At 42.4% G+C, this 72,089-nt stretch overlaps 1 protein-coding gene across 1 annotated transcript; it reads right to left on the reverse strand.

Moving 5' to 3' along the window:
- Positions 1-2,668: 2,668 nt before the first annotated feature.
- LOC148134750 (putative G protein-coupled receptor 139) lies at positions 2,669-37,678 on the reverse strand. Its single transcript, XM_087985353.1, has 2 exons — positions 37,459-37,678; positions 2,669-3,576 (listed from the first exon to the last, which is right to left on the reverse strand). Exons 1-2 carry the CDS (start codon positions 37,676-37,678, stop codon positions 2,669-2,671), a joined length of 1,128 nt encoding a protein of 375 aa, XP_087841479.1.
- Positions 37,679-72,089: the final 34,411 nt, after the last annotated feature.

Raw genomic sequence — 72,089 nt, forward strand, 5'->3', positions numbered from 1 at the left:
CTCAGCACCGCGTTCGTGACCTGAAATCTTCTTCCCGACCTCTCCGCCCCCACCCCTCCTCTGGCCTATCACCCTCACCTTAGCCTCCTTCCACCTATCGCATTCCCAACGCCCCTCCCCCAAGTCCCTCCTCCCTACTTTTTATCTTAGCCTGCTTGGCACACCCTCCTCATTCCTGAAGAAGGGCTTATGCCCGAAACGTCGATTCTCCTGCTCCATTTTTCTGCCTGACCTGCTGCGCTTTTCCAGCAACACATTTTTCATCTCTGATCTCCAGCATCTGCAGTCCTCACTTTCTCCTACTTTCTTTGACCATTCTCTTATTCCTCACATAAGTGTAAAATGCCTTTGTGTTCTCCCTAATCCGTTCTGGCAAGCCTTTCTCGTGCCCCCTGCTGGCTCTCCTCAGACCATTTTTGAGCTCCTTCCTCACCTGTCTGTATTCCTCTCGAGCTGAGCTTGACCCTGGCTTCCTACACATTATGTAAGCTACCTTCTTCCTGTTAACAGGAAGCTCCACCGCTCTCGTCATCCAAGGTTCTTTTATCTTACCCCTTCTTGCCTGTCTCAAAGAGACATATTTATTCATCACTCGTAACAACTGATCCTTAAACAGTCTCCACATGTCTCTAGTGCCTTTACGTAGGAACAATTGCTCCCAGTCCATGCTTCCTAACTCATGTCTAATCGCTACATAGTTTCCTCTTCTCCAATTAAATATCCTCCCATGTTGCCTAATCGTTTCCTTCTCCATATCTATGTAGAATGTGAGGCAGTTGTGGTCACTATCACCAAAATGCTCTCCCACCATAAGATCTGATACCTGCCCCGGCTCGTTTCCGAGCACCAAGTCTAGAATGACCTCTCCCCCTCGTCGGCCTGTCAGCGTACTGAGTTAGGAAACCCTCCTGAACTCACCTTTCAAGAGCAGCTCCATTCAAATCTTCTGCTTGAAGGAGGTTCCTATCAATGTTGGGAAAGTTAAAGTCACCCATTACAACAACCCTACTACGTCCACACTTTTCCAAAATCTGCCGAACTATGCTTTCTTCATTCTCCCTGCTGCTGTTGGGGGGATTGTAGTCAACCCCTAATGAGGTGACTGCTCTCTTGCTGTTCCTAATTTTCACCCATACTGACCAAGTGGACAGATCTTCCTCGACAATGGAAGCTTCTGTAGCTGTGATACCCTCTCTGATTAATCGTTCTACACCCCCTCCTCTTTTTCCCCCTCCCTATTCTTTTTAAATGCTCTAAACCCTGGAACTTCCAGCAATCATTCCTGCCCCTGAGAAACCGCTGTCTCTGTTATGGCTACAACATCATAGCACCACGTACTGATCCATGCTCTAAGTTCATCACATTTATTCCTGATACTCCTTGCGTTAAAGCAAACACACTGTAACTGATCTCTTGGTTCCTTCCGAGGAAAATCCTTCGCACTAGCTGGTCTATCTCTTGCTATTGCCTCATCTGCATCAACTCTCACGTCCGGTATACAGCTCAGGTTCTCACCCCCCTTCCATATTAGTTTAAACCCTCTCGAGCAAACCTTCCACTCAGGATATTGGTCCCCTTCCAGTTCAGATGCAACCCGTCCTTCTTTTACAGGTCCCACCTTCCGCAGAAGGCAACCAAATTATCTATGTATCTGAAGCCCTCTCTCCTTCACGAGCTGCACAGCCACGTGTTAACCTGCGCCCACTCTCTGTTCATTGCTTCGCTATCTCATGGCACCGGTCGTAAACTCGAGAACACGACTCTGTTCGTCCTGCTTTGTAGCTTCCATCCTAACTCCCTGAAATCACTTTTAATATCTTCAATCATTTTTCTGGGTATATCATTAGTGCCAATGTGTAAGACGATTTTTGGCTGTTCGCCCTCCTTTTTTAGAACCTTATACACCATCGGGGATATCCTGGACCTGGCACCAGGGAGGCAACATACCTTCCAGGAATCCTAATCCTGACCACAAAATCTCCTGTCGATTCCCCTAACAATCGAGTCCCCGACCACGAATACTTTTCTATTCTGCCCCCTTCCCTTCTTTGCCACAGTGTCAGGCTCAGTGCCAGAGAACTGGCAAATATTGCTTTCCTCTGGTAGGTTATCCCCCGCAGCAGTATCCAAAACGGTATACTTATTGCTGAGGGGGTTGTCCACAGGGAATCTCTGCACTGTCTCTCTGTCCCGTTTCCTCCCCATAACTGTAACCCAGATGTGGGTACTCTGTAGAGAGAGGAATTCTGTGAAACCAAGGTCGGAGTGGGTTTCCCAGAGGTGAAAGTAAGGATAGAGCGACTGAAATCCAACCCGTGAGGTCAGGCCCGGTCCCCTCCCCTTCCCTGTGGGCGAGTACTTGTGGGTGATTCTGTTTGTGTCCAGCTCAGCTTATTCAACAGAAAGATAAAAAAAAGTTCATTCTGCTGCTTGGCACTTTTTAATGAATATTTTTTATTGTTTTCAGATTGAAGTGATACATACATTGAGTGGGGTGGTGCTTTTTCTCACTGGTCCCTTAATTTGAAGAATCATTGAAATGTGTCCCTGTAAAATCCTATGGGATAAGGTTGGATAAACCAGCACTACTTTCTGTCTCGTACCACAGCAACAGGTTGCTTCATAGTTGAAATATTGAAATAAAATGAGAACATTGCGGAAAGATTGATTACTGAGTGAATTTCATTGATTGATAAATTTGGATAAAGGGATATTTCCGCACAATTTTCAGCTGTTGTCTGAACTTAGTCTGGGTCACGGCATAAATCGCGGTGTTTGTGCAGCAACTGAGGAGCTGCAGCATGAAGCCCAATTCCCTCACAAAGTGATGGAGAGTCACAGACTGATACCCGATCCAATACATCCGGTACCATATAGAATAAAGCATTAAGGTTGACCATAAAAGTATGAAATTGGCCGAGATCACAAACAGTAAAATGATGGATTTTTTTCGATTTCTCAATTCTGTGTCAGACTGACCATCCCCATTGGTGTGAGCGCGGAGTCTCCTGCGGGCTCTACTGGTCACTAAAATGTGCCTGACCGTGAAAACATTGAGCAGCAGAATCAGGAGAAATGGGAGAGCCGGGGTTAGAATGTTGTGGAGGAACTCGATTGTGACCCAGGTAGGGGAGGATCGAACAGTGTGTGTTACATCACAAAACCAAGGGCTGTTATCCAGCCAATACCAACCTGTGAGCATAAAATACCAGAAAGTGTTCTTTAAAAAACTCAGCACACTCACTGTTGCCAGAACCACAGCCGCTGTTTTCTCACTGCAATATTTACTTTTCAGCTTCTGGCAACAAATGGCCATGAAACGATCAAAAGTGAAAGTGACGGTGAACCAGACAGAACAGTCAGTGGCTGCATAAAGCAGGACGGCGTGGATATTACACACGGGGATGTACCACAGGAAATAAAACTGTTCCCGATAAACAATGGGAATGTGTCTCAATATCAGGTCGAGAATAATGACCAGTAGATCCGCCACAGTCATGGCCCCCAGGTAACGTCTGACACATGGAGACAATCCACAATCTTTATAAAGCAGGATGCAGATCGTCGCTACGTTAACTGTGAGGAAGGAAGACAAACACATTATACATCAGCCTGGAACAAAGTGACCAGTTTGATTTAGGAGTCAGTGAGATTTCAAATGCGTCACTGTATTCTGAGTTTTATTAAAATAATTGGAGCTTCAATAACAAATGAGAACGTCTGATTAACTGAGAAAAAGCTACCACAAAGCACAGAAACACTTCCCTCCACAAACACACAGAGACCCATCCATAAGATCAGATGATTTCTACAACATTCCAGCACACTCGATCAATCGAGAGCAGACATAGGTCACTTATTTCCACTTTCGAATATGGATGGACACGATATTGCTGTCTAGAAGGATTCTCTCCCAGTTCTTTAAAGAGAAATGGAGGTTTGAGATTTTTGTCTTTTAGTCTGACTTATGGTCGATCCTCTGTCGTGAAGGAATGCAAACGCAGTTCAAACTTATTCACTCTTTAAACTACCTGAGGTGACTTCAGAATAGTGTCTCCTTCTCTCTGGAATGGGTTCTCTTCCCTCGGGATATTATCTTTCGTTCCAATCACTGACATCCGGGCATTCGCCAAAAATGTCAGATGCAGAATGTTCCAGGCAAATTCAGTTATGCAATGTTGGGCACAGAATGTTCTGTGGAATGTCACTTGTATAATCTATGGAGGAATGTCAATTACAAACAGTTCTGGAGAATATCAGTTATGGAATGTTGTGGATAGAATGTTCTGGGGAAGGAAGGATATGGAATGTTCCAGGGAATATCGGTTGTAGAATGGTGGATATAGAATGTTCGATAGAATTTTAAGGGAAATGCCGGGTATAGATTGTTATACGGAATGTCGCGTAATTTTCCCCCACCTCCTTTTCAGTTCTGTCTGACACTCCCTAACGTTAAATGCTCCGGATATTCAGTTCCCTATATTGATCACCTTGTAGCCGTGTCTCTCCAATGTCATTTAATCATATCCATTTCCTTCAAAGGTTGTATTGAATTCCCCAGTCTGTTTTGAGCGTACAACACACATTCAGATATAGTGGCTTTCATTCAGCTTTTAAATTCACTATTCCATTCTCTATTGTCATGGTCATTCCAAATATTGAACCGGTTATGAAACAGTCTGACAACGTCATACTCACAGTATCAGGACTGATGGGTAATATTGCCTGAAGACCCATCACCATCCTGTGTACAACCCTGTCCCATCGACAGGACAGATCCGCACACACCCCCCCCACCCCGCCCCAGAGGCGAGGTTACTGTGGGATACAGTCCCGAAAGGACATACCCTGGAATTCCCCAATATTGATTCCAGAACCCGGGAATCTCATGGTAGCAGGTCAAAGGTGGTCAAGGAAATCTGATCGAATACATTTACAGCCCTTCACACCGTCCCTCTGTGACAACCCCGTTCCCCTCGTTGTTGACAAAGAATCTGAGGTAGCACTGAGTGTGACAACGACACAAACGTATTCTGTGTGGCACTTCAATATCCATTACCAAGAGTGTCTTCACAGGTCCACCATTTTCTGAGCAGTGCAAAAGTTCAAATACACAGCAGCCAGACAGTGGGCAGTGATGGGGGAAACCAAGAAGAGGGGAACATTTTCACCAAACTACTTGTCACAGATGGATCTCTTCCGAACAGTGTCTGTCAGTATACCCAGCATGCAGTCCTGGTGGAGGGAATGTCTCATATTGGAGAGACAGCCCACTGTGTTATGTGGCACTATCTCCTGCGAAGTAGGACATAATTTTAAAGGACTGAGCAAATGCAAACTGGTCATCCACGAGGCACTGTATGTTATCAGCAGCTGTAGTATCAATGGCCTTCCCTCCATCATAAGATCGTAAGTGGCACTGATGCTTCCAAAATATTCAGCACCGTTCACAACGACACTGATACAGATAAATGCCATTCAGCCTATCAAAAGTTTTAGGCAGGGTCAGAATGAGGCCATTTAGTATTTTGAGACTAATATTCAGAATTGGGCAATTTTTTTCGGTCTTATGTCTGCTACACATGAATTGGAAGGAACTATTCAGCCTTTCGAACCTCCTGCATAGGAATATCGGGAGGACTGCTTGTTGAGCCGGAAGCAGGGACACATTACAGATGAATCATTCTTTATGAATTCAATGCAATTAACAACCGCATTAATGCAGTAATCAGTTTTGCTGCCTCAACTATTTGTAACTAGTATAAACGTTTTCGAAAAATGGAAGAAAGGTGTTCCAACTAAAATTGACAGGGATATAAGTCGTCAAAAGGAAGTAGTGAATCTCTAATTAGATAAAAAGTTGAAAACAGTTTGGCAGCTTGAATATAACGTGGGTATCCGTGAACCTGTTAATTTTTCAGGAAGAATAAAATGCTGTATATTCCATAAAAGGAAATAGATTACAGGCTTACTGGTGGGTTCTGTCTGACCCGTTCAGACATGAGAAGTGTTTCTCTCGCTGTCTGATTGTCTGCTCCCACATGTTCCAATGGCCCCATTGTTCTCAGTACACACGGGGCATTTTTATGTGGCTGGTTGATGGTGCAACGTGGTGAGAGAAGAGGGTGTTCTGAGCGAGGTACAAAGGGGACGGCCTTTATCCAAGAGACCATCCTTTCTTTATACATGAAGTCCTGAAGACGATGGGAATTGTTGACTTGTTCTGAATGAAAAGGCTGTGGATGCTGCCAGGACAGTGGGAATTCTTTAACATGATGTACTGTGCATAGGCACCATGCAACATTAATGGAGTGAGAGATGGTATGGAAAATGATAAGAAAAAGGATATAAAATAAAGGCATGGTCAGATCAGCTGAAGGGTTTCCTTATATCACATTCCTAATTCACCACAGAGAACTGTTAGCCAAGAGGAGATACATGTTCAGCACAAAACACTGTGCAGATAAAGCTTTGCTCTGTCCAACCCAGCGTTTTCTCAGTGCTGAATACAGTGCAGACCACAGCAGTGCATTGATCTATAAACTCTGACTAGCTGTCTGTCTAGCACTGGGAGCTATGCAGAACACGTCAGTGAATTGATCTATAAACACGGACTAAATGTCTCTCCAGCACGGGGAGCTATGCAGACTGTGAAAGTGCATTTTTCTAGAAAACTGGACGAGATATATTTCTAGCAACGGGAGCTATGCAGTCCACAGCAGTGCATTGATTTATTATCCCAGACGAGATATCTGTAAAGCAGGGGGAGCTATGCAGACTGCATCAGTGTATTGATCTACAAACCCTTACTCGATATCTGTCCAGCACAGGGAGTGATGCAAATCACAGCAGTCAATGGATCTATAAACCCATACTCCGTATCTTCCAGCCCTGGGAGCTATGCAGACCTTAGCAGTGCAAGGAAATATAAAATCGGCCAAGATATTTGTTCAGCCCAAAGAACTGCGCAGACCTCAGCAGTAGAATTCTATTCAGGCCACTGTGAGTGAATCTCTCAAGAAAATGTGGAGGTGAATTTCTAGCACTTTATCTAAATTTCAATGTTTTTTGCTCTTCCAAATTACAGTGAGAATGGGTTGTAAAGTCATATACCACCTCAATGGCAACGTATATGCCAGCAATGCTCATGTTCATCTCCTTCTGTTAACATCTCAGGGACATCATTGCAAGAAATCGGACAAAACTGCTCTGAGTCTCTAAAGTCGTTCTTTAAACAAAGAAACAACCAGGAAATGATCTGAAGATGGCTGCAGAGTCAGAATATTCCAGACGGAGCCGCTCTGCTCCGCCCGTAATTTCTGTTGCTATTTTTCCCGTTTTCTGAAACTTATTTTCCCAAAAAAAGAAAAAGCATTTTAATGTGACTGACGGGAATCAGGAAGATGAGTTACAGACAGGACGCTGGCGTGGTGAGGCGAGGCATCGAGATATAAGGCACAGCTTGGACTGGATATTGAGCCCAGTGCTTTCAGGAGGATGGGCCTGGTGCAGCCTGTATAATATCCTCGGTGAATTCTGAAGACTGGGCCTGGTGTGGTCTGGAGACTGGGGCCAGCGTGGTCATAAAAATGGCCTGCAGCGGCCAGGAAACCTTGTGGTTTGGATATTGCAGTGTAGTTTGGATATTTAGTTTGGTCACTGGTCCCCGTGCGGTCTGGTGACTGGGTCCAGCAAGATTTGAAGACTGGATATAAGGATTCTAAATCGGCTCTTTTTTTTCTCTATTCATTTTTGCTCTGGACTTTCATTTAGTATTCTTTTACATTCGTACTAAGTATCTGTACATAGGTATAGAATCGCTACAATGTGACAACAGGCCATGCGGCACAACAAGTCGAATGTGTAACGGACAGAGACCCACTTCCCTATCCCATTATCCAACATTTGCCACGAAAGTATGCACATTACTTGCACATCCGTGTGAACATTATCGGCAATTTAGCATGACCAATTCATCTAACCCGCACATCTTTGGATTCTGGGAGGAAACCAGACCATCCAAACAAAACCCTTGCATACATGGGGAGAATGTGAAAACTCCACTTCGAACCCGGGTTCCTGGCGCTGTGAGGCAGCAGTGCTAATCACTGAGCCTCCATGCTGCCTGAATCTTGTACTTGATACGGCACAACAAGGCAGAACATTGCAACATTTTCACTGCACACATTACAGTGCTCACAAAAATAAAACCAATTGAAGACAGCGAGTGGTAGTAGAAGGAAAATATTCTGCCTGGAAGTCTGTGGTGAGTGGTGCTCCACAGGGCTCTGTCCTTGGGCCTCTATTGTTTGTAATTTTTATTAATGACTTGGATGAGGGGATTGAAGGATGGGTCAGCAAGTTTGCAGATGACACAAAGGTTGGAGGTGTCGTTGACAGTATAGTGGGCTGTTGTAGGCTGCAGCGGGACATTGACAGGATGCAGGGCTGAGAGGTGGCAGATGGAATTCAACGTGTATAAATGCGAGGTGATGTATTTTGGAAGGTTGAATTTGAAAGCTGAGTACAGGATTAAGGATAGAATGCTTGACAGTGTGGAGGAACAGAGGGATCTTGGGGTGCAGGTACATAGATCCCTTAAAATGGCCACCCAAGTGGACAGGGTTGTTAAGAAAGCATATGGTGTTTTGGCTTTCATTAACAGGGGTACTGAGTTTAAGAGTCGTGAGATCGTGTTGCAGCTCTATAAAACTTTGGTTAGACCGCACTTGGAATACTGTGTCCAGTTCTGGTCGCCCTATTATAAGAAAGATGTCGATGCTTTGGAGAGGATTCAGAGGAGATATACCAGGATGCTGCCTGGCTGGAGGCCTTATCTTAGGAGGAGAGTTTGACTGAGCTCGGACATTTTTCATTGCAGAAAAGGAGGAGAAGAGGGGACCTAATTGAGGTATACAAGATAATGAGAGGCATAGAGGCGATAGCCAGAGACTATTTCCCAGGGCAGAAATGGCTAACACGAGGGGTCATAGTTTTAAGATGTTTGGAGGTAAGTATCGAGGGGATATCAGAGGCGGATTCTTTACACAGAGATTTGTGAGAGCATGGAATGCGTTGCCAGAAGCAGTTGTGGAAGCAAGGTCATTGGGGACATTTAAGATACTCCTGGACATGAATATGGTCACAGAAATCTGAGGGTGCATACATGAGGATCAATGGTCGGCACAATATCGCGGGCTGAAGGCCCTGTTCTGTGCTGTACTGCTCTATGTTCTATGTTCTAATTCAAAAGTGAGGAGTCACTTTCATTGCTACATTATTTACACAATGCTGAAGCTTGTGCAGGGGCGTAGGTACGCCAGAGACATTGTTCTTATCTCACTTTAAAAACAAGAGAGAGTGAGACACAAATTTTGAGAATGTGGAGGGACATTTGTACCACATTTTAATGGATTCACTCCGGAAACAACATAACCCCTAATTCTCAGAGACGCAGATGCATGGCTACATATATTAATACTCTAAAACACACACACGCACAAAGACACATGCAAATGCAGATACACAGAAACGCGCACAGGCACACACACACAAAATCATAAACAGGCAAATTCATGCAGACATTCGACCCCTCATTCCTGCATTTCCATTCAGTGAGACCATGGCTGATGTGGTCCTGACCTCACTTTTATTTCCTCTTGGGAAATATGACAGGGCACGTGACTGAGCCGTCAGAGTGAGAGCAAATCTGGACCAGTGATACCCTTTATATTAGTTTGAAAATTTTTCTAAAAATAAAGTCATAGAGTCATAGAGATGTACAGAATGGAAACAGACCCTTCGGTCCAACCTGTCCAAGCCGACGAGATATCCCAACACAATCTAGTCCCACCTGCCAGCATCCGGCCCATATCGCTTCAAACCCTTCTTATTCATGTTCCCATCGAAATGCCTCTTAAATTTTGCTATTGTACCAGCCTCTACCACGCCCCATATGTCTCTTTTATATCTTTCCTCTCTCACCCTATAACTATGCCCTCTATTTCTGGATTCCCCGACCCCGGGGAAAAGCCTTTGCGTATTTACCCTATCCATGGCCCTCATAATTTTGTAAACCTCTATAAGGTTACCCCTCAGTCTCCGACGCTCCAAGGAAAACAGCCCCAGCCTGTTTAGCCTCTCCCTATGGCGCAAATCCTCCAATTCTGGCAACATCCTTGTCAATCTTTTCTGAACCCCTTCAAGTTTCATAACTTCTTTCCGATCGGAAACAGATCAGAATTGCACGCAATATTCCAACAGTGGCCTAACCAATGACCTGTACAGCCGCAACATGACCTCTCAACTCCTGTACTAAATACTCTGACCAATAAAATAAAGCATACCAAACGCTTTCTTCACTAACCTATCGACCTGCGACTCCAATTTCAAGGAGCTATGAACCTGCACTCCAAGGTTTCTTTGTTCAGCAACACTCCCTAGGACGTTAATATCATGTGTATAAGTCCTGCAAAGGTTTCCTTTCCCAAAATGCAGCACCTCGCATTTATTTGAATTAAACTCCATCTACCACTTTTCAGCCAATTGGCCCATCTGGTCAAGATCCTGTTGCAATCTGAGGTAAACCTCTTCGCTGCCCACTACACCTCCAATTTTGGTGTCCCCTGCAAACTTACTAACTGTACCTCTTACGTTCGCATTCGAATTATTTATGTAAATGACAAAAGTTGAGGACTCAGCACTGATCCTTGCGGCACTCCACTGATCACAGGCCTCAAATCTGAAAAACAACCCTCCACCACCATCCTCTGTTGTCTACCTTTGTGCCAGTTCTGTATTCAAATGGCTAGTTCGCCCTGTATTCCATGAGATCTAATATTGCTAACCAGTCTCTTACGGGAAATCTTGTCCAACGACTTACTGGATTCTGGGTAATGCCTGATGAAGGACTGAAAAAATTTCTGGCTGTAACAGCTGCTCCTTTTTTGACGTGTTTTTGGTGGTGGTGATTTCCTCGAATTCCAGAAGCAGCAATTGCTGTTTCATATGCTGTTGCATTGTTTTGTAACTTTGGAAATAAAAAGTCAAAACAGCAGCAGTTTTAAAAGGGAGAAGAAGAGAAGAAGGAAGCACATGGTGAGGAAAGTGCAGGAGAGAAAGACAGAATCTGCAGTTACTGCCTTTGCTGTTTGAATTCATGTATCGCTGTGCATCGGAGTGCATCTGGGAAAATTGGCAAAGAGTGAAATTCACAACTGATCTTGGAGGAGCATGTTTGGAAGAAGATCACAGCATAAAATCAGATAAGTTAAGAAAATGTATAGGCATGTTTCAAAACTTAACATTATAAATGAGGGCAAGACCATTTTAGTGGTATTAGGCAAAAACTTTCAAAACTTGATTGGTGAAAGCTGTTCTCATGTAGAGAGACGTCAGGCAAGTGGGAGTCTTTCAAATGCAAAATAATGAGTGTTCAGGGAGAATATGTTCTTGTTAGTGTGAAGGGCCATGCGAGCTGGAGTAGGGAACAGGACATGACGGAGATTTTGAGGCTTTGGTCAACTAAAAAAAATGGTTTATGTCAGGCGTAGGCAGCTGAGATTAAGTGAATCCCTTGAGCGTTCGGGTTGTAGGAGTATACTTATCAGGGAAATGAGGAGGGCAAAAAGAGGAGAAGAGATTACTCTGGCTGATAAGGTTAAGGAGAACCGAAGAGAAACTAGGGAGAGAATAGGACACTTTAACCATCAAACAGCGATCGATCTGTGGAACCACAGGAGATGAATGTCATTTATTTGATTTATTTCCGCATGTACTCACATGAGGAAGGTGAAATGCTTACACGTTTCTATATGTGACACAATCTTACGTACAAAGGTAACCCCTAACACCCCCCCACCCCCCACCACCAAGGTACAGTGTGTTGGTGCAATATGGAAAAATATATAAAAGAAACATAAAATTTAAAATATTACAACTCTTCCTACAAAAGTGTAAAAACAATGTTAGCAGTTAAACAGCACAGTCCGTAATTGCCTGGCCAGGCTGCGTTCATACTCTTCACAACGACACGATCTCCCCACGCCACTGCCTTCTAGCCTGTTATCGCTCGATGGATGAGACCTCACAGAAATATTCCCCTTCTCTACTTACTGTGGAGAAAGACATGTTAACGAAGGAACTCGGGGAAACAAAAAAAGGTTATGTTTTGAAATGAGGCCACATTACAGAAGATGAAGTGCTGGAGGTATTAAAATGCATAACCGTTGGTAAATGAGAAGTATCTGTTGAATTGCATCCCACATCTTTCCAGGAAGTTGGGGAAGCTGGCCCCGAGCTGAGATATTTATATCACTTCTGAGAGTTCTGAGGAAGTGTCACTGTACCCGAAGTGTTAACTCTGATTTCTATTCCCAGATTCTGTCAGACCTGCTGAGTTTTTCCAGCATCTTCTATCAATGTTTCTGATTTACAGAACCTGGAGTTCTTTCAATTTTGTTTTGCATCATTGCGAACCACGGGTGAGGTGCTGGAGGAGTGGAAGAGAGCTAATGTTGTAACATTCTTTTTAGAAAGGCGACAACAAAAATCCAGGGATCTACATAAAGGTGACTCTGATGTCAGGGGTAGGTAGTGTTGAAGGAGATTCTGAAAGACAGGATTTGCATGCATTTGGAAAGGCAGGACAGATTACGGATTGTCAGCACGCATTCGTCTCTCGGGACAACCTTGAGTGAAAGTTTTCAAGACGTCACCAAGACGATAGATAAAGGTAAAGCAGCATGAGTTGTCTACATACACCTTAGTGAAGCCGAAAAAGATTCATGGTAGTATGGTCAGTAAGGCTAGATCGTACAGGGATCACGGAGAGAGACCCAATTAGACACAAAATTGGCTTGACGACAAGATACATAGTGTGCTGAGAGGTATTTGTTGTTCTAACTGGTGGCCTGTGACCAGTGGCTTGTCACAAGGGCCACTCTGCTGCTGCTTGTTATTCTTTAGAAATGGTTTGGATGACAATATACGGAGCATGGATAGTCTGTGTGTGGTCGACACCGAAAATGCTTTTATAGTGGACAATAAAGAAAGTCATTTGGAAGGACAATATGATCTTGATCAACTGGGCCAGTCGATGAGGAATGGCAGATGGAGCTTCATGCAGATAAATACGAGGTGTTACATTTTGTTAAAGAAACCAGGGCAGAATTTACACAGTTAACGGAAGAGGAGAGGGAGTGTTGTTGAATAGATAGACCCAGGGGTGCAGGTAGTTAGTTCCTCGAATTGGTGATGGACGGTTAAACAGTTCATTTGAGGAGACTGCTCCGCAAATATCCCCATCCTAAATCCTGGAACATCCCTGCACATCAGTGGAAAAGACCGGGATGTAGTATCTGCAGCACCCTCAGCCAGGTGTTTTGAGTCAGTGATCCACCTCATCATCGTCATAATGCCCACGGAATCACGGATAACAGTCTTTAAACATTTCTATTCGCTGCACGTGACATCACAGCTCAGAAATAATCTGCTCCGTGTAGTTTCTGACAGGTCCCGATATGAAGATGGTGCTTTTGTCAAAATGTCACTGGATTACTGATCCAGAACAGGCTATGCTCTGGCAGCTGGTGGAAGTTAAAAATAATTAAATCAAAAATAAATTAGAAATAAAATATCGAGATTTAAAATCTGGTGGCAGTAACAGTGACCGTGAAACCAATTTCGATTGTAAACACCAATTTCCTTCACTAATGTACTTTCAGAAAGCAGATCTCCAGACACACAAACATATGATACGCTCTTCAATGGTCTCTAAAACGACCAAGCAAGACACTCAAATGTAACAAACTACTCCGTGATCTTAAGGGATAAAACCAGACAGAACACCTGGCACCAGTCTCCGCATCAGAAAAGGGAACAGGAAGCACCATCCTGTCGACTCTGCATAAACTTCCTTCCTATATCTGAGGGCTTGTGACAACAGTTACAGAGCTTTTGAACAGACTGATATATAAGAGTGAGACAACTTTGAGACCAGTGATTGTAATTCTCTTAGTTTGAAAATAGTCCCGTGGAAGGATTGGCCTGGTCCATAAGTTAACGTTATAAAATAGGATAAAAATGACACAACACCAGGTTATAGTCCAACAGGTTTAATTGGAAGCACACTAGCTTTCTGAGCGACGCTCCTTTATCAGGTGATTTCGGAGCGACGCTCCTTCATCACAATCACCTGATGAAGGAGCGTCGCTCCGAAAGCTGGTGTGCTTTCAATTGAACCTGTTGGACTATAACCTGGTGTTTTGTCATTTTTAACTTTGTACACCCCAGTCCAACACCGGCATCTCCGAATCATTAAAAAATGGGCAATTTTAATGGCTTTGGGCAGGACCTTTCAAAAGATGGTTTGGGAGAAATAGTTGGCAGATAGAGGGACGCCTTGCAAGTGGGTGCCTTTCAGAAGCGTAATAATGAGCGTTCAGGCGCAGCATGTTCCTGTTCGTGTAAAGGAGAATGCGTGGACGAGTCGGGAACAGTACATGAGAGGAGCTACTGAGCCTCTGGTCAAGAAGAAAGAAGAAAGCATATCTCAGATATGGACAGCTGCGATCAAGTGTATTCCTTGAGCATACGGCGTGTAGGTGTAAACTTACCAGGGTAATCAGGATGGGAAAAGGGGGCAGGAGATAATTTTGTTTGATAAGGTAATGGAGAATAACAAGCGATTCTCCAAGTATATTAAGTGTAAGAGAGAAACTAGGGGAAAAATAGAGCCCCTTAAAAATCAATCAGCAATCTAAGGTCTGTGGAATCACCAGAGATAAATTAGGTTGATCGCGTTTCTCGTCACATGTACTCACAGGAGTGCGGTGAAAAGTTTACAGATCACCAAAGGTAGATTATCTCACAGGGGCAGATATTTGATACGAAACAGAAAAATAAAGAAAAATGTTAAAATGTAAAACATTATAGACCTTCCTTTAAAATTGGAAAAAATCACAGGAACACAGTTAACAGTTCAACAACACAGTGCGTAAGTGTTTGGTCATTCTGGGTTCACACTCTTCACAAAGACTTGACCTCACTCTCTCCGTCACCTTGCAGCCTGCTCGATTTGTGAGATCTTACACAAGTACATCGCGTCAGTATTTACTATGGCGAAACACATGGAAGCGAGGGAATTCAGAGAAATAAATGCATGGAGTAATGTCTTGAAATGTGGCTATATTAGAGAAGATGAATTGCTGGAGGTCTGAAAATGCATAACTGTATATGAATACCCAGGGCCTGTTCAAGTGCATCCAAGTTTTTTGTCGGGCGCTGGTGAAGAAAATGCGAGTCACCTAGCTGAGATATTTGTTTCATCCCACAGTGTTCTGAGAAATCGTCACTGAATCTGAAACAATAAATCTGATTTCTCTGCACAGGTACTCTCAGAGCTGCCATACGTTCGGACAAAACTTCTGTTTTTATTTCTGATTTACGACATTTGCGGTTCTTCGAGCTTTTATTCGTGCCATTGGCAGCCACGAGTTGCTGGAGGCCTGGAAGTCAGGTAAACTAATGGTATTATTTTTAAAAAGGCTGCAAGGAAAAGGCAAGAAACGACAGAGCGGTGATTCAGATGTCAGGAGTGGCTAACTCTGTTGAGGAGATTCTGAGATACAGGATTTATTTGCATTCGGAAAGGCAAGGTCTAATTTTGGACAGTCAAAATGACTTTGTGTATGGAGAAAACGTGTCGCACAAGCTTATTTGAAACTTTCCAAAAGATAACCAAGAGCATAAGTGAAGGTGAAGTAGTATACGTTATGATAAGATTCCCTACAGTGTGGAAACAGGCCCTTCGGCCCAACAAGTCCAAACTGACTCTCCGAGGAATAAACCTCCCAGACCTATTCCCCTACCCTGTATTTACATGGACCTTACTGAGGCACAACAAAATTCTGCATGGTAGACTGGTAACTAAGTTATAATACAGAGAAGGAGGGACAGCTAGCTATTTGATAGAAAAATTGCTCGACAGTAGAACACAGAGGCTAGATTTACTGTTCTAATTCGTGGAGAGATTTACTGTTCTAATTAGTGGCCTGTGCCCAAAGGTGTGACACAGGGAGCAGTCTGCTGCTGTTCGTTAATTTTGTAAATGATTTGGATGAGAATATGGAACCATATTTTTCTGTACTTTTACAGACAAAAATAAAAAATGGTGGTATTGAGGATGGTGAGAGGGTCATTTAATAGAACAATGAGACTTTGATCAACTGGGTCAGTGGGCCGAGGAATGACAGATGAAGTTTTGTGTGTAGTGTTGCATATTGTTCGTCAAACCAGGGCAAAACTTACACAGTTAATGGTAAGGGCCTGGGGATTGTTTTCTTACCGAGACTCACAAGGGTATAGGGAGATAGTTCCTTGAAAATGGAGAGGTAGGAGAACATGGGAAGTGAAGAAAGTATGACGAATGCTTACCTTCATCGGGCAGAACATTGAGTATCAGAGTTGGTGCATTATGTTGTGGCTGTGCAATAGAATGCTAAGGCCACTTTTGGATAATGGATCACAATTCCAGTCGCCCTGCTACATGGCTGATATTGTGAAGTGTAAAGGGTACAAAAATATTTAAAATGATGTACGAAATCTTGACGTTTTGAATTATAATGATCGGCTGGGACTTTGTTCACTTTGCGTCGGAGTCTGAGGTCTATAAAATCATTAGGGGCTTGGAGAGGATGAATTGACAAAGATGTTTCGTTAGGGTGGAGGAGTCCAAAAACAGAGGGAAGAGGTTCAAGCTGTCAGAGCAGTTGGGAGAGGCGAGTACAATCCCAAAATTTATACGACACCTGGATTCGGACAAGAAAAGAAAGGGATTGGAGGAATATGCGCAAAAGCAAAACACTGGGACAAATTCAGTTCAGGAAACATGGTGAGCATGGAATATGTGGGCCGAAGGATCTGCTTGTATGTTTGCTTGTATATTGATCTGCATGACTCCAGGAAACGATGACTCCATAATTTTTCTTACATCACTAATTATTCACTGCCCTCAATTCATTTCCAGATCGAAAATTATTTTAAATATTTCAATGATCTAGCTCTCCGAACTTTCGTAAATACAGTATTCCTGATATTGATGTGGTCCTGGAGGCAACAGCAGGGCAGAAGCAGAATTATGTTCAACTACAATCTGTACCTTTTTGCACGGGATAATCCCCTCAGTCTGCCATTACCATCCAGCGGATCTATCGTTCAGTGACGAGTATGGGTGAAAATGCCAGGAACAGAATCACGTGTGCATAAAACTGATGACAACCCGTTATAACTATTGCACTTAACTGGTTACCTCTAAACCGCAGGACGAACACCTGATGGAGAGCAAATGATTGATACCAAATCAAATGCATCAGATCTAAGCTCTGCAGTCCTGCCACATCCAGTAATAAGTGTCAGAGAACTATGAAAAAAATTATTGAAGGAGATGGCTCCACAATTAGCCCTATCCAAAATAAAAGAGCAGCCCTGCCTAACAGTGCAAAATACGAGAATGTAGTATCTGCACCATCCATAGTTGGAAGTGTTGAGTTGATGATACAATTCACCCTCACCATGATGCCCACATAACCACAGATAACAAATTTCAACCATTTCGACTCGCTGCACGTGGCATGAAGAAACAGCTGAACACAGTAGATATAATAAAAGTAATGGGCCCTGACACCATGCCGGCAATAGGACTGAAGAACTGTGCTGCACAACAAGCCGTGTCCCTGGGAAAATGATTCATTCCAGTTCCAGCTCTGACATCTCCATATCAATGTGGAAAATTATTCTACTCCGTTCCGTTCACTCACAGGAGAATAATTGTATTCTGACCATTTACCACACACTCAGTCTCATCATGATAGTCAAACTGGTGGGAGGTCTTTTTGACAGAGCATCAAGTAGCACGAAAATAATCGGCTCACTATGGTTTCTGATAGGTCCCCATGTGGATATGGCACTGTACTGGTAATGTCACTGGATTACTAATCCTGTGGAAATGTTACCGAATACTAATCCAGGCGAAAGTAATGTTCTGTTAATTTGTAGAAGTGCAAAATAATTAATGTAATATCGAGATTTCCAGCAACACATTTTTCAAATCTAAAATCTAACGTCACTAACAGTGATCCTGAGCTCAATATCGATTAAACACTAATTTGCTTCACCAAAGTACTTTGAGGAAGCATATTCCCCGTGCTTTCCTGCTCTGGCCTAAAAGTGAATTCAGACACACTGAATTCAGACACACATGACGCAGACATGTGATGAAATCTTGAATGTTCTTGGAAACATTAGGTCCCCATCCCCCACCAACCCAACCTCCACTCCCGGCACCTTCCCCTACAACCGCAAGAAATGCAAAACGTGCGCCCACACCTCCCCCCTAACTTCCCTCCAAGGCCCCAAGGGATACTTCCATATCCGCCACAATTCACCTGCAACTCCACACACATCATCTATTGCATCCGATGCACCCGATGTGGGCTCCTCTATATTGGTGAGACAGGCCGCCTACTTGCGGAACGTTTCAGAGAACACTTCAACTCCCCCTCCCACTCCACCAAGGACATGCAGGTCCTTGGACTCCTCCATCGCCAGACAATAGCAACACGATGGTTGGAGGAAGAGCGCCTCATCTTCCGCCTACGAACCCTCCAACCACAAGGGATGAACTCAGATTTCTCCAGTTTCCTCATTTCCCCTCCCCCCACCTTGTCTCAGTCAAATCCCTCGAACTCAGCACCGCCTTCCTAACCTGTAATCTTCTTCCTGACCTCTCTGCCCCACGCCACTCAGGCCTATGCCCCTCACCTTGACCTCCTTCCACCTATTGCATTTCCAACGCCCCTACCCCAAGTCCCTCCTCCTTACCTTTTATCTTAGCCTGCTGGACACACTTTCCTCATTCCTGAAGAAGGGCTTATGCACGAAACGTCAATCCTCCTGTCCTTGGGTGCTGCCTGACCTGCTGCGCTTTTCCAGCAACACATTTTCAGCTCTGTTCGTGGAAACAGCCAAGCAAGACACTAGATTGTATCAAACTGTCCGAGGTCTTAAAGGATAATACTGGACAGGACCCCCAGCACCATTCTGTGTATCGTAAAAGGGACCGGGAAAACAGACCTGTGAACCCTGCAAAAGCCACCTTCCTAACATCTGAGAGCTTGTGACATAATTTATAAAGCTTTTCCACAGACTGGACAGAAACATCGGGAAAGGAGTGGGTCATACAGCGCACTGAGCCGCCCACATTCTAGTTCATATCTGAACATCTCAGTGCACTTTTCCAATAAAATGTATATATACCCGTTAATGCGATTTAGCTTGGGAAAACACAAAATAGCAACTGCAGTAGGCCCTCTGGTCAATCGACTTTTCGACCAAACCCAATATAATGACCGCTGATCCTCTATCTCCACAGTGTATTCCTGCTCTCCCCCACACCTATCGTGTCCAGAAATCCTTATTTTAATTTATTCGCTAACACTGCAGACATTTTCGCAGGTGCACCAGTCTCTGAGTGCAGACATTCACTCTCATTTCAATGCAGTTTGTTCTGCCTGCACCTAATACTGTGGCCCTTTGTTTCAGACGTCACAGCCAACGGGATTATCATCCCTGCTTCCAATCTGTCTCACCCTGTCAGAGTTTGTCTTTATATTTCACTGAGATCTCCACTCATTTTCCTATACCCCATGGAATACTGGCCAAACCTCTGTTCCCACAACAAGCCTGTCTGCCAGAGGTCAGTCGGTCATCCTTTGCTGCACTCCCTTAATGTCAAGTTCGTTCTTTATTCGGGAAGGAGACCAAGACTTCACACAACACTGCACAATGTTCCAGATGAGGTCTCAACAAGACCATGTACAGCTGCAATAAGAAACCCTTCTTCCTGTCCTCAAAACCTCTTAATATGAAGCTTATCACACTATTTATCTTCCTAACTGATTTGTGTTCCTGCAATAATGTTTTCAGTAACTAGTATACAAGAACGTCCAGATCCTTTTCAATGTTATAGCTACCCACTCAGTGGGTCGATGTAGTTTGGTTAGCGTGTCAATGTTATTCCCAGTATTGACTCATGGCTTCAGAACCCACTGCCCTGCACGGACCTCGGAGGTCTGCACAGAGAGAAACAAAAAGAAGGAGCATCAGTCACTTTATAGATCAACATTTGACAAACAATCTCTTTTCAATTGATAAGCTGTAGTCCTCTATTCCTCGCCCCCCAAGAGTTCACAACATCACATGTACCCACATTGATCTTCATCAGCTATGTATGTACCCATTGTCCCCACTTGTCTCCATCATCTTGGACCTTTTTTACATTTCCCTCACCCAGTCATAATCCATACCTTTTTCGTGCCATCAGCAGACTTGGAGATATTTCATTTGATTTCTTTCAACCAAATGATTGACATGTATTAAGAATACCTGGTCGAAACAATGTCCTGTACAGCTCTTAAAATCTATAACCCGATAAATAATGGCTGTGCCTACAGTCGCGTGTAACTTCTTCACTTACCTATTACCCTAGGCAGAAGTTAGGACTGATGATGCTGGGAACCAGAGTTTAGTTTAGAGTGGTGCTGCAATAGCACAGCAGGTCAGGCAGCATCCGAGGAGCAGGAAAATCGACATTTCGGGCAAATGAACTTCATTCAGGGATCTGTGGGAAAGCATTCTCCGAGCTTCCTCGTGGGTTGGTATTCATCAAGTACTCCCCTGTCTCGTGCTTTCTTCCGAAGAAAATCACCTCATATTTATCAGTGTTACATTCCACCTGCTATTGACCTGCCTATCTGACCATTACCTCTATATCTTCCTGTAACGTAAGACCTTCCTCCTCACGACAAATTAACAGGCAAATACAAGCGAATACAAGGGCCTAGGTAAGACCGACTGGCTCTGATATCAAGGCCGTATTTAACTGACGATGACACCAAGGAATCTGTGCAAAATTGCACTTGAAGCGAATCGGTTGTGAAGTCTCCACTGTCTGGATTCATTCATAGCACAAGAGAAGATGTCTATCAATCATCTCAGCCGTGGGACATCACTGCAGGTGATCATCTGGATTGCTACCTCGGCCCCAAGCATCTCCAGTGTGTCATCGGGGAATTCCTGCAGTGTGGAAGCACGCCATTCTCACCAGTGGGTTCACACTGATCAGAAATGGGTGGTCGGTCACTGAAGATTACACAATATTTGAAACAACTTGTCACACCGCAGCTCCTGATGCAGTCTATGTCCATGTGCAACATGACCTTGACATCATTCAGGCTTGTGCTGTTAAAATGTCGGTAACAATCATGTTACCGTTGCACATTTTCACAGTAAATGTAGGAGATCATTCAGTACCTCAATCTGGGTTCACAATAACACGGGAAAGTCATCCAGTCCATCAAAACTATTGGACAAGAGGAGGGACAGCCAATTAAGTCCCACTAGCCTGTTACATAGGAAAACAAAAAGTCTGCTGCCCCTCACGTCACTTACACGGAATCAGAAAGAGACCATTTCACACCTGGAATTAGTTATAAAGGAACAGGGAGAGGTCATTCAGCGTCTCATGTCAGTAAAACAGGAACGCAAAGGTGTCAGAGATGCACCAACATCACAACCAAATGGAGCAGGAACTCCCTAGATAGCCTGCTTCATGTTTTTCCACGGATCTTCATTAGCAATAGTATGTACACATTATTTTCGCATGGTTTTCTGGCAGTGGGAATGAAGCCAATTTGTTTTAGTAAGTCTTAAAGGAATCTTACATCTCCGAGAGTGCACACCTATGTTCTCTCTGGAAGTTAGAAGCTTGTGGGGAGTGTCTAACTGTTTCAGAATGAAGGTATTATGGCTGCTGACCACATAAAAATTACTTTTACACTTTGCGAACAGGTATTGCACAGGCATTGATCCTTCTGATTACTCTGCATGCCTTCAGTCCAGAGGAGAGCACTACTCGATTATCCAGTTTTCATTTCATGTGGTAAAAATCCTATGTGGAGCTACCCATGGACTCGAAAATTCTCCACTCACCTGCATACAACCATGTGTAACTTCTTCTGAAAATTCAAATACTTCGCTCTCACTGGTTCACAATTGTTCAGGTCACAACGCACAACCTGCCAAATCAGGTTCCGTTAAGATCACTTCCATTTGCTGAATCTAGACCAACTGATCCAAATCATATCATTATTCTCCAAGTGTTTAGTCGTCACATCCCTTATGAAATGTTCGAATATTTTTGTCACATCGAAGCTATTTAGTTTTCTGTTTTCCCAAGATGTTCTGTTTTAATTACTTAGGTTCACAATAGCTGCTTTCCAGTCTGCCGGACCCTTTCCAGAATCTAAATGAGTTGAAGATTAATCACTAATTATTCACAAGCTTTATTGCAACCTTTTCAATACCCTGGGGTATAGATTATCAGATGCAACAACATGCCAAGCTTCAATTCAATTAGATTCTTAAAAGCGTACTCTTCATTAATTCTGCTTCCCTGCAGTTCCTCATTTTCACCAGTCCTCATGTTCCCTCGTATTTCTGGAAGTTAGTTTCTGTACCTTCCTTCATGGAAATAGAACCAAATTATCACCCTAAAAGGGCAGATGGCTTCTGTCAGCTAGTGAATACGTCGAATGACTGCCCTCGGGAGATGACTGGTTTGTCACCCCACTTTCCTGGGAAGTATCAGAATCAATTCAATTCACTTCACGGTGGGTGCCGCACATTCCTGTCCCTGATGTGTGACCACAGGTTCTCCTGAAGGAGGGGACACAGTTCAATGATCATCTCGTTTTCGAAAAAATGTTCTTTCACACTTTACACCAGAAATGGGTCCAGCTTCGAAAATTGTTACTGGAAATGTCAGCGAGGAAAGAACTGTGAACTTCCCCACCTTGTGCGCAGAGTTTTCACTCTGTGTTCTCCCAGCTCTATTTGTTTCCCATGGACCCAGACACTCTGTCAATGCAGTGTCCAGATTGGGGTCATCAGACCCTCGGGTCTCCTTCAATGGTCGCAACAGCTGACAATACAAACCCGAGGAAAGCGTCTAAAGAGTCTCTATCCACTTTTCAAAGATGGGAGAAGCTCAAATCCCCACACACGTTGCATCCAGTCAGTGTTTAAAATGCCACCCTCTCCTCAGCTTTCCTTGGTTGCATAAGCGATTGTGTCACTGCACTGTCCAACAGTGAGAAATCAGCTCTCCAAAGAAGCAATTAAAATTGTAATATTACATTTCTCTGCATCTGGGCAATTATAATGGCAGCACCAGTATTGCCGATGTATTTAGTTACTGCACTGAAGAAGACAGAAAGAGGAAACATAACTCACATTAAACAAGGTCATACTTAAATGGACGTGAAATTCAGGAATATGTACAACGGGAAATGTGAGCATAACTTTTCATTTCTTTTCCTTTCACTTCATCATCCGCAATCCCCTTGCTTGCTTTTCCTTTCTCTCTCTCTCTCTTTTGCTGGCCATTCCTCCATCCATTCAATTCAAAGCTTCCATCCCCAACCCAGCCTCCAACTCAACCATCCCTGATACCAGCATAAACAATAATATTTCCAAATTCCTTGCAGTTATGATGTGGGGTCACTGAACTTGAAACGTAATCTGTTTTAGCCTGACAGAGGCTGCCATACCTGCTGAGATCCTCCAAAACTTCCAAATACTGAAGAACTTTATTTCAGATCTCCAGCATCCGCAGTTCCTTGGATTATTTCGCCTTTGATGTTGTTGTTTCATGGGTTGTCAGCATCACTGGCAAGGGGAGCATTTGTCACCCATCCTAATTGCTCTGACTGTGAAGCCATACTTCAAGACAATATGGAGCGAAACATATTGTTGTGTGCCTGAAGTCAGACTTAGTCCAGACTGGGCAATAATGTTCAGTTTCTTTGCCAAAGGCTATCAGTGAAATAATAATAGATATCCTGATGATTTATTTTATGATTAGTAAAATTAGGTTTCAATCCTATTTTTGTCATTCAAATTGATGTTATATCATCGTCTGTGGGAGAATTTGAAGCAATGCCTTCAGAGTCTTAACTTGTGCATCTGAAGTACATGCCTAGTGACATGATTACTCTGATTCCGAGTCCATATTGCGAAATAACTGTGAAGGCAAGAGCAACCTTGTTGTCAATAAATTTGTAGCCAGAAGAATGATCAGAAGATAACTGGAGCTCTAAAATCTGAAGTTAGCGAGGTGTTATATGATGGTCAATTCAGCAACTGCACTGAAACAGATTGGGGATATTATTGATGTGGGTATCAGCAGGTTTTATGGCAGTGAAAATACCGAGACACAAAGTGGTTCAGTCTAAAAGGGAGACTCAAGGGTCTGAACAGTCTTGCTCCTTCTGAGATGTTTATGTTTGAGGAGTCTGTAAATCATGGAAATGAACTGGAGTCTGTGACTGAAACTGAAAATAACAGTTCATGTATTTGATAAAGTCAAATAACCGAAATAGCAATAACCTTAACCATCGTTTATAGAATTGAGAGCGATAGGCTTACCAGGAACCCAACCATTAGCGAGGACGGGATAACCATCCCGCCTGAATAGTAGTTAGTACAGCTTCGATCTGCAATTCTAAAAACTTCCAAACCAGAGAAAAACATTAAATACCCAATGATATACTCCTGTCCATTGTTGGAACATTCCAGCCTAATGGTCTCAAATTCTGATCCATTGTTAGACTAGTCTAGTCGACTGTTCTCAGTTTCTGATCTATTTCTGGACAACTCAAATCAAATGTTCTCAGAATCTGCTCGATTGTTGTATCTCTCCAGTCGAATATTTTCAGAACTGTTGGAACATTTCAGTTTAAAGTTCTCAGATTCTAAACAATTGTTGGAACAGTCCAGTCTAACGTTCTCTGATTCTGATCCACTGCTTAATCATTCCAATCTGTTGTCCAATGAATATCTTCCTCTCCGTCTCCCTGTGGCTACTGAGACCAATCGTGTTGAGGATGACGCTGCCGCTGAGAGTATGGGATAACTGCTTGAAGGAAACCCCTTACAAATAGAAAGGGAAACCCTCCACTGGCACAGTTAACCTCCACGGAGACTGACATCAATCACAGTTAATGTGAACAACTCAATTTAAACCCTTTCACGATAGCCATTATGTCTCTCAATGCTACTTGGTCCAGTTGTAATATTGACATCGTTGACATTTAGGATAATGGCACATCTCCAATCGTAAAGTTAAAGGTGAGGGATGAGTATTTATGCTTGCTCTTCATGTCCTGGATGATTTGACTGTGTTTTGGTAGAGCAGGAACTGCTGGGCTCCCGAGGCTATCTGCCTCTGATTACCAGGCCAGTTGCATCCTTTTATTTTTTTGATGTTTTAGTTCAAATTTTATTCGACCATCATTTAACGGCTTGAGTGGGCGTAGGTAATTTTGAAAGCCTTCTGGAGGGCGTAAGCGGTGTGGGTATCGTCCGTTACTTGTGGGTATTGTGGTCCCGTCTTGTGCAATGGTGATCTGCTTCAGTGGATCGTCAAACTCTCAGAACCAGGATTGTTATTTTTAACTTTTGCCAGTTATTGCTGGGGTCTCATCAGGTTTGCAAGGCAATACATCTCTGCGACCAGCCGCACTGCCTCTGTGAGATTTCTCTCAGAATTGTCTTTTGATTTTCTTTCCTCCTGGATTGGAGAAATGTATGTGAGGCAATCTGTTTTCTTAATTTGTTTTTTGACAAGTGTATGCTTATTTCATGTGACCATAATAGACCAGTTGCTGTTCAGTACTTTAGTAACCTATTAACGTAAGTTTATTCCGAAAACTGTAAAGTTTTCCAATAGAATTACGTTATTCCACGTTCCTCTAATGTTTGCTGAATTTATCTACAGTATTTAGATAAATTATATTTTGCTGAAAGTCGAATAGTTTGACCAAGCGAATTCTATCTGAAACACAGCATCTCACATTTACCTTCAAAAGAAGAGAACGTTGGTGTCGAGGCTACCTTCTTCATCTATTTTGAGGGGGTCGACTTTGGTCCATAACAGATGGACAAATATTCACGTTTTAATCGGTAATTAATGACTGGACGACTTGTTGCAGACGTACGGGGTTGAACAGAGAAATGGGCCGATCTGCAGGTATAATAATTATGTCGAGAATTACATCAGATACTCAATCCACCTCACAGATCCAGCCCAGACTCGCATATGTTTAGATACGATATCTACTCACTAAGGAGGATTTCTGCTCACTGTGGAGTATTCTGCAGACCAGACTCAGTGCAACTCAGTAATCTGTCCAAACTGAAACGCTGCGCAGGGCTCACCAGGCCTCTGGCAATCTGCCCAACATGGGTGCAGGACAGATCACACACCAGTTCATTGATTTATAAACACGGACGAAAGTGTCTGACCAGCATGGGGAGATATTCAGACCACACTTGCGTCTTACTTTTTGAAGGCAGACAAGGTATCTGTTCAGTAAAGAGAGCTGTGCAGACGACACCAGCGCCTTGCTCTATTAATGCGGTCACAGCATTATTCAGTATGGAGAGATATGCAGTGGACAGGGTTTCATTTTGCAGCAGCAGCGAGGGCGGTGACAACGACGGCCGGGGTCTGCCAGGAAGGTAAGTGAACTGCTATAATTAGGTAACGGCTGAAACCGAGACTCTACACGTATAGCATCTCCCACCCGCCGTTCCCCTTCAACCAAAAACACTATTGTGTCTCGATATGGTAAATCTTTTCGATTTCTTTTTATTATCGTGCGATTCTTTAATTTTTTTCTTTTCTCATTTATCAATTATTTGATTATTTGAAGACGAGCATAGCACCGAAATATGAGCAATGAATAAACTCATGCATTTATATTAATTACGTAAGTAATGAAGTAGAGATGGCTGGGCAGGTGGTGTAATTTCGATGTATGATTTGGGAGCTGACTGATCGAATTACAGTGAACATATGTGCAGTGAGTGTTGGTTGCTGGACGAACGTCAGCTGAGAGTTGATGATCGGGAAATCTTCCAACACTGCAGCGCATCCAGGAGGGGAAGATTTGCATTGGCGCTTTTTTTCAGGATGTAGTCACACCTGACAGATGAAGGAATTCAAATTCAGTCAGTGATCAGGGACAACAGCTTGTGATTTTGAGTGAGGTAGATGGGGTACCCTGAGTTCAGGAATGGAGGAGCCTCAGCTTTTGAACTTATCCAAAGGTATGAGATGCTTGCTCCCTTTGTGGATAAGGGAAAGTGCTACGAGAGGATGAGCCAGCTGACTACGGCACCATGTTGCAAAAGTGAAAGTGTTTTGATGGAAAAGTACAGCAGGTCAGGCAGCATCCCAGGAGCAGGAAATTCCTGCTCCACAGATGCTACGTGTTGTGCTTTTCCAGCAACACAATCTCAACTTTGATGACCAGCATCTGCAAACGTCACTGCCTCCACCATTGTGCAGAAGGCCATTCAAGAGGAGGGGAAACATTGCAAGAAGCAGTTATATGGGATTGAGAATTAGGGGGAGAGATAGTATCCTTTGCAAGTTGGATCAGTAGACCCGAAAGGTGTGTTGCCTGCCCGGCATCAGGGTTCTGGACGTCTCTGACAGTGTTCAAGCGATATTGGAGCGGGAGGCGGATGATCCAGTTGCTGTGGTCCACGTTGGAATAAACAACGTAACAAGGCTAGGAAGGAGGAACTGTTTGGGGATTATCAATCAGTAGGAACGAAATTAAGGAAGAGGTCCACACGGATTATAAACTCCGGATTACTGTCCGAGACACATGAAAACTGGTTCAGGAATAAGAAGATTAGAAAAATAAACATGTGACTAAGCGAGTGGTGTAGGAAAGAGGGGTTCCATTTCAGGGGAAATCGCATCAGTTTTGGAATTGGGGTATCTGCTTCGATGGGACGGTCTCCACTTGAACCGATGTGGAACCAGTTTTCTCATGAAAATTAAGTAATTTTAAATCAGTTAGTCATTAGGGAATGCAGGGTGTGATTGCATGAAAGGCAGGATACCGTATCTTAATTTCAAGAATGGAGAAGCCTCAGCTTTTGACCTTATCCCACAGGTACGAGATGCTTGATCACTGAATGGATGTCGGAAAGGGCACTGGAAAGAATGAGCCAGCTGACCACGGCAACAGGATGCAGAAGGTCATTCAAGAGAGGGCAGCAAAAAGCAAGTCTTAGCTATAAGGGATTCTGAAATTGGGGGGCAGGTAGTACGTAACCTTTGCAAGCTGCTTTGGGATTACCGCATGGTGTGTTACCTGCCCAGTGGCATAATGCAGGACACCTCGGAAAGGCTTGAAAGGTTATTACAGCAGAGGGGGATGATCCAGTTGTTGTGGTCCACGTTGAGAATAACAGCATAAGCAAGGAAAGGCCAGCATGGGCGACCTGTTTAGGTATTATCGAGCACTCGGTACAAAATTAGGGGACAAGTCCTTAAGGGATAAAGATGGGCTAAAGGGCCTATTTCAGCTCAGTTTCTCAATCTCATACGATCTAATGGTATATGGAATTCTCTTCCTGCGAGTTCAGTGAAGTCTGAATTTGTTAAGTATTTGATTGGAGAGAGTTAATGGGAATGCAGACAATTTTGAGGGGCTGAACGTTCTATATCTGATCTTAATTGTTGAGACTCATTAATATAATCTAATCGCTGTAGATTAGATTAGATTACTTACAGTGTGGAAACAGGCCCTTCGTCCCAACACGTCCACACCGACCCACCGAAGCACAACCCAACCAGACCAATTCCCCTACATTTACCCCATCACCTATCACTACGGGCAATTTAGCATGGCGAATTCACCTTACCTGCAAATTTTTGGACTGTGGGAGGAAACCCACGCAGACACAGGGAGAATGTGCAAACTCCACACAGTCAGTCTCCTGAGGCTGGAATTGAACCCGGGTCTCTAGCGCTCTGAAGCAGCAGTGCTAACCACTGAGCCATCATGCCGCCCACAATTAGTTTGAGAAGAACACATTTTTAGAATAAGGCATTCCCATTTCAGATTGAGATGGAGATTTTCGTTTCTCTTTCGGATTGTGCGATCTGTGGTGTTCTCATTCCCAGGACTAGGTTTCTGAGATCATTCAAGGCTGTGTTCCAGAGGGCTTTGATGAACAAGAGAATTAATTATTATTGGGAACATGTAGGAAAGGGATGTCAGCAGTGAGCATTCCAAATGATGCATCAGGATCAAGGGGCTGAATGGCCAATTCCTGCTCCTAACCTATATGCTCTCCTCGCACCCCTTCAGTATTGTCACAGAGGTAAAGGAAGATCCCATTTCGCCATTCAGCATCTTTATATTTAGACAGGAGGAGTCCATTCTGCCCCGCTAAGCATTTATGCAGGAGTAGAATGAAATCATTCAGCAATTTAATTACATTGTACAGCATAGGATGAGGCCAAAAAAGATTTCCAGCCTGCTGCTCAGCAAAGTGGGAGCCCTGGTTAACTGTCAGGGAGTAAGCATTCGGGATACATGTTTATTTTCAGTTTGAACATGCAGATTCAGCAAGTGATTAGAAAAGTGTATGAAATGATGCTGTGTCATGCAAATGCTATCGGATATATTCGTCGAGATGTTTTATTTCATCTGCACATGGCAATGCTGAGTGCGTCTCATGTACTGTATGCCGTCATAAACCGCTAAACTAAAAGAAAAATATGTAATTGTTTTAGCAGATGTTCGAAGATGTTTCAAGTTACTCGTTCCTCAATCGAAAACCTGATGGAGTCAAAGAGTCACACAGCGAGGAAATAGATACTTCTGACCAACTCATTTCCACGGATCAGAAATTGCGATCTGCTGTAATTCGTTTGCCAGCATTAAGCCCATGTCCTTTTGAAACCTTCTTGTTCATATGCCCATCCAGATGCATATTAAATGTTGTAATTATACCCTGATCCACGACTTCCTCTGGCAGTTCATTTCATACAACCAACACCTTCTGTGTGAAAATCTTTCACCTCTCATCTTGAATCTATGCTCACGACTTGGGACTCCACCAGCCTAGGAAAATAAAGTTCGCTGTTTACCATATCCATGACCCTCATTGCCTCCCCAAGGACAGGGCACTTCAGACCTGAGAATAAAAGATGTTCATATTGAACAATATAAGATTCAAAGGAGAGTGTATTGGGTCATAGCTGATGGATGAGAGCATAAAACCACGGATTCACTTTTAAGAAAACAATAGATTTATTTTAACGCAGTTACTATGAAGACATGAACTTATTCTAAAATGTTCATGTAGAAACATATGAACATATATTCAAATTTTAAATTATGGATCACTCCGAAATAGAGCAGAGGCCAGCAATGGAGTCACACAATCGGGAATATTCAACGAGACCTCACATCGCCCAGTTTGGTGGTCAGACAACATTATTGTACGTTTCAGCTCAGAGAGGGAAAAAAATACAACTGTCTGAGAAGCAAAGATCACTGCTCCCTCTCTTTCCTTGCTCTTCTCTGCCGCAACATTTTCGAGCTGAAAATACATCAGACATCTTTTCCAGTCGTGGATGGTTTCTGTTGAGGTTTCATTCGAACCTCTCCACTTCCTGCAGCAAAGGGAATTCAGCCATAATCCAACTGTGTTCCCGGAAGAAGCCTCAGTGCCAGCAACTTGTGTGAACAGAATGACTTGAGAAGCAGAAAAAGTATGAGACAATCTCAACTTTCGTTTTGTCACGAAATTAATTATTATTTGGAAAGAAGCTCTTCTGAACTACTATGCTGCCGAGATTTTTTCTGTTTGCCTTCAGACGTGTGTTTGTCTCTTTGTATGCATGTTCCCGTGTCTCAAATTTATGGAATGTTAAATGTTGATGTACGTATTGTCAATGTCCAAACGTTTTGTTATTTATCTTTCATCGTAGCTTGAGTAATTTTGCCTTGGTATTAATTTAGTTATTTTCACAAATTTAAGCAATCTTCCAGACTTATTCCTAACCCTGAACCTGACACAGTCTGAGACCGATATCATTTGCCACATTACATACTTGATTGCATTTAAAATTTGCCATGACCTATAGAGGAGTGGAATTAGAAACGGAAACTAGGTACATCCAACCTCGGTAGGAATAGGAATAAGGAGACGTTCTCAAAAGGCCGTTTGCGTGGGCATTCTCTTTTCCACAAGTCTATGCTACCTGGGTGTTTGCATTTATTCAAAGATCTGTGTTCGTTAAATATTTAACGTAAACGTGACCCAAAGATAATGAGCTACAGACAGGAAAGTGAGACCACAATCTGCACAACCACAATCTTCGTTCCTGGTGGAGCAGGGAGCCACTCCTGCTTCTCAGTTCTAAGTCAGCCCATTCCATTTAGCCCTTCAAATCTGCTAGAGAGGAGCAGTTGGAGATAATTTGCTCGTGTACCTGACGCACAAAAACAGAGGAGACCTTTCAGCCACTGAAGACTGTCAAACATGGTTTGGAGTGAATTGGAAAACGTTCTTGGGGACTGTGAAACAGTCCCCTCCACTCTCTTTATAGAAATTCTCCTGTTTCCATTTATTAGCGATATTGTACACCCAGATTCACAATGAATACTACCCCCATACCGCACACAGATGTTGCTGACAAAATCCTCTTGTATCTCGGTTTGCAAAATTCCTTCACAGGACTTCCAGGAAAATAACAGCGATGAAGCTTGCAATAAAAGATGGAGACAATATAACAAACAGTAACAGGTCATTTAGCCTCTCAAACGTGCCTTTCCCTTCAAAGGATCATAGCTAATCTGCTCTAAGCCCCAACCCCTGGAATGCCTGACATGTCTTCCAAACATCTCAGATATATATCTTCTCTTGTTCTCTGTAATAAAGAGGTTCCGACAGTAACTACTCTCTGTGAGAAGGAAACACTCCTCACATATACACAGTGACCTATTGACATCAACAAACGATATGCACACAAAGTGAGAGTGATCGCCCATGATATGAAGGCAGAATTTAACTGAGTATGATATCAAGGAACCCGAAGAAAATTGAACTTAACGGGAATCAGGAATATTCTCCCCACTTGTTGGAGTGGTTCAGAACACAAAGGAGTTGATTGTCTTTCGTGGACATCTAACATTTCAGTCCGGAGACATTCCTGCAGAAAATCCGCAGGGTACCTTCCTTGGCACAAACATCTTCAGGGTCTTTATCAATATGTTTCCCCCATCATAAGATCAGAAGTGGGGGATGTTCAGTGAAGACCACACAATGTTCGCAACAATTTTTCCCCCGTCAGGTCCTGAAGCAGTGTCTGTCCTTGTGCAGCAAACCCTGGACAAAATTCAGGCTTGTGCTGATAAATTATTGGTGACATTCATGTAACAGTACTACCTGACATGCTCATTTTCACGGGAAAAGGAGGAAGTCATGCAGCATTTCAGCTTGATTCGTAGGAATATGAAGAAACCATTCAGCCCACTGAAGCTATTGGATAAGAAGAGGGATACCACATTCACACCTCCCTGCCTATTGGAGAGGAAGAAAAAAAAGCCTATTCAACACATTGAGCTGGAAAACAGAAACCAAGGGTCATCCAATTAGGTAAATGAGCTTCTTGCACGCGATCAGCAGGTGGCCATTCAGCCCCTCCACCCCTTAAATAGGAGGATGTTATCGACTCCCCAACATGACAAACCAGTGAAGCAGAGACTACAAAGACAGACAGCTCCATGTTGTTCCTGCTGACTCCATTGCTTTTGGTACACACGTGTTACGTTAACGTGGTTTGCTGACGGTGAGGAGGGACAGTGGATGGTTCATGCCACGTCTCAAGGAGGCATCTTCCATGTCCAAGAATACAGGCTGCTGTTCTCTGTGGAGATAAGAAGCTGATGAGACTGACTACCTATTTCAGCAATAAGACATTAGACCTGCTAACAGATTTGTGAACAACGTGTTGTTCAGCGCAGGGTTGCACACCAACTGCACCAATTGAGACAGTGAGGGTTCACTCAGATCTGGAGCTCTCTCTTAACTAACATGGGGTTTCCACAGATATATATAAACTATCGGGAAATATGTATCAAATGGAAAAAGGTATTTCTTATGCTATCAATGTCATTCACTGGACATAATGAGTGTCAGTCCATAAGCTTCAAGTTTCAATGCAAAGACCCCTTATTCTATCACACTGCTACAGATTAAACACCTATTTCCTTCACACTCTACTCTATCATCCCCGGGATGAGACGGCTGAAACGTCTTTACACTGTTACTGTGAAATGGAAATGATTACTTAAAAAGGAGAGAAAGTCTGTCCAGAATCCACGGAGTATGCCTCAAGAACACTTTACTACTCTAGGAAGTTGTGTTTACTCCTGGTCTTGATTCATTTTGTAATGCAGGACAATATACCACTTACTGTCCTGATTAATAGATGCACTGCATGAATTCTGTTAGTGACTTACGACCAAGGGCATCCAGGTCCGTTTCGTCAAAAGCACTTCCCAGCCACTCACCTTCTAATGCATATAAAGTGAACAGCACTGCATTTGTTGCTCACATTCAAAGCACCTCATTGCATTACCAATAGTGTTGATCCAAGCACTGATAAATGTGATACCAGCGACTAGTGTTTTTCAGTGCAGAACATTACCCGACTCTCTGTTTTCTCTCCATCGTCCAATTCTCAATGCATTTAGTGTATTCCCCCTTACCCATGACGGTTGCCTTGTTCATTCGCCTGTGTACAACCATTTCAAAAAAATATTCTGAAACTTCAGATATCCCCTTCCTCCTGGTTCTCATTTTTCGATGTCATAACCAACATTTTCGGTAAAGTACAGCATGCTTATCAAATATAATTTCCCAGTCCTGAATCTAGGCTGACTGCCAAACCATTTAATTATTCTTCCAGGATCTAGTTATCATTAATTACAACAAAGACTAATATTTTCCTCAGAAGCGACATCAAGTTATCCACCAGTTGGTTTTCTGTTTTCCCCCACAATGCAGTCATAGTAGCTACTTTCCAGTCTTTCCATCATCCAGAGTTTTAATGAACTTTCACCTCCCTCATTAAATAAAAGTATTGACAGTACAGAAGGAGGCTATTGACCCATCGTGTCTGTGCTGTCTCCAAGAAGAGTTATTCAGCAAGCTCAATTCCTTCACCCTACCTCTGCAGCTCTCTAAATTTATCACTCATCTCGTGGAGCAGCGTACCAACCTTCAATACAATGCGATTTTCCAGTAGTTAAATTTTGATATTTATAATTCCTTGAAGTTCCTCACATCCACCAGTCATCCTGTTCTCTAATATTTTTTTTAAAAATCCTTTTCCCCTGATTCGCTGGAGAGACAGAACCAACATATTCACTTCACTGGACAGAAATGGCCTCTGTCAAACCGAGAATACGGGAGAGCATGGCACGATGATATCATGTATATGTCACAGATTCCTGCCTGGAAAGTTCCAGAATCAACATGTTGAGTAGAGCCCTCTCCCTGGTACGAGACTACAGGTTATTCTGAGGGATGTTTCACAGTTCTGTGACCTCCTAATTATTGGAATACACTGGCTTGCCACACTGCACCTGGAAAATGTATATCATTGGGAAACATTTATGAAAATTTGGTAATGGATAGTGCAGTATGCTGCTACTCCCTATGTAGTCTCTGCAGACCCAGATATATTGTAAAAGCTGTCCCCATAATCTTGTCCAGTGTGGGGACACCAGACCCTCAGGTATGCCTGAATGACTGCAGCAGCCGAGATCACAAATCTGAGAAAAGCATTCAGATATCCCCGACTGATTTTCAAATGACAGGAATGAGTCAAATCCGTCTACAATGGAAACCCACTCAGTGTTGAAAATGCTTACTTCTCCTCAGCTTCTATTCCTGACTGGCAAACCTTTACATTGCATATAGAACGTAGAACATGACAGGCCCTTCGGCCCTCGATGTTGCACTCACCTTTGCAACCAAGATGAAGTCTATCTATCCTACTTTTTTTCCATTTTCATCCATATGTCTGTCCAAAGAAAATTTAAATGCCATTAAATTTGGTGAGATTACTGCAGTTTCAGGCAGTGCGTTCCACGCCCCGACGACTCTCAAAGTAAAGAGACAACCTCTCACATGTATCTTATATTTATGACCCCTCGATTTAAAGCTCTGTCTCCTCGTGCCGCCATCACCATCCGAACAAAAAAGGCTCTCACTGTCCATGTGTAACCCTCTAAATATCTTGCATGTCTCAATTAAGTCACTTCTCAACCTTCTTCTCCCGATCGAAAAAAACATCAAGTTCCTCAGCCATTCCCCTAAGACACAAGGCACGGCGGCTCAGTGGTTACCACTGCTACCTCACATCACCAGGCTCGCAAGTTCGATTTCTGCCTCCGGCGACTGTCTGTGTGGAGTTTGCACATTTTCCCTGTGTCTGCGCGGGTTTTCTCCGGTTTCTTCCCACAGTCAGAAATGTGCAGGTTAGGTGAATTGGCCATGCTAAATTTCCTGTAGTTTAGTTAGGGGAATGGGTCTGTGTGGGTTGCTCTTCGGAAGATCGGTGTGGACTTGTTGGACTAAATGGCCTGTTTCCACTCTGCAGGAAATATGATCTAATCTAACCATGCAACATCCTAATCGATCTCCTCTGCACAGTTTCCAATATTTCCACATTCATCCTATAATGCAATGACCAGAACTGTATACAATGGTCCAAGTGTCGCTGCACCAGAGTTTTGATTAGATGTATCATGACGCTGTGGCGCCGAAACTTAGCTCTTATAACAATCAATTTGAGCACACCGTATGATTTCTTAACAGTCTTATGAATTTACATGACAACTTTCAGGGATCTATGTACATGAACACCAATATCTCTCTGTTCTTCTCATATCTGCACAGTCCCAGTGACCAGAAATATTATCAATTCTGCTCTCCATGGAGGTAGCTGACAATGTAACTGCATAACTATCCGTTCCCCAGTCACGATAAGAGCAACACTGTTATTGTCGGTGGAGACTTGAATACAACGAATCATTTGGAATTAACAACCGAATGAAAGATTGCCAATTTCAAACACAACTAAAGGAAAAGAAGAAAAAAACACTTGGCCCACTTGTTTCGTTCGTGGATCGAATATTTTTGTGTTCACCAGCTCTGGCCTACATATAACACAAAGCACGTGATTGACACTCAACCGCTGTTTGAAGTGGTCGCGACAAGCACTCAGGTCTATCACGACAAGGGCTGAAATAAAGGAAACCAAACAGTTATAAGCACTGACATCATGCAGCATGTGGGCTGCAGTGGCTCAAGGAGGCAGCTTTGCAACACATTTTCAAGGGCAACTGGGAAATCTGTGCTGGTCCAGCCAGGATCACTCGTGTCCATTAATGAATAAAAGAAGATGACTACACTCAGGGAAGAGAGATAGAGGCGACATAACAAACACAGACTTGGATATATAACTATATGGGCATGACACTCAGAATATGAGAAAAGGTGACAAATATATCAGATCAATCAGATATTTCATTTCCATGCTATTGCATTATCAACAATTGCTTTGTTGGATTTATTTTTCTATCTCTCTATTTCTCCATATATTTAACACACTCCACCAACGCAAGTTATACTATTCCTCAGCTGCTTTCAAGTCTAATGCATGGTCAGTGTACTCAAAATGCTCACTCTGTTTTTCTCTCGACAGAGGCTGCCAAACGTGCTCTGTATCCCCAGCACTTCGTTTCTTTTTGTTTCAGATCTCATTATCTTTCATTGTTTGATTTAACATTTATTTTTGGACTTTCTTGCAATGTCGGCATTACTGACAAGGACAGTATTTGATGACCATCCTTAACTGCCCTGACTGTGACCATTCCAAAAGGCATTAGAGAGCCAAGCACATTGTGGTGCGTCTGACATCGTTCTTGATCCAAACGCAGTGAACATGTTAGATTTATTTCGCAAAGGGCATCCGTGAAGCAGGCACGTATTTTTGACAAAATTTTACTGGTTTGATATTGACAGCTCGTGAAACTTATTTTTATTTCGGTTCTTATCATTTTAATTTAACTTCTGCTATCAGATGTCATAGGATTTGAAACAGTGTATTTAGTATAATAACCTGTGCCTCTGAATTACCCGTTCAGCCGCGAATACTTTTGCTATTCTGATAGGGTGTCCCTCCGTGAAATAACTTTGGTTTGGTGACGCAGACATTACCAATATATAAATCAGTTCAAGCCAAAAAGAGTCCTCACACTGTTGTTCTCAGACGTTTTTGACGGGGTCTGAAATTTGTAGGTATTGAATGGAGTTTATAACGAAACTAAATAAAATAGTTTCTGTTTTTACCATATATTTACAATATTTTTATTATATAGATAATAAAAATGTAATGAAGATCAACATGATTTACGGAATTGATTAATGGGCAGAGATAGCGAGACTTACCAGGAACACCAACAATAGCGAGGATGGGATAATAACCTGCCTGAATAATCATCAGTCCACCATATATCCGCATTGCTAATGTTGACCAAGACCAGGAAAACCAGAAGAGACCATCGGATAAATCCCTGTACAGAGTTAGAATAATGCAGTCCATTGTTCTCAGGTTCTGTTCCATTGTTGAAACATTCCAGTCTAATGTTCTGAACCAATGTTGGAACATTCCAGGCTGTTGTTCTCAGAATTTCATTGGTGGACAATTCCTGTTTAGTATTCTCAGATTCTGATCTCTCTTCTCTTTGTATCTGTAGCTTCTGTTAGAAATGGATGCATCTGCTGCTACAAAGCAATAACTCATGGAAAGAAGCCCCTTACTAATAGGGGAGAAAACACTCCAGTGACACAGTAAGCTCCATCGAGACTGACAGCAAACACCGTCACTGAACAAACAGCACCAGTTAACCCCTTTCCCGTAATTATGAAACATAACTGTTATTGATAGAACATTATTGAACATTATAGAAAATTACAGCGCAGTACAGGCCCTTCGGCCCCCGATGTTGTGCCGACCTGTCATACGAATCTGAAGTCCATCTAACCGATAATATTTCATGTACGTCCATATGCTTGTCCAATTACGACTTAAATGTATTTAAAGTTGGTGAATCAACGACCTTTGCAGGCAAAGCATTACATACCCTTACTACTCTCTGAGTAAAGAAACTACCTCTGACATCTGTCCTCTATCTATCACCCCTCAATGTATGACCTCTCGTGCTCGCTGTCACCATACTTGAAAAAAGGTTCTCCCTGTCCACCCTATCTCACCCTGATTATCTTATATGTCTCTATTAAGTCAACTCTCAACCTTTTTCTTTCGAACGAAAACAGCCTCAAGCCCCTTTCCTCGTAAGACGTTCCCTCCATACCAGGCAACATCCTAGTAAATCTCCTCTGCACCCTTTCCAAAGCTTCCGCATCCTTCTTGTAATGCGGTGACCAGAACTATACACAATATACCAATTGCGGCCGCACCAGAGTTTTCTACAGCTGTAGCATAACCTCATGGTTCTGGAACTCGATCCCTCTATTAATAAAAGCTAAAACACTGTATGCCTTCTTAACAACCCTGCCAACCTGGGTGGCAACTTTCAAGGATCTGCGTACCTGGACACCTAGGTCTCTCTGCTCATCTACACGACCAAGAATCTTACCATTAGCCCAGTACTTTGCATTCCGGTTACTCTGACCAAAGTGAATCACCTCACACTTCTCCACATTAAACTCCTTTTGCCACCTCTCAGCCCAGCTCTGCAGTTTATCTATGTCTCTCTGTAACCTACAACATCCTTCGTCACTATCCACAATTCCACCGACCTTAGTGTGGTCTGCAAATTTACTAACCCACCCTTCTATGCCCTCATCCAGGTCGTTTTTAAAAATGACGAACAGCAGTTGATCCAAAACCGATTCTTGCCATACACCACTGGTACCTGGAGTCCAGAATTAACATTTCCCATCAACTACCACCCTCTGTCTTCTTTCAGCAAGCTAATTACAGATCCAAACTTCCATATCTTCCACAAGCCTATTCCTCCGCATTTTTTAAGGGGAACCTTATCGAACGTCTTGCTGAAATCCACATACACCACATCATCCGGTTTAATCTCATCTCCCTCTTTGGTCACCTTCTCAAAGACCTCAGTAAGGTTTGTGAGGCACGCCCTACCCTTCACAAAACCCTGCTGACTATCCCTAATCAAATTATTATTTTCTAGATGATTATCAATCCCATCTCTTGTAACCTTTTCCAACAGTTTACCAACAACTGAATGAAGGCTCACTGGCCTATAATTACCAGGAGTGTCTATACTCCCCTTCTTGAACAGGGGAATAACATTTGCTATCCTCCAGTCTTCTGGCACTATATCTGTAGATAATGACGATTTAAAGATCAGTGCAAAAGTGTGGCTTCTCAAAGTATCCTAGGATAAATCCCATCCGGCCCAGGGGGCTTAGCTATTTTCAAACTCTGCAGGATTTCTAATACCTCTTCCTTGTGAACCTCAATAACACCTAGTCTAGTAGCCTGTATCTCAGTAATCCCCTCGACAACATTGACGTTTTCTAGAGTGAATACTGTCGAAAAATATTCATTTATTCCTTCCCCATCTCGTCTTACTCCACACACAATTTCCCACTACTATCTTTGATTGGACCGAATCGTACTCTTGTCTATCTTTTATTCCTTAATTACATATAGAAAGCCTTAGGGTTTACCGTGATCCTTTCCGCCAACAACTTCCCGTGTCTCCTCCTAGCTTTTCTCAGCTCCATCTTTAGGTCTTTCCTGGCTACCTTGTAACCCTCAAGCGCCCTAACTGAGCCTTCACACCTTGTGATCTTGCACAAAAATACCAATCTCCAATTCAGTTTGAATTTAGTATATTGGCAATATTAAAAGCCAATGACACAATCGGATGCTTCAGTGGTACAAAACTGGGAAAAGAAACTGAACAGTTTTGAGGACAATTGCCAAGCCAACGACATCTGTAAATTGCACAAAGAATTAAACGTTCTTTTACCGAGCAGTAACCTGTGAAGCAGAACCTTCAAGAAGAAGAAAAGAAGACAGGAATATAGAGAGATAAAAAACAGGAAGCTGGTAGGTTTTGAGATAGCAGGTATTGTAGAAAGGGAAGGTCAAAAGTAAGTTGGAGGAAGGAGTTGTAAATAGTTTTCAGTTAATGATTCTCTTTTATACTTTAAGAAATGTAGTTGTTATGTTTTTACTTTAAATATTTCTTGGCCTATCGAATATTCACGGATCATTGCACGAGTTAGATTTTTACTGTGGTGCTGGGTTAAATTAAGCCGGAGAGTTTACCCCGTTTTGGAACAGTTTGGGGGCTCGTCGTCGGGATTCAAACTTCTTTAGACAGAGTTGAAGAGATTGGAGGGTACGAAAAATCCCAGCAGATTTAAGCACTTGCAGGTTGGTGTCCAAATCTTGCAACAAGACGTAGGTGAGACAATTTGTTTACTGTCTGTGATTTGTCGTTGTTTAAATTAAAGAAAAGAGATATGTCTCTTAAAATTGCGAAAGAGGTTTGAATTTGATTCCTAAACTTGCCAAGAAAGTTTAGAAGGAAAGGAAAAAAAGCCGTACATTTCGAATTAGCAGATAAGTTAGATTTGGGTTGAAACAACGACAACAGAAAATCTGAAATTTAAAGGGAGGTACTCAAATAGACAAATGCAGTAGAGCTGTAAAAAAAACCTTCAATTGAACACGAGGAAAATGAGTTGTAAGATAAACAATAAGAGAGAGAGAAAGACAAATCGAAGAAACAAGACAGAAGGAGAGAGAAAAACAGATGGAGAGGGAAATTTCCTAGCTTAGCTAAATGAGAGGGAATTTGAAGTTGGAAAGTTGCGATTTACTCCGCAGTCAATTTAACAGGATGGAAATTAAAAGAGAATGTAGTTATCTATATAAATATATCAATATTCTGCCACATTTTTGCTGAGAAAGATATTGAAGCCTTCTTTATTTCATTTGAAAACTTGGCTAGGCAGATGGAGTGGTCCAATGACTTGTGGGTTAAACAAGTTCAGACGAAAATGGTAGGCAGGGACAGTAAGTTATTCGCTGCATTGTCAGATGAGCTTTCAAGAAATGATGTAAAGGTTAAACAGGGTAACTTACATGATTATGTATTGGTACCAGGAGTTAATAGACAGCGGTTCAGAAACAGAAAGAAGGAGCCAGGTCAGACTTATGTTGAGTTCAAAAGAATTAAACAAAGTTATTTTGATAGATGAGTACATCCTTCAAAAAATAGACAAGACCATTGAGGCTCGAAGAGATTGTTCTGCTGGAGGATTTTAAAACAACACACTGCTGAAGATGGTAAGAATTCACATTTAGGAACAGAAAGTTCCGGAAGTGAAAAGGGCAGCAGAATCTGCAAATGAGGACATGATGGTGCATACGACAAGCTTCTGGTCAGAATTTCGTTCGGTCAGAGATAGAAGTTGAAAGAAGGGGAGATCCTACACTCCGAAACCAAGAGTAGAGAACACTGGTAGGAAATGTTCACAGGATTAAAAAAGGGGGACAGGGGATGAAACGCCCCAGGTCTTTTACTTTAATAGAGTGGGACACAGAAAATTACAGTGACAATGGTTTCAGAAGGGGACTGGGAAAAGATGTTTTTACTGCCAGAAGGTTGCCGTTGTCAAGTCACAGCTTCGATCGTTAAAGAGAGACATTGTGGGGTAAGATGTTTTTTTACAGAAGCTAAGACAGCGGGATTAGTGAAGGGAGTAAAGGTGGTTGGGTATGGAGTTAGACCCTGATCGTTACAAACAATTCGCCTCTGTGGGTAAAGTTTACTCAGAAAGAAATGGGGGGAGAAAGACAAGCCGTTATAATTTTGGAAGATACAAGATCTAACCAGTGGCTGATAGTAAGAGATGAACGAATGAACGAAGAGATGAATCTTTCTGAACTGTTATTCGAGAGTGTGGTAATTTGTGGGATAGATGGGCCGAAATGTACCAATCCCCAATGTCAGATGAGGTTGAAGTGCCAACTTAAGACTGGGGAAGTTACATACTTGGGAAGGATTGTGCTGGATCCAAACAGGCAGGTACACCCCTTGTTGTGGGGAAGCCTAAGGAAGGCCAAGAAACAGAGGAGTTAAAACAGAAAGATCCTAGTAATATCTCAGACTATGTGTTAACCAGATCAAACTATCATAAGTCATAGCACGAAGAGAAAAATAAAGAGAAAAATGAAGTAGTTGAGGTTCACGTAATTGGCCTTGAAAGCATGACGATGCAGTTAGGTTTTGCCGTACGTGTTATACATGCCAAATTGTAGGTAAGCCAAATTCCGAATTTGAAGAAACTTTCACGCGGGTTATAATTGATTGTGCAGGTCTCCTGCTAAGAGATGAAGTGGAAATGTTGACCATAATGGATGTGTTTATCAGACTTCCAGAGGCAATTCCATTATGGAATATCGAGGCAAAAAAGAGGTGGTAGAGGAGTTCGTGGTTTTCTTCACACGGTATGGGTCACGCAGTTTGGGCTACGAAGAGAGGCTCAGTTGAAACAAGTCAAAAAACACTGCTAAACCGTATAAGGAAATTATGGATAGCTTAGCTTCTCAGCAAACTAAATCCACTGTGTATCATCCTGAAGCATTGAAAAGTGGCGTCAGACATGCAAGGTATTGTCAGGACTATTCGAACGAGTGGGATAAAGGTATACCAATCTTATAGTTTGCAATTAGAAAATTACCAAACAAATCTACCCAGTTCACTCCTTTTGAGACAATATTCAACCATAAGACGACAGCCCATTTTGAAATTTATAAAATAAAAAATGACAACACCAAAGTCAGAGATCTTACACTTTGATTATGTTTCGAAAGTGGGGAGAGATTCAGTAGTGTGGTGACTATCTAACAGCACGTAAAGAGGGCCCATTATAGGATGAATCAGGTTGCAAATAAAAGACCTGAGTTTCGGACACGTTAACAATGGGACAGCACATTAGTATTGTCACAAGCAATAGGAGATCCCTTCAAAGCCATGATTAGTGGTCCCTGTCAAGTTGAGAAAACTTTGAAACAGGTGAGTTGTGCAGTAAAGATGACAGAAAGAAAAAGAAATCGGATATGCCATGTGAACATGTCATAATCGTATTATACTGGAGAGAAAGAACTGGACGAACAGATGTTAGTTACTGCCCCACATGGTGAGAAATCAAATCCAGATGATGTGGTTTTGATGTGTCTCAAAATAGACTAAAAATGGAAGAAGTTGTTAGGGAGTGGGATAGGTTAGTAAGTTATCTGTCTGACGAGGAATGTACTCATTTAACAGATTTGTTACTGCAGTATGAGGACTAATGCTATTGTATATGAACTACACATAGTGAATACTGCTCCGGTATAACAACAACCCTATCGGATTAAACCTTTCAAAGCCAGACATGTCAAGATGGAGGTAGAGGCCATGCTCGACGTGGACATCATCGAATCAAGTGGAGTTCACCGCTCGTCTTACTTCCCAAACTGGATGGGACTCAATGATTCTGCGTGAATTATCGGAAGGTCAACACTGTGTCAAAATCCAATTCCTAGATTGAAGGACTGTACCGAGGAGGTCGGATAAGCCAATTACTTCACCATATTGGACTTATTGCATAGTAACTTGCGGGTAAATTTATCAGAGATGGCAAATGAAATGTTTGCGTTTGTAACCCCAAATGGGGCATATCAATATAAAGTGAATGAAGAACGGACCACCACATTCCAAAGACACATGAATTGAGCTTTGGGTGGGTTAACGAACTGTGCAATCTATTTGGACGATGTAGTGATCTTCAGTAATTGCTGAAAAGATCAAATAATACAGTTCGCAGTACTCTTTGACCGACTACGAGAAGCAATCCTGGTGATAAGCGTAAGTAATTGAATTCACGAAAACAGAGGGGATGTTCTTGGTGCAGAAAATCGGTCATGGATTGTTGAGCCCATGGAATGCAAGGACGAAGGCCACTGAGGAATTGCCACGACCAACGTTGCAGAAAGAGTTGTTTCGATTCTTAGGACTGAAGGAGTCTACTGGAATTTTGTCCCAAACATCAGCAGTATAATGGCACCGTTAATTAATTTGCTGAAGAAGAATACAAAATTTCGATGGACAGAACCATGCCAGAAGGAAATCCAACATTTAAAAGCCATCTTAACCACCAAACCAATTTTAGTTATTCAAAACGTTACAAAAACTTTTAAAGTCGCCATCGATGCCAGTGACATAGGAGTTGGAGATGTATTCCGACAGGAAGGTTAGAATGGGATTGAAATGCCAGTTGATTACTTTTCGAAGAAGATCAACATTCACCAAAGGAAATACCCCAAGGTCAAAAAAGAAGGATTGAGTTTGGTACTGGCTTTAATGCATTTCAATGTACGTTTCATAAACAATGTGTCGGAGACAATTGTGCACACCGAACGCAATCGGCTTGCATTCTTAGAACGAGTAAAAGACAAGAATATGAGACTAATTCACTGAAGTCTTATGTTAAACACTTTTAATTTAAAAATGGTACATGTTGCGAGTCTTAAGAATGTAATGGCAAATGCATTATCGTGTATTTAACTCATACAGTTTAGATGAGATTTGTATTTATTTAATCTTTTCAATATGTATATATGTATATATAGGTATATTAGTAGTAGTTAAAGTAAACCTATATTAAAGCTACCAGCACGTTCACGTCATGTGTTCACAAGTAGAGAAAAAAATGAAGCCATCTGTCCATTATGATGGTCCTTTGTTTTCTTAAGGGGGACGTATTAGGGAGATATGGGTATACTGTACATTTAAGAGAGCTGAAAGTTGGCTGTGACAGCACCAGGTGTTCACAATAAGATAACATTTAACAAGTAACAATTGGTCCAGCTACAGGCAGCTGGTTGCCTGGAGAGCAAACAGTCTCGAATTACGCCAATCAGTTTAAATTATACACTAAAAACTAAACTCCAATCCAATTTGCATTCAATATATTGACAATGCTAAAAGCCAAGAACCCAGTCAGTTATTTTGGGGGTCAGTTATTAGGCCGGGGAAAATTAAACAGTTTGTAGGGGAACAGCCAAGCCAATCATATCTGCAAACTTCCCAGACATTAAGTCACTTGAAGGTACATTTACCGATGAGTAACCTCTGAAATAGAATCTCTAAGAAGAAGAAAACAAAACAGAAACAGAGAGAAGAACCAAAAGCTCCCTGGTTTTGAGATAAGAAGTCTTGTTTTGTAAATCTTAATCGGGGGTTTTATCGGACTAGTATTATAGAAAGGGAAATAAAGGACAGGTTAGAGGATGAAGTTTTAAATAGTTGTTCGTTAATAATTCTCTGTTGTACTATACGAGATAAAGTTATTAATTTTTACTTTAACTCGCTCTTGACCTGTTGAACTTTCACCGACTACTGCAAGGGTTAAACCTTTTCTGTGCTGCTGTTTTAAATTGTACATGATATCTAAAGACATCTGAAATGTAGAAATGAGGATCAAAGTGTTCAAAATAGCGTTATCACTCGAGAATATCGTGGATGATCGAGTTGTGACTTCAATCACACGTTCCTCCTTTTCCCTGACTAAATCATTCAACAATCTGCCTGCCTCTGCCTTAGGAATATGCAGTGTATTTTCTTCCATCTTCATTGGGAAGAGAGTTCCGCAAAGATACAACCCTTTGAGAGGGTTCAGACAATCACCATCTTCGAAACTGAGACGTTCCTGAGCTTTACAATCTATCCAGACATTGTAATATCTCATAAAAAAAACCTGAAATATTGTTTTAGAATTCAATTTGAAAAGACTCGGAATATTTGGGGTTAAACCAGATCACATGCTTTCTCCTAAACTCCAGTGTATCCCGTCAATCTGTCCTCCTGAAATAAACATTCTTCACCAGAGTCAGTTCAGTTAATCATCTCTGTATGTTTTGTTTTTGTAATTATGGCCATAACTGTCTCGAGGGTGGGGGGGGGGGGGGGGGGGGGGGGTATCACCATACACTGCAACACTGGAGAAAGTGTTTCCTACTTCTGAATGAATTCTGTTTCAAAATGTTTCAATATTTATCTTGCCTCCCTGAAACCCTAATGCACACATAACGGTTTATGTCTGTGATCCAGGCCGGGTTCCTACGTGCCTCAATCCAATCTCTCCATTGAAATAATAAACCCTGCCTTTCCATTTAACCTGCTAACATATTTGAATACACACACATTCTTTTTCCTTCTGTTCTCCATACGCCAATATTTGTTTGTTCACTTGACCCACTTAGATCTCTTTATAGACTCGTTAGAAATACAAATAAAAAAGTAAAAGTATTAAGTTGTCAATTCCATTGGATTGTGGCCGCAATATATTTCTTTGACCATCTTTCTTTCTATATTATGGCAGAACACAAACATTTGAAACTGCTTTAGTTGGCTCAAACATTTTCAATTATTTCTGTTCTTCCATATAGGTCGAATTTTTGGTCAAAGAACGAAATTGCGGCCACGATCCGATGTAATTGACAATGAAATATTTTAGTCCATGTCAAAGCAATAACTTTGTGGCAATGCTAAAATATATTGCAATCTCATCACTCAGTCCCTATCACTGAAAGTAGGTGCAGATGGAGCAGAATCTGTGTGTGTGTGTGGAAATGAGGAACTGCAATGGATTAAATAAAAACACAGTTGGAGCTATGTACAGGCCTACAAATAACAGTCAGGAACTGGGACACAAGACACAGCAGGAGTTGGAAAAGATGTATAGAAAAGGCAGAGTTACTGTGATCGATGGGGGTGTGGATGCTTTTCAATTTGCAGTTGGACTGGCAAAATCAGTTTATTAGTTTTTGTAAGCAAAAGAAATTTGTGGGAATATCCATGACATGGCTTTTTAGAGCAGGTTGTGAAGGAGCCCACTAAGGAACAGACAATGTTCGATTTACTGTTGTCTAATGAGGCAGACTTAATAAGGGAGCTTTCGGTGAATGGACCCTTGGAGGCGGTGATCATAATACAATTGAATTGAATCTACACTTTGAAATAGAATCAGAGGTAACAATATTATAGCTGAATAAATGCAACTAGAGAGGCATGAGAGAAGAGCAGGATTGAATTGACTTGGAGAGGAGCTCAACAGAAAGTCACTGTAACAGCAATGGCAGGAGCTTCTGGAAGTAAGTAATTCGGGAGACACATCAGAGATTCATCACGAGGAAAAAGAAGCGTGGTGCAAGGCGGACGATGCAACAATGGATGATTGGGATACCAGGGATATCGGAAAAATAAAAGAGAATGCATATAACGTGGAAACTAGTGGATTGCAAAGGTTTCAAACACCAGCACAAGGCGAGAAAAATATAAATCAAGCGGGCGAAGTTGAAGTGGGAGGGTAGATTGGTCATTCGTGAAAAGAAATACTGCAAGAGTTTCTTTCGAACTTTACAGAACAAAACAGCGGCAGAAGTTCATATTGGTGTGCTGGAAAAATGACGCTGGAGAGATAGAAGTGGGGAACAAATAATGGCTGAGGAACTGAAAAAATACTTTGTGGCAATCATCACGGTGGAAGACTCCAGTAATTTTCTAAAACTTCAAGAGATGTCGGCGACAGATCTAATAGGAGAATGTGTTAGAAATAGTAGATGGTTTGAAGATGGATATATAACCTGGCCCAGATGGATTTTACCGCAGAGTTCTAATATAGAAATCTTAAGAAATATTGGAGGCATTAGTGGTGGTATTTCGTGAATCTCTTGAATCAGGAAGGATCACAGAAGACAGGAAATTGTTAACATGACACCCCTGTTTAAGAAGTGAATAAGGCAAAACATAGAAAATTTCAGAGTGATTATCGTAAACATGATAGTTGAAATCTATTGTGAAGGATGAGATTACTGAGTACTTACAAAAACATGGCTGAATCGTGCGAAGGCAGTGTGGTTTCATCAAGTCCGGGGTGGCGGGCGGGAAAGGTTTTGGCGTAGCCAGATAAATCTGTTAGAATTTTTTGAGGAAGTAAAGACCACGTTCGATCAAGGACAGCCAAAGGATGCTATCTATCTTGACATCAAGTAGGGTTTTGAGAAGGTGCTACTCAGAAAGCTACTGTGTAAGATAAGGGCCCGTGGTGTCCGAAGGTGATGGCATGTTTAGAAGCTTGGCTGTCTGGCGCAAAATCGAGAGTGGGGGCAAAGGGGCCCTTCTGCATATGGCAGCCATTGACATGGTGTTGTACAAGGCTAAGTCTTGGGACTATAAACTTTTGATATGTATGAAGGAACGTGGGGCATGGTGGTTGAGTTTTCAGATGATACAAAGACAGGTCGAGAAACAAGTAACATTATGGAGCAGGAATGCTGCAGAAGGAGGGAGACAGGTGAGGAGAGTTGGCAAAGAAGTGTCAGATGGAGTAAAACTTGGGTAAGTGTGAGGTCATGCATTTTGGTACTAAGAATACAGTCATCGATTATTTTCTAAACAGTGAGATAATTCCGATTTCTGAAATGCAAATGGCGTTGAGGGTTTCTAATCCAGGATTCCCCCAAGTTAAACCTGCAGCTGAATCAATGTTTAGGAAAGTGTTTTATCTGCCGCACAGTGTGTTTAAAGTTTATATTCAGCAAAAGAATTGTGAGTTGACACTTATTATCAATAATATTTGTTGATCGAATACAATTAATATTAGAAGAATAAATTTTACTATAAACTGACGAAAAACTCTGCAAACTACTTTCTGTTTTAACTTAACATTGTATGATTGCGTATCACCTCACAAGTACGTCGTCGCAGTAAACATGCTAATGTCTTCTTCTTCTTCAGATGAAAGACTTGGAAAAATCTTCTCCTTCATTGGTTATTGTTGAGTGACCGCACTAAGTGGAGTTTTGCGCTCACTCTCATCCTTCCGAGTCTTTGAACCATGTTGAAAGGGTATGGCCGATCAGCCAATAGATAGATCTGGTTAGTTTACCCCGATTAATCAGTCTCAAATAGGGGTTCGCACATTGATGACCGAAGGTCGACATTCCATTGTCCTGTTCAAGTTGAACTTCGGATGGATATTGCGGGGTCTGCAGCTTTTAAGATTGTTTGGAAGTAACGAGCACGTTCGATCAAGGACAGCCAAAGGATGCTATCTACCTTGACTTCAAGTAGGGTTTTGAGAAGGTACTGCTCAGAAAGCTACTAAGTAATATAAAGGCCCATGGTGTCCGAAGCAATCTGATAGGCGGAAAGTCGAGAGTGGGGACAAAGCTTATTTGCAAATCATCTGTGGATGGCTGCAGCCTGTTCGAACTCTACAGCACGTGGATGAGCACAGAGACCTCACTCAAGGTTCTTTGTCCCAGCATGCATTAATCATTGCTTTATTTTTGTAAATCCATTGTAAGTTTATTATTATCCATTAAAAGTTCATTTTTTTTCGGGAGGCCCGTCTGGCTCAAAAGCAAATACAATGTTGGCATTTATTTTGAGAGGACTTGAATATTAAGGAGGGATGGAGTCCTGAGCCTCAATAAGTCATTTCTAAATTGAGAGCAAATAGCTGAAGTTGGCAGATTTCAGTGAGAAATAAAATTGACTGACTATGTTTAAATGTGTTAGAATGTTAATTCTACTTGATTGTACAATCGCTGCTCGCTCTAAATATGTAATCATCCAGAGGCCACACACTTTGCAAATGATAGAGCGACTATGCATTTAATTGAATACTGACATTCAAAGTGTCATTGTGATCACCAGAAAAGTAAGACAACATGTTCATTTTGTTTCGGTACAAAATAAAATGTGCATCCCGTTTATCATAAACTGTTGATTGGTGTTTATATTATCCGTTCAAAAATAAGAAATCAACTTAATGGTTTTCCAAAATGATGAAATTACTGTTCAGTTTAATAATTGTAAATCATATCTTATTTTTGCCCAATTCGCAAGCATGTCAGGCACCTAATTATTGTTCAGGTCAATAGATGCAGCAGTTTGCAATCATAACCTACGTTAAAAATGGATACCAGAAGGGCTGAATTCCAGCACAGTGTTACTAGAACTCAGAGCTACCTGTGCCACTAAGTGAGACTCTGGCCTTCTCCTGAATCTGTTAAGGAACTTTTCAACCTTTGTCATTACAGTCATTTCTTCCATTTCTTCCCAATGTTTCATTTGAACTCCACCTTGGGCTGTGCGGGGCGGGGAGGGGGAGGGGGGAGCTATCAAACAGGCTATCACTACTCTCAATGTCGGTATAAATGTTGTCCAAATTAGATAACACTGACCAGCAACCAGGAGTTATAAAATCATCTTCACTCAGAGCCTGGCCCAGGGAGAAGACGTATGGACATGCAGTGTCAGAATCACACCATATAAGTTACTGATGTTTATGACATGTGGCTTGGCCCCAGATTCAATACATCTGCATCCTGGATCGACACGGGATGAAGGCATTAAGAATTTGATTGTCTTCTTCAGTACCTTGTATCTCACAATTAACTCTCTAAAACTGTATACAATAAATATACCTTCGCATTCACCAGTCCAAAAATGAAATTGTACATCTCTGTGGATGAGCAGATATTAACATATGGGTCACCGAACAGAATATATCTGAATTAACCGGTAGCAAATATCAAGCAAAGAATCACTTTCATAGCTGAAATTGGGGGATTTCGTCCTATGTAAGTTATCACACACATACACATCATACTGGTCACCGGTTCAATGTAAGAATAACAATAAATGAATGGAACTTTGCACGATAACTGCAGGTCTTGGTTTGACTCTCCTCAGCAGCTTCCTTATATCATACACCTCTCTCCCGCATACATCCATAAATTGAATAGAATCCAAAAACAGAATGAAACTTGCAACATAGAGCAGTACAGCACAGTACAGGCCCTTCGGTCGTCGATGTTGTGCCGGCCTTTTATCCTACTCTAAGATCAGAAGAACCGACATGCCCTTAATTTTACTGACTTCGATGATACTAACTTCGACTATCCAAGATACCTTAAGTATCCCTGACATATCTGAATATACTACAACCGTTGGCAATGCATTCCACTGACCCATCGCTCTCTGAGTAACGAACCTGCTGTGACAGCTACCCTAAACCTCCCTCTGATAACCTTAAAATTATGTCCCCGGTGATAGACATTTCTGCCGTCAGAAACAACCCTGTTTCTCCACTCTATGCCTCTCAACATTTTGTACATCCTGTACCAAGTTACCTCTCATCCTTCTTCGCTCCAAAACGAAAATCACTAGCTCTCTGAACGTTTCTTCGTAATACATGCCCTCCTATCTACGCAGGATCCAGGTAAATCTCTTCTGCACCGTCTCTAAAGCTTCCAAATATTTCCTATTACATGCCAACCAGAGTTGAATGCAGAGATGTGATCGAACCAGAGCTTTATATAGCTGTAGTACAACCTCGTGGATCTCAAACCCAATCCCCCTGTTATTGAAAACCAACACACTATACGCCTTCACCACAATTTTGCCAAACTGTCAAACCGTTGCAAATTAGAGGGATCAATGGAAATGAACCCAAGATCCCTCTGTTCCTCCAAACTGCCAAGGTAGCAGCATTTAACTCTATGTTCTGCATTCTAAGTCAATCTTCCAAAATAAACCGCTTCGCACTTTTTCAGAAAGAATTTTATCTGTCACTTTTCAGCCAAATTCTGCATCTCTCAACGTCCCGTTGCAACTTACAACAGTCCTCCACACTATCCACAACTCCACCAACTTCCATGTTAGATGCAAACTTACTAAACTACTCTTCCACTTCCTCATCCAAGACATTCATAAAAATCCAAAGAGCAGAAGTCCCAGAATCGGTACATGTGGAACACCACTGCTTATCCAGCTTCAGGCTGAATACTTTCCATCTGTTACCACCCTCTATCTTCTGTGAGATAGACAATTTTATATCCAGACAGCTAAGGTTAACTGTATCCCATGCCTCCTTATTTTCTGAAAGAGCCTATCATCGGCTACCTTAACAAACATCTTGCTAAATTCCCTAAATACCACATCAACTGCTCTAACTTCATCAACGTGTTTTGTCACTTCTACAAACAATTCAATAAAGGTTGTGAGGCATGACCTGCCGCTGGCAAAGCGATGCTAAATGTCTCTAAACCAACTATGGTTTTCTAAGTCATTATATATCCAGTCTCTCAGAATCACCTCGAGTACTTTGCTTAGCACTGACGTAAGGCAGACTGTTCTGTAATTCCCAGGGTTATCCTTATTCCCTTTACTGAAAAATGGAATAATATTTGCCACTTTTCAATCATCTGCCTCTAATCCAGTGGACAGTGACGACACAAATGTAACCGTCAAAGGCATAACTATTTCTACGCTCCATTACTTTAAACCTTGGATATATTCAATCTGGTAATTTGTTGATCCTTATGTTTGGACTTCAATCAGTACTTCACCTCTATTTGTCTACTCCATTATGCCCTGTTCCAGCTACTGTTGGACTGCATTCCATTTCGGTGAAATGTACAGTATTGCATTCCTGAGGAATCACGATTCCCAATATCCTGTCAATACTGGATGAAAAAATGGATGCCCCAATGCTTTCCTGATGAAAGGCTAATGCCCAAATTTTTGACTCTCCTGCTCCTATGATGCTTCCTGACCTGCTGTGCTTTTCCAGTGCCACACTTTCCGACTCTGATCTCGAGCAAATGCAGTCCTCACTTTCTGCATTCCACAGCTTTGACCCATCTGCTCAATGAGCAGGGAATTAATCATGAAAACTCTTTGTATGTGGAGTGACTGTTCAGTTCTGGAAAGTTGCATTTGATGAATACATGCTTTTTTCAAAGAAGTTACAGTTCCACAAACATTCATTCAGTCCCAGAGTTGCATTTTTGTTTCACGGATTGTGTAGCCTGGTAACAAACAGCGAATAACTGAAGAACTGAGAGGTACAGAGTATTCAGAGTGTTATATTCCAGGCTGGCTGCTCTAGACTGTACAGGAGAAGGGGTAAAAGATGAGATTTTGTTGCTTTATTAAGTAAGGAGTCGGTTACAACAGTAAGAAACGATGATATTTTGGAAAGTTCTTCTAAAGTGGCTTTGTGGACGAGCATAGGATCATACCGATGACGGACACACGCTTATGGATGCATTAAAGACATCCAGATTAAAGTAAATGCAGGAGATGATATATAACTAATTCACCAAGATGTGTAACATCAATGGAAACATTATGATATACAGGCATTTCAATTCCCATCATTTACTTGGGCAGTGATAACGTTTTAAGAGAGGAAGAGATGACTTAATATTAATTCTCGAGAACTTCGCATATTAATATTAGAAAATACAACAAGGGTCGATGGAATGCTGTGGCCTTATTGTGGGGATAGAAATACAGCCAGGTGTTCCAGGCAGGATAGTGAGTGCATTTTGGACCAGTGGGCGTGACATCATACTTTTTTTAGGTTTGTTCAAGAATAGACAAAAAGAAAGTCTGAGAACTAATACGTTTTCGCATTGTGTAGGCACATTTTATTAAAGTAAGACAGGATCTGGCCAAATCGCAGCTACTTCTGGTTAAAACGACAGCAGAACAGCCTGGGACTGGGGGGAGGGGCCACATGGTCGAAATGGAATTGATGAGAGTCCCAGTCCAGCATATTACACCGAAGATGAAATTTAGGAAAACAAGTCCAGAGAAACTTGGGTTTCCACAAATATTCAGAATGGAATATATAAAAAGAATAAATAAAAGCTTAAGGCAGTTAAAAAGTGAACAGTTCAATGATTAGAGAAGACTGTAGAAAGTGCATCGACACACTAAAAAAAAAACAAGTAGAGAACAAAGGGGCCGTGATAAAACATTCGGGAATAAGATTAACAAGAATCCAAAGATAGTCTCTTGCTTATTTATGGGAAAGAGGATGATAAAGAATGGGGAGTATTCTGTACCGAGGAGGCAACCTGTACACGGACCCACAAAATATCTTAAGCAAGGACTTCATATGACCTTGACTTTGGAGAGGCAGTACTGGATTCAGGGAGAGTGATCCTGTGAACTTTGAGAAGATTGATGCCGAAGGTGAGGAACAAAGCACTTTTATGCAGGATAGAGTGTGGGAAAATCCCAGATCGGGATCAAATGTATCTTAGGATGTTGTGGGAGGTAAGGAAGGAAATAAAAGGCTCTGAAACTTTATTTTATTTTATTCTTGCCTCTGGCGGCAGAGGAGATGGGAAAAGACATCACAACATCAAATGTAGGTTCATCTTTCACTCAGAGTGCTAGAATTAAGACTTGTGATTAAAGGCCACCAAGTCTCACATCAGTGGGAGGGAAACAATGATAGAAATCTCTGAAGGCTGCTGAGGCTGGATCATAAAATATCTTCAAGGTTGAGAGAGACAGATTTTTAAACAAGGGTTACAGGGAAAATGCAGGGTAGTAGATTGGAAGGTTATCAGAATAAATGAAACCTAATTGAAAGAAAGGAGACACAGTGAGCGGATGAATGCATTGTTGCGCTACATCTTGTCGTATTCATTTTCCAATTGCCCTGTGCTCACTGGAACATCAACCTCTCTCCCTGCGGAGTGAGGCACAGTTTGAAATGAATTGACGGATGCAAGTAATGCATACGTGCAGTTCGAAGAGAAGTAACGGGCCAGCAAAGAGAAACGACAACGTGGATTGGCTGTTGGGATGGAAACTTGCATCAGCACAGTCACTGCAACCAGAAGGAAGACCTCAGCAAGACACTTTTTGACCTTGGTTGAAGAAAACATTGACATGGGTTCAGTAATAAAGTGCTGTTAAAGCCTACTATTATGCTCGTCTGAAAACGTCTGGTTTCGAAAATTAAGCAGACACAGGCATGGTTAATACTTAGACGGGAGACGGTCTGGGAATACCAGGTGCAGCAGGCATAAGACCAAAACACTGCAACACTGTTGTGTCTCCCTCCCTCCATAACCAAATCAATGTGTGAGGAGTGTATGCATGTGTGGTTGCAATACTTTTTTTTTTGCATGAAGCCTTTAGGACGAGCGCAACTGCTCAGCAAAACGCTCAGGAAAAGTCCTTTTAACTTTCTTCTTTAGTCTTACAGTATTTAAGATGGCAGTGAGAGCAGTTGAACGTTCCTCCAGCAGAATGTGGAAGCTCATGGAGACTTCCATCGTACCTGATCACCACACCGGTATGGGAAATGCACCCAACAGCAGCTCTTGGGAAACTGTGTTGCGGAGCTGGAGTTGGAGCTACTGTACTCAGGATCATTCGAGATGCTGAGCGAATCATAGATAAGAGTTTTAGTGAGATCGTCACATCTATGGTGCAGGCAGCGAGTAGCTAGATGACCATGAGGAAAGGCGAAGTATGCAGGAATCACCGGTGGCCATTCCCCTCGAGAACAAGTTTAACACTTTTGGGAGGAATGAACGTTCAGGAGAAAGCAGCCGTAGTCAGTTTGGTGACACTACAACTGGCTCTGGGACACAGCGGGAAAGGGACAGGTAAATAGGACTTTAGGGACAGGAGGCTTGATAGTTTGCAGTGAGCAGATAGGAGAATCTATGGCCACAAACTGGACAGGGAGGCAAGTGCGACGGCGAAAGCAGATACAGTAAACAGAAGCTGTAAATTGGACAGACAGGTCTGGCTGGAACACGACAGGGAGTGAAGAAGGCCTGTTGGATTAAATTGGTTTTATTTCAAAGCAAGAGTGCGAACACGTAAGACCGATATAACCAAAGCGTGGATAGGTACATGAGTCTGGGATATTATAGGCATTACAGAAACATGGTTAAGGGATGCACTTTACTGGCACCTTAATGCACCAGTGTACAGGAACGTTATGCTGGGTAAGGTGTTGGAATGAATGGAGGGGGAGTTGCAATTCAGATTATGGTGAGTATTGCAGCCGTAATCCGAGATGAAGGACCAACCAGTGAGGCTTTGTGCATGGAGCTAAGAAATAAGAAGGGGATGCTGACATTATTCGGGTTGTGCAATCAGCCTCTATAGAGCTAATCGCAATTAGAGGAACAAATACACAGGGAGAGAGGTTCGACATGCGGGAGCAAAGGAGTTCTTTATAACATGGACTGGGACAGCCTGAGTGTTCAGGGATTTGACGGGTGGAATTAAGTGCGTCCGAAAAGTTTCCTCAAGCAGTATATAGAGGGTCCTACGCGGGAATTGGCAAAATTCAACCTACTCTTCGGAAACAGGGCAGAACAGCTGACGGAGGTGACAGCTGTGGAGGACGTTCGGACCAGTGACCAAAGTTCTACTAATATTAAAATAGCTATGGAGAGGGGCAAATCTGGTCCACATGTTCAAGCTCTAAATTGGGCCAGGTCAATTTTGATGGAATTTTGCAGGCAAAGGGTCCTCTGACAGGTGGGAGGCCTAAGAACCTGTGATAGGTAGATTTCAAGGTCTATATGTTCCATTGAGGGTTGAAGGAAAGTTGAAGGCAGCTGGGATCGAGGGAATTCCTGGAGTTTTATTGGAGATACGGAGATTATTGCAGAAGGAAATCAGGAGAACAAAAATTGGATACGAAAATGACTTGGCTGAGAAGATTAGGATGAATCCAAAGAGGTACCTTCAGCATTTGAATGGAAAAACACCAACTGGAGGGAGATAATCGGAACTCTCAAGGACCAGAGTGGACATGTATGAGAAGAACCACAGGAGATTAGCAAAGTCCTCAATGAATATTTCTCCATCATGTTTACCGTGGAGAAAGACATGAAGACTTGGGAAGCTGGGGAAGTTAGTAGTCATATCTTGGGGACAGTCCATCTCACAGTATCGGAGGTGTTGGACGGATTAAAAAATATGAGGGTGGATACATCTCCTGATCCTTATCACAAAAGTCTAAGAACACTGCATGCGGCTGGAGAAGAAATTGCTGTGAACCAGGCTGATATTTTTGCATCTTTATTAACTACAAGTGAAGTTCCGGAAGACTGGAGGGTTATGGAACTGTGTTTTTATTCAAGAATCGCTGCAAAGAAATCCCTGGGAGCGAGAGACCAGTAAGCCTAACATGTGTCATCGATAAATTACTTGGGAAGATTATGAGGGATAAGATCCCCATGCGTTTGGAATGACAGACTTTGACATTACATAGTCAGAATTGCTTTGTAAAGGGGAGGTCATGCCTGACAAATTTGATAAAGCTCTGTGATGAAGTGAACAGAAAGCTTCACGAGGTCAGAGTGATAGACGTGGAACACTTCACCGCTGGAAAAGCTCAGTAAGTGAGGTAGCATCTGAGAGGCAACAGAATCGACGTTTCGGAAATTCATGTTGAAGGGCTTATTTCTGAAACTTCGATTATCCTGTTCTACGGATGCTAACTAACCTGCTGTGCATTTCCAGCACTAAACCTTTCGTCTCGGATCTCCAGCAAGCAGTTCTAACTTTCTCCTAGGATGTTGTACATAGTGTATATGGTTATCAGGAAGGCCTTTGATAAGGCTCCACGTGGTAGACTGCTGTTGAAGGTTAAATCACATGGAATCCGGGAGAGCTGGCAATTTGGATACACAATTAGCTGGATAAGAAGAAGCAGAGGATAATAGTGGAACAATGCTTTTGGGACTTGAGGCCCGTGACTAGGAGAGTGCCTCAGATGTCGGTGCTGGGCCCATGACTGTTTGTTGTCAACGATTTCGATGAGAATATACAAAGATTGATGAGGAACTTTGGAGATGACACAAAAATAGTGAGCATTGTGGACAGTGAAGAAGGTTATCAGAAATCCCAGCAAGACATTGATCCGCTGGGGAAATGGGCTGATAAATGTAAAATGGGTTTAAGCGAGATAAGCGTGAGGTATTTCATTTTGACACTTCTCCAAGTTAAGAGTGTGACTAGCAGAGCCTGAAGAGAGTACTGGAACAGCGGAACCTGGAGTTCAGATGGACAGTTCTCTGAAAGTGGAGTCATAGACAGACAGGACAGTGAGGAAGGCTTTGGCACACTGGCCTTCATCTTTCAGGGCATTGAGTATAGAAGTTTTTAAGTTATGTTTCAGTTGTCAAGGTTGTGTGTGAGGCTGCACTTGGAGTATTGTGTTCAGTTTTGGTCACCTTGTTAAGGGAAGGATGTTATTAAAATAGAAAGAGTGCAGAAGAATTGTACAAGGATATTCCCAAATCTCAATGATCTGAGACAAAGAGAGAGGTTAAACAAGTTAGGTCGTTTTTCTTTAGAACATCGGAGACCAAGGAGGGATATTTTGGAAGGATGTAAGTAATAGGGATCGGCTGAATACGCTCAGTTTTATTCTCTCCAGGGTAATCGAGGACACCCAGGGTCTCTAGTCTCCCTGCCGTACATCTCAGAGACAAGAACTACGCTACTCTGGCCGTTAACATCATGATAGCCCAAAGGTTGCCACCGCACCGAAGCATCTCCTAATGAAGTTTTAAAACCTATATCCCCAACAAGCAGAACAAACGTCATATGAAAAATACCCTGCAAGGACTGCAACAAGCATTATATTGGACAAACGGGCAGGAAACTAGCCACCAGAATATATGAGCACCAACAAGCCACAAATAGTAATGATCAACCACCACTAGTATCTATGCAAACAAACGAAGAGAGACACTAGTTCAACTGCGACAATATGTGCATCCTGCGACATGCTAAACAGAGGCACTCACAGGAAGCCCTAGCGGGATGGCATTCAAACCAAAATTTCATGAACAAACGTATCGATATGGATGCCATTTACCAATCTCTCTGAAACAGAAACAGAAATGCTATCACCCACCACAACAGACCAAGACACTTATATAGCAAGCCGGTCAGACACCGGCACTTCGTGGGAAGCTCAGTAATGATATCACCTGGCATGCTGATGAAATGTCTGAGAACACATCTAACAGCTCAATGAGCAAAGTTACAATCTAATCCACAGCCTGAGCTACCAATCTTAACAAACACCGCACACAGCGAACGCGATAGGGAATGGAGGAGGAGGGTTATGAAAATAGGGAGGGATGCAGATTCTGGGATACACCGCATAGACACAGCGTAATGTCAGGGCTGGAAAATGGTGCATAGCTAGGGAGATATCTAATTGCCGGAGCAGGTTAGACGCATGAGGAATGTAAGTATGACTGTAGGAGAATGTTAGAGAGATTAGGAGGTTTGTGGGAGATGGAGGAAGTTACAGAGATAAAGGGGATTGACAGAAATGGTGGAGGTTACATAGATGACGAGGGATGTTGGGGCAGAACTTGGTCAGACGTATAAGGCGGGCTGAAATACGTAGTGGAGATTACAGAGATAAGGAGGGTTTCAGGAGCTGCAGCTGTTTACAGAAATCAGTCAGGATATACGGGTCTGAGGAGATTACAAAGATTATCAGAGTGAAGTCTGGTGAAGATAACATCGTTAAGAGGGTATTAGTAGCTGGAGGAGGTTACAGAGAATAGATATATGCTTGACCAGGTTACACAGATAGGGAGACATGTAATGTTGTAGGAGCTGAACAAAATTGGAGGGAGGTACTAGAGAAAGCTACAGAGATGAGGGGAGTAAGTGCTGGAGAATGGTACAGGGAAAAGGTTGATTTTGGTTTTGGAGAACGTTTGAGGAAGAGGGACTGGCTGTAGGTGCGGAAGAATGTAACAGAGATAAAGAGTGGGTGTAGGTGCTGGAGAGTGTTACAGTGATAGGGAGTTGAAGTGGGTACTGGAGAAACGGTTAGGAAGGTTTGAAGGTGTTGGAGGATATACAAAGTTAAGTCAAAACTGGAGTACTTTACTCAAAGTGAGATCGGACTAGGAAGGAGATGATGACACAAGTTTGGGGCAGTGTCAATGCTCGAGGAGGTAACAGAAATAGGGACAATAAGAATCTGGAGGGGATAAGCGCGGTTTTGAGGACTGGAGGATGTTACAGTGATAGGAATGCAAGGCTGGAAATGTTCCAGAGATTGGAAAGCAAGGCTCGAGAGGTTGCAGAGATGCGAAAACACGGCTGGAGAGATTACAGAGATAGGAAAGCAAGGCTGGATACGATATATAGATAGGGAAACAGGCCTGGAGATGTTACAGGGGCAGGAAAACAAGACTGGCGACGTGATAGAGACAGGAAAGCACGGCTGTAGACGTTATACAAACAGGAACGCAAGGCCAGAGGATTCTGAGTTATCCAAGATGGAGTACGGGAAAATTTCTGGCTATAACAGCTGCTCCTTTTTTGAGGTATTTCAAGTGTTGGAGGTGATTTCCTCGAATTCCAGGAGCAGCACTTCCTGATTTATATGCTGTTGCATTGTTGTGGACCTTTGGAAAAAAATGTCAAAACAACAGCAGCTTTGAAAGGGAGAACAGACAAAGGAAGCACATGGTGAAGGTCAGTGCAGGAGATAGAGCGAGAAAGAAACGGACATCACCGTGTACCTGCACAGGTACTGCCTTCGCTGTTTGTATTCACGCATCATTAGACATCAGAGTGTTTCTGGGAAATTAACAAATAGTCAAATTCACAACTGCTATTGAAGGAACTGTTTGGGCGAAGTTCACAGCACAGAAACAGATAAGTGAATTGTTTTAGTTGTGTGAGTTCTATCTTGATTACATTTTTTTATATGTCGCTTCATTATACTTAAACTTTTAGGCCAGAACTATCAATTTAACTTGGGGTAGTGTTTTGTAGAGTAGTAAAACAGTGCTATTTTCTGAGTGCGTCGATTGTGAAGGAGGAAAAATGTCCTTTAGTAAAGTGATATGCGCTCCTTGTCAGATATGGGAGTTTAAAGCGAATTTAAGGGTTCCTGCAGATTATACATGCAATAAGTGCTGTTGGTTGCGAATAGGACCAGATCGAATGAATCGGTTGGAGAGACAGTTAAAGGCAATGAGGAATTTGCAACAGCAACAGTATGTGATTGATGGCAGTTAAAGGAAGGGGGAGAAGTCTCAGATAGAGTCACATTGATGGGTTAACTCTAGGAAAGGATAAAAAAGTAGGCAGTTAGTTCAGGAGTCCTCCTTGACTATTTCCATTACAAACAAGTATGCTGTTTCGGTAAATATAGGTCTTCATGGATTATCAGGGGAACGTAGCACGAACAGCCAAGTTTCTAGTATTGAGAGCTGTTCTAATGCAACGAGTGTTTCGTCAGGTTTCAAGAGAACAATTATTTGAGGGGACCTTCTAGTCCGAGGGACAAACAGACATTTCTGTGGCCAGCACAGGAAAATCAGAACGGTGTGTTGCTTCCCCTGGTGCCAGGATCAAGGATGTCTCAGACAGGGTGCATAATGTTCATAAGGGGGAGAAAGGCCAGCAAGAGGTCGTTGTCCACATTGGAACCAACGACATAAGAAGGGAAAAGTTTGAAATTCTGCAAGGAGATTACAGAAAGTTAAAAAGCAGATCCTCGACAGTAGTAAAATCTGTATTACTTCCGGTGCTACGAGCTGGTGAACGCAGGAATAGGAGGATAGGGCAGATGAATGCATGGCTGAGTAGCTGGGGTATGGGCGAAGGATTACATTTTTGGAACATTTTAATCTATTTTGGGGCAGACGTGACCTGGAAAAGAAAGTCGGATTGCTCCAAAATTGGAAGGGACTAACATACTGGCAGGAAGATTTGCTAGAGCTGCTCTGGAGGATTTAAACTAATAAGGTGGGGGGCGGGAGTGGGACCCAGAGAGATAGTGAGGAAAGAGATCAATCTGAGACTGGTACAATCGAGAACAGAAGCGAGACAAACAGTCAGGGCAGGCAGGGAAAAGTTAGGACTAATACATTAAACGGCATTTATTTCAATGTAAGGGGCCTAACTGGGAAAGCAAATGAACTCAGGGCATGGTTAGGAACATGGGTCTGGGTTATCATAGAAATCGCAGAAACATGGATGGACAGGACGGGACATTTGTTCCATGATACCAATGCAACAGGAAGGATAGAAAGAAAGGCAAAAGAGGAGGGGAAGTGGCGTTTTTGATAAGGGATAGCATTATGGCTGTACTGAGTGAGGATATTACTGGAAATATATCCAGAGAGGCTATTTGGATGGGGCTGAGAAATAAGAAATGGATGATCACCTTATTGGGATTGTATCATAGATCCCCTACCAGTCAGAGAAAGATTGAGAAACAAACTTGTAAGGAGAACTCAGATATCTGTAAGAATAATAGGGTGGTTATGTTGGGGGATTTTAACTTTCCAAACATAGACTAGGACTGCCAATACTGTTAAGGGTGCAGATGGAGAGGAATTTATTAAGTGTGTACAAGAACATTTTCTGATTTAATATGTGAATGTACCGACTGGAGAAGGTGCAAAACTTGACCTACTCTTCGGAAATAAGGCAGGGCAGGTGACTAAGGTGTCAGCGAGGGAGCACTTGAGGCAGCGACCATAATTCTATTCGTTTTAAAATAGTGATGGCAAAGGATAGACCAGACCTAAAAGTTGAAATTCGAAATTTGAGAAAGGCCAATTTTGACGGTAGTAGGCAAGAACTTTCAAAAGCTAATTGAGGGTAAATGCTCGCAGGTAAAGGAACGGCTGGAAAATAAGAAGACTTCAGAAATGAGATAACAAGAATCCACAGAAAGTATACTCTCGTTAGGGTGAAAGTAAAGGCTGGTAGGTATAGGGAATGCTGGATGACCAAAGAAAGTTAGGGTTTGGTTAAGAAAAAGAAGGAAGCATATGTCAGGTATAGACAGGATAGATCGAGTGTATTCTTAGAAGAGGTTAAAGGCAGTCAGAGCATACTTAAGAGGGAAATCAGGAGGGCAAAAAGGGGACATTTGATAGCTTTGACAAAGAGAATTCAGAACAATCCAAAAGGGTTTTCCTAAATCATTAAGGACAAATGGGTAAATCGGGAGAGAATAGGGATCATCAAAGATCAGCAAGGCGGCCTTTGTGTGGTGCCACATAAATGAGGGAGATACTAAAAGAATAGTCAACATGGCTTTTTGCGTGGGAAATCATGATTCACAAACTTGATTGAGCATTTTGAAGAAGGATTGATGAGGACAGAGCTGTAGATGTAATCTAATATGGACTTCAGTAAGGAATTGGACAAGATTCCCCATGGGAGTCTGGTCAGCAAGGTTAGATCTCATGGAATACAGGGAGAAACAACCATTTGGATGCAGAATTAGCTCAAAGTTAGAAGACTTGTGGAGAGTTGTTTTTCAGACAGGAGGCCTGTGAAGAGTGGAGTTCCACAAGTTTCGGTGCTGGGTCATTATGTAAATTATTTTGATTAGAGCATAACAGGTAGGTTAGTAAGTTTGCAGATGACACAAAAATTGGAGGTGTGGCGGGCAGCGATAATGGTTACCTCAGATTACAACAGGATCTTGATCAGATGGTCCAATGGGCTGAAATGTGGCAGATAGAGTTTAATTCAGATAAATGCGAGGTGCTGCACTTTGGGAAAGTACATCTTACCAGGTCTTATACACTTAATAGTAAGGTCCTAGGGAGTGTTGCTGAATGGAGTGCAGGTTCATAGCTCCTTGAAAGTGGTGTCGCAGGTAAATAGGATAGTGAAGAAGGCGTTTTGTATGCTTTCCTTTATTGGTCAGAATATTGAGTACAGGAGCTGGGAGGTCATGTGGCGTCTAAACAGGACATTAGTTAGGCCACTGGTGGAATATTGCGTGCAATTCTGGTATCCTTCATATCGCAAAGATGTTGTGAAACTTGAAAGGGTTCAGAAAATATTTACAATGATGCTGCCAGGGTTGGAGGATTTGTGCTATAAAGAGAGGCTGAACAGGCTGGATATGTTTTCCCTGGAGCTTCGGAGGCTGAGGGGTGACCTTATAGAGGTTTACAAAATTATGAGGGGCATGGATAGGATAAATAGGCAAAGTCTTTTCCCTGGGTGATACACATTTGGAATGAGCTGCCAGAGGAAGTGGTGGAGACTGGTATAATTGAAACATTTAAAAGGCATTTGGATTCATATATGAATAGAAAGCGTTTGGAGGGATATGGGCCTAGTGCTGGCAGGTGGGACTAGATTGGTTTGGTATATGTATTCTACATGGCGGTTTGGACCGAAGGGTCTGTTTCCATGTTGTGCATCTCTATGACTCTATGACTCCATATAGAAATAGGAAAGCAAGACTGGAGATGTTATAGAAAAAGGAAAAGAAGGTTGGAGAGATTACAGAGATAGGAAAGCAAGGCTAGAGATGTTATGGAGGTAGCGCATGTCCGTCCCAGAAGAGGCAACGGATTTTTAAAAGTTCAATCACAGTCTATGGAGCGAGGTGCAGCAGCTGTAAAGTCGAGAGATAGAGAGGAGTGTTGGGGTGGAAGAATTTAGAATGATAGATCGGACTGTCGTAGCTGACGATGATTATGGAGATAATGTGAGTTACCGAGATAGAGTTGGATTTAGGGGCTGGAGGAGTTGACTGGGAAAGATACAGAGATACAGGCAGACCATTTAAAAAAGGAATTGTGCATTTACTTAACAGAGAATACATTATAGAAATCTGTGGATAAACAAGGCACTGGGAGGGGTATGGGTGGGTTGCGCTTCGGCGGGTCGGTGTGGACTTGTTGGGCCGAATGGCCTGTTTCCACACTGTAATGTAATCTAATGTAATCTAATATAATCTTATTGTACTCCAGCACAATGTTCACTGTCATTGTCTGGCATATTCTTCACTTTATCCTGAACATCAAGGCATGGCATAACCCCTTGTTCAACAGAGAACACAGGAGGGCCTGCCAAGAGCAACACCAGGTATACCTCAAAATCAGGATAAGTTACCAACAGGATTACTTGCTCACCAAATAGCGTGTGCTGGAAGTAATCGACAGATCTAAGTGAAACTACAATCAACAAATCAGACTGAATCTCTGCATTACTGTTATATGCAGTCTGGGTGAATGTTGGTGGATAATCAAACAACCCACTGGAGGAGAAGGAATCACGCACACCGCCTTTCTCAATGTGGGACGAACCCACACAGCAATAGAAATTGTAAGACTGAAACATTCACAATGTTCTGATCGAAGTGTCGATGGGGTGATCTATTTCAGTCTCCTCCAGGTGGCAGTCTTCAGCCCATTCGATTCATTTCTTGTGGTATCAGAAAATAGCTGGTGTAAGTTAAACGCTGTGGGCCCTGTTAACATTCATGCCAGTTTCTCCTGTTGGGCTACCGATAATGTTGGAAACTATTTAGATATGTCCTGCACACTCACAGACAATTCATCAGTCAAACAATGACTGCCACATTGGTGCAAACCTTATCATTGATAACTTGATGAAATATATAAATGACAGTGGTATCACGCAGCACTTCCTCAGCACAAACCTACATTTTGATCCTTAGTTTAAAGAAGGGCAACAAGAAGTAACACAGCCGAATTCGAGAGGTGAGTCCAGAGTGTCTGCAATTAGCATCATTTGACCATGTGTGGCATGAAGGATCAACAGCAAAATCTGAGCAAATGGGAATCAGGGAAAACTCTGCACTGTTTATAGTTATACCTGATATAAGTGAAGATGTTTGGATTTAGTGGAGAGCAGCCATCTCACCTCCACACAGCTCTACAGCACTTCCACAGGGGAGGTGAATCTGGGTAAGCCTGTAGATCAGAAATGGAAAGGTAAGGCACCATATTCCTCCTGGATGATCGGGTTGCTGTCTCGTTAGGTAGAGACGATTGGTGGTAGATTAACTGGACAGTTATCGTGCCGCAATTCAGAGAAAGGTTGAGTAAGATAGTCCTTCACATTTACCTCAGTCAGTACAGGAACTCAACCCACAACTGTTGGAATTAATCTTCATTAAAAACTAGCTGGCCAACTCCTCACTCAGTACTTAGGGTAGATATTTTAATATTAATCAGTTTAGATGCGTTCTTACACACCCCTAAAACAGTTAGAACTTGAAGCAGCCCTCCCAGCTCAGATGGACGGTCACTATCCGTGAGATAGAAGCATGTTTTCTGTCGTCGGACCAACAATCATCAGTGGATTCACCATTGACTATCCCTGTTCAGCAAAGAGGCAAGGCGGGGTGTTTGCCAATGGTTGGACATTATTCAATATTATTCGTGCTTGCTCAAATACTAAAACAGACGTAAACAAATTCAGCAGTACCTGTAAAGTATGCAGACGTGTGCTTAAAAATGAAAAGTAACATTTTCATGACGCAAATGCCAGACAACGATCACGTCTAACAATAGGGAACTAAACTATATCCTCTAACATTCCATTTCAGTGTCATTAATGAACTCTACTCTGCCAATATCCCGGAGACTGCAGTTAGCCAGAACTGGACTGACCATATATATGCATTATCCATTCCTGTGAATGGCTTATGCCCGAAAACCCGACCCCACCCCCACCCCGCGTCTCGAATGTTGTCTGAACTGCTGTGCTTTTCCAGTGCCACATTTGTCGACCTGATACATTTATTGCCAACAAGAATATGAAAGAGGCTAGACATCCTGCAACAATAACTCACTTCATGATTTTCCAAAGCGTGCCCATCATCGAGAAGACAAACGTTGAACGGGTGGGTGATAAAATAACCCCATTGCCTACGTAAGTGCAGATTCACCCCTCATCCACAGACACTCAGTAGCAACAATGCCTGTCATCTACACTGTGCTTTGGAGATATTTTCCATGGCTCCACACAAAACACCTCTGAATCCACGGCCATCAAGAAGGACAGCGGCAGCAGGGACATCCACCATGTTTGCGTTCCGTTCCAAGCCACCCACGACCCTGATTTGGAAATTTATTGCTGCTCCTGCAGTATCACTGTTTCAAGTTCCCTTCTGAATGGCAATGTAAGTCTGCCTACAGCACATGGACTGCAACAGTTCCATGTGGCAGCTCATCACCATCTTCTCAAGAGAAACAAGGGGACGAATTAAATACTGCCCCATTCACATTCCATGAATAAATTAGAATTACAAAAATATGTCCTAAAATGCCCAATGCTGGGCACTGAGTTTTAGGTTTTATGAATCAGGTTGGTTGAGTCCAGTCAGCACCTTGCTTATTGCGAACAGCTAAATGGGATATGCTGTTTGAAACAATCTGTCCGTGTTTCAGAGGCATGGCCGACATACCCAAAATCATACAGACACTGACGTTCACATGCCACATTACAGATCTAGGAGCCAGATAGAAGCATATCTGACTGTAGAATGTTTAGATACACAATAAGATTATAGCCTGAAAATGATTGTGTGTGAATATGAATACACAGTAATAGTGCATGGGAAAATAATAGTATATTTTGAAAGTCATTGCACTTAAGAATAATTTGCTCTTGGATGCGGTAACGAGACACATAATTTCAAAGCTGGTTCCTGTCATTTGGGTACAGTTTTCATCATATCGTTATCATAAAAGAGAACTGAATGAAGGGGTGGATTTTGTGCCAAATGGACTACTGAAAAGTAAGTATTTTTGAAGCATCTCGGACCTTCAGTGAAGAGATTTCGCTGCTAATGTTTAGAACATTGCTGAAAACATTTACATACAAGTTTCTATCTTGAGTGACAGATATGGACATTGGCGTGGGATCATGCTAACCATCAGAGCTGCACGATTATTTTTGTATATTGACGTTGTGGAGCTGACATATACTGGATATAGTTTATGAGGGATTCAATGTAAGATACCATGTGCTGCATGAGTCCATCACATTTGTTACAACTTCATTCAGGCTCGTGCAGAAATACAGTGTTTTGGTTGCATATCAGAAGAGATAAACTTGCAGGATATGGTTTTTTGCAGGATATTGTTGTGTTAGATTCTTTACTTGCTTGCTGTCAGGTGATTTCTTTCAAATGTTGAAGTGCGTTTGAACCAGCACCGAGCCCTGTGCTAGTCCATTTGCCAGTCTGCCCAACGTATTTCCCTGCTGTTCTGATATGTCTCTAACTAAACTGTTGTGAGGGATTGTGTGAATAACTGTCCATATCACGGTTTGAAGCTCTCTGGACAGTTATTGGAAATGACCATCGTTGTGGATGTAGAGGTGAGGACCAGGAGTACTGTGTTCTGAAATCAGATTCTTTTCAAAGTCATTTTTGACAGCTTTGCTGAGTGCAAAATGGCGTGTTCACTGATAAAAACATGAATCTGTTGTTTACTACAGTCACTAAATACTTCGGTATGTACTCTGGTCATTCAATTATTGTTCACTTTGGTGAACTAAAAACAATGATGTTTGGTTTATTTTATAAATGTAAGAAAGAAAGTGGTATTAACTCTTCATTGTACAAAATGTAAAACAGTGACCTGCCATATATTTCCCGCAGACCAATCAAGCAACAGGCAGACGTTGTCTGGAAAGCAGAATTCTGTGAACAGCACTATGTACCAGGCAACATCATCATCCTCTCCGTTAGGTTCTGACCAACTGACAGGACGGAGCCAGGCGGGGAGGGGGTTGGGCAGCTTCTTGGTGTATAAACAATGTACTACCCAGCATTGCTGCTGGATGTTGTGGTTGTTACATTTCTCTGCAGCACGTTATGATGGAATCAGTAAAAGGGAAACATGTACTTGAGCTAATCTGCAATTTGCATAGTGCAGCTGCACCTGTCCATTGAATATATCGGTAACAGTGGCCACAGAGCAGTCCTTGTGCGGAGGAAGGGCCATCTTCACATTTTTTGGATCCTCCAACATGTCGTGTAGCAACCTATGTGGTGAATGAGAGAGACGTTAAACAGAATGAGCAACTAATAACTAAGCGTCCATGAGGTGCAGTGGATAATCGGCAGCAACAAGATCATACTCTGTACAACTCATGCAGTCTGCAGCCTCACGGCCCGGCATGCATCCCACTCTACAGTAACCATCAAGCCAAGGAGTCACCTTGGTTCAATGAAGAGTGCAGAAGGACATAGCGGGAGCAACACCAGCCAGACCGAGATATAATGGGTCAACCTGCAGAAACTTATTGTCCTCAGCGTCGAAACAGGACGCCTTGTATGATAAACGGCACAAGCAGCAAGTAATGAACAGAACCCAGTGATGTCACAATAAATTGTTCAGAACTATCTCTGAGGTCCTGCTACAGGGACTCATAAAAACAGTGGACAATGTAAGAGACCACTGGAGGAGGAGGCTGCTTTCCAACAACGAAATCCCCAGTTATGGGGGAACGCAGCGCATCAGTGAGCAAATAAATCTGATGCATTGTAGCAATCCTAAGCGAGAAGGGCTGAGCAGGTGATCCATTTCAACGTCATTTGGGCGGCACGGTGGCACAGTGGTTAGCACTGCTGCCTCACAGCGCCAGAGACCCGGGTTCAATTCCCGCCTCAGGCGACTGACTGTGTGGAGTTTGCATGTTCTCCCCGTGTCTGCGTGGGTTTCCTCCGGGTGCTCCGGTTTCCTCCCACCATCCAAAAAATGTGCAGGGTCAGGTGAATTGGCCATACTAAATTGCCTGTAGTGTTAGGTAAGGGGTAAATGTCGGGGTATGGGTGGGTTTCGCTTCGGCGGGTCGGTGTGGACTTGTTGGGCCGAAGGGCCTGTCTCCACACTGTAATCTAATCTAATCTAAAAGAAAATCTAATCTCGTCCTTTAATGAGACCCAGCATCACCGACCCCAATCTTCAGACTATTCGATTCACTCTACGCAATGTCATGAATTGGCTGGAGACACTGCAAAACTCCATGGATTGCCACATATTTGGGCAAACTGTTCCATCCTTGCAAGAGCACTGTCATCTAACTAAAATGTGATAAGCAGCCCAAGTACGTACTCTAAACAAAAGGCAAGGCACTTGCTTTGCAGGTAGTCACTAACCCTCGGTGTACGGTCTACCATGTTAAAATGGAAGGTATGTGTCAGCAATAATGTGATCAATCAGCAATAACCTGCTCAGTGTCATTCAGTTAGTGTCCCGTCATGTTCACGCAGCTCCTGACCCCACTGCAAGCTTGGTTCTAAAGAATGGATTTGCAAACGGGCAGTGAGAGTTATTACTCTGAACATAAAGGCATCATTTAACAGGGCATAACCACAGGAGCCCAAGTAAAATTATAGTTAGTCAGAATTTGGGCGAAGTACTCGCCTGGTTGAGTAATCACCAGCAAAACAATGATTGTTGTCAGTGTCAGCAATTCGAACTCCAAGACAGCTCTGCAGCCATTCCTCAGGAAAGAGAGTGTCGGGCGCTCAACCGTCTCCAGCTGCTGCAATGACTTTCTTTCCACCTTAAGGTCAGATGTGGGAATGCTCACTGATTATACCATTCCTGAAACAGTCCACGGTCAAATACAACAAGACCTGGAAAACATCCACGTTTAGTCTGACAAATAGCAAGCAATGTTCACGGCACAAAAATATTAGACAAAACGATAAGAAAGAATAAAAATACCCTTCTTTGATTTTCAGGATTATTGCCATCACTGGGACCTCAACACCTGGGTGCTATGATTGACCAGGAATGGCCCTTGACTAGCCACATATATAACAGTGACTTCGATAGCAGTTACCAGGCAAGGAATTCTGCAATGAGTAACTCACCTACTTACACTCAAAGCCTGTGATGGATTACATCCCACGAATAACCCAGGACAAATCCGGCTCATTCAATTGTGATCATGTTGCCTAACATCCATTCCCTCCACCCTTGATGCTCAGCAGTGTCAGCATATGCCATCTACAAGATTCGCTGAACCAAGGCTTATTAGACAGCACCTTCTAAATTCAATGCCATCGATAAGAATAGAGGCAGCTGTTACTTTGGAAACCCAGATATATGCAAAATTGCTCCTTCATACGGTCAGATGTAATGCAGTTTGCTCATGAGTTTACAATTCTCAGCTACTCAGATCACAAAATCAGCCCAAAAAAGACATGGTCAAAAGCCAGGTTTGGGCTGACAAGTGACAAGTAACATTCGCGCCACACAAATATCAGTCAATATCCAAGGACAGTACGATTGCTGAATCCATTGTCACTAACATTGTTAGGTTTATCCATGATCATATAGCAACCATGGTGACAACATCAAATCTTAAGTTATGAATTCTGCAGCTAGTAACATTTCTCCTGTCTTGTGACAACACGCCCATTATCTCCGAGATTGAAGTCAGAAATATGATGGAATGATCTTCACTTGTCTGAATGAGTCCAGTTCCAAATGAACTCAAACAAATTGACATGACTAACGACGAATCCCTCCACCACCAACAGTCAACAGCCGGTGTGAGTACCATGCCACTCCATCGTCAGCACCATATACACTCATTACCATTGCCATCTGGAAGGTAAAGGGCAGCATTTCAGTAATAGTATTCATAATTCATTGCTTTACATAAGCATTGTAAAGGACAAGTCTGGAGTAAGAGTTGAAGCTTTAGTATGTCCCAAAGTATTTTGTTAAAGTGAGAAGATATATCATTGAAATGCACAGGAAACAATAACGAGAATATACATCAGAATAGGAACAGTGGCATGTATTCTGTGGGGAGACGACAGTGGCTCCGTGAAAACGTGTTTCCAAAAGTGATAAGGGTCTGGATGCTAAATCCAGACAAACTTGGTTTGTTTTCACTTGGGTGTCAGTGTCTGAAGGACTATCTGAGAGACTTGTACAAAATAGCCAGAGGCATATGTGGAAGGATTGATTCAAGAATTTATCCCAGTGTAGAAATATCCATTAGTAGAAGCCATAGCTTTCAGGCAGAAGAGAAAACGTTTGAAGGAGATATAAGAGGCCAGAGCTTTTTTTTTTTCTATTCCACACGGAATGTAAAATTGCCTGGAATGCATTGCTCGAGGAGAACAAGATAGAATAGCAACGGTTAAGAGGTATATGACACCGAGATGATCAGACAGGGAATAGAATGACATAGAACGTGAAGAAGCAAACACTTCCTTTTTAACTTTCGAAAGGCATCGTGTGTCAGTGCAGACTTGCTGGACTGAAGGGCTTGTTCCAGTGTTATTCTGTTCTTAGAGGCAAGACTTTACCAAGGGAGTGGTGAGATGCTGTAGCCTGATGATTGGCAGCCATATTCATG

This window comes from Chiloscyllium plagiosum, unplaced genomic scaffold (genome assembly GCF_037043375.1).
Source record: "Chiloscyllium plagiosum isolate Xiang-an unplaced genomic scaffold, Cpla_swu_hap1 HiC_scaffold_52, whole genome shotgun sequence".
NCBI lineage: Eukaryota > Metazoa > Chordata > Chondrichthyes > Orectolobiformes > Hemiscylliidae > Chiloscyllium > Chiloscyllium plagiosum.

Bases quoted from the DNA above. Each gene is read 5' to 3' on its own strand.
- LOC148134750 (XM_087985353.1), bottom strand. From the start codon at position 37,678: ATGTTCCAACATTGGTTCAGAACATTAGACTGGAATGTTTCAACAATG. The intron at 3,577-37,458 runs GTAAGTCTCGCT...CCTTCCTCACAG, and splicing joins CGCTATTGTTGGTGTTCCTG to TTAACGTAGCGACGATCTGC.